We start from the raw sequence: 60,948 nt of genomic DNA on the forward strand, positions 1-60,948 counted from the left end.
ATCTGATATCACCTCCCCCAAACCCCTTCTCTGTCCATTGTCTTCTGTTGAGCTAAACAGGGTCGCCTGGGCCTCCTCTCCTCTCAGCCGTCCTCTGTCCTCCTCTGGCTGGATCTGGCCGGTCAGGTCATCAGGATCCTCTCTTTACAGCCCAGTGTCCTCCCACTGGCCAGAACCGCAGGTCACCAGTCGCTGGGGTATCCATTCTCCAGGCCATCAGCTGGGGTCCCAAGTTCCCTCGCTGGTGCTCTGTAACAACAAACTCCCTCTCCACTCACCTTGTTAAACCCAGGGAAACTGCCCTCTGCCCTTCCTACGGGAGCACAGGGGGGCTGGAGCCAACAACATGATGCTATCCTAGGACCGCGAGGTGTTACTGCCATTGTGCCAGGCACGGGCAAGGCTTTGGCTGGGAGCCTGCACACAGGTCTGGTCGCCCATGTTCAGGAAAGACGAACCCAGCCCGGCCCAGGTGCTGAGAAGAGCTAGCAAGCTGCTCAGGGGAAGGCAGGGCCTGCCTTGCAAGAGGAGACCGTAAGGTTGTTAGCCCAGCAAAAGGAAGGCTGAGAGGGGATGTGATTGCTCCCTGTAAATACAGCAGCTGGAGGGTAAGCACCAGGGAGGGAGAAGAGCTACCAGTGCTGCTGGCCCAGGGACAGATGGGGAGAAACTGTCCAGGAACAAATTCAGGCTGGAAATTAGCAGATGGATTCTCACCATCTGAGGGATGAGCTCCAGGAACGGCCTCCCAGCAGGAGCTGCTGGGGAAAACAGCTGCATTGGTTTGAAGGGAGGGCTGGACACATTGATGGGGGGGGGTGTCTGTATGACAGGGTTGTTTGGGGGGTCAAGGCTCAACAGCCCTGGCCTCACTCCTGGTTTATGTCCCATGTTCCTAAAGCTCATTCTCCAGGGCTGCAGCCGGCCGCTGGCAGGGATCAGGAAGGAATTTTGACTCCCCACTGTATTTGGGGGAAGGGGGATTGGCCTCCTGCCGCTGAAGCATCAGGGATGGCCATGGCTGCAGGGGACACTGGGTGGCATGGGCCAGGGGTCTGGGGGGGCACCGAACATTTGCTCTGGCAGGTTGGTTGGCTGGTTCTTCCTCACATTCTCAGGGGCCCTTCTGGCCTCAGACTGCATGGCCCCAGACCTGCAGGGGCCGGGCCCAGTGGGTGCAGATGCTCCCCTTCTCACATCGCAGCATGGCCATCTGCTGCAAGTAATCCCTGACCAGCCACTGCAGCCGTCCCTAGTTCAGCAGGGGACAGAGAGGGGACACCCAGAGGCCCCACATCAATGGCACACTTCCTCTGCCTTGTTACAGGGCAGTGCATGCAGGAGCCCACCTGCGGTACATTGCCTGTGGCTCGGGCCAGCTCCAGGGGACAGAGTTAAGGTGGCGGGGCCAGGCTGATGTCCCAGGACTCCGCATCCCCTGGGTTTCAGTGGGTTCAGGCTGGGTATGAGACGCTGCCAGACAATAACTCTGCACTGGGGCCATTGCAGGCAGCGACCAGCGTGTCCGTGGTGCCTGTGTGTGTGGGTGGGTGTCTCTGTCCTGGGGAGCAGCGACTCTGGAGAGGCTCTCGGGGGGCCGGTGGGAACCCTCCAGTGGGTGGAGGGGACAAGCCTGGGTTCTGGGCTGGGGAGCCAGGGTCAGGGAATAGGGGCTGGGAGCAGGAGGGGGTTTGAAGCCCGTGGGAGACATCCAGGATGGGACACCTGGTCCCAGCTGGGCTCCCTGCTTAGCCCAGAACCAGCCTCAGCGTCCCAGATCAGCCCCACGCGAGCCCCTCGCTCCTTCCTCCTGGGGCACGGGCCCTTGTCTGCCCCGGACAGAGCTCAGCCTCTCCAGCAATGCTGGGGTGTGGTTGGGGGGGAGGGGGGCTTACGCAGCCTGGACCCAGTCGCCAAACCCTGGAGCCAGGAACCCAAGCAGGCAGGGGCCATGGGGCAAGCCCAGCGCGGAGCTTCCAGTGGGGTGGGGGGCAGGCCCCTGCCCCCAGAGCTCAGTGCCGAGGGTCTCACTCTCCAGCCGTCTGTCCCGCTCCCTCCCTCCCTCCTAATTCCACCATCCGTCTGTCCCGCTCCATCCATCCGCCTGCCCATCTCTCGCTCTCTGGCTGCGGGTGTTTTGAGGTTCTCTGTGTCAGGCCGCTGGTCCCCCGGTTGCCACGGTGACCATGTCTCTGCTGTTGCTAGGACACCAAAGGCTCATCCCGACCTTTGCTGCTCAGGGTCCCCTGGGCGCCTGCAAGACCCGCGCAGTGCGGCTGTGCCAGCGCATCCGGTGCTGCCTGGTTGGGAGCCCGGCCCTGGGGCCAGGGGCAGTGCCCAGTGAGCCGGCCACACACTAGCTGGGCAGCCCACAGCCCATTCCCACTCCGGGGCCCAGTCTGAGAGGCCCCCAACCCCTTTCTGCCCCTCCCTGATACTGGCCATGGCTCCCAAAGGCGACACTAAACCCGCAGGGTTAGAACGGAGACAGAGGGCAAAGATTCCGGCACCTCAAGGACCAGGGACGCCCTGGCCAGGAGACCCCAGGGTGTCAGCCTGAGACCGGGTTGCACGACTCTTACTTGGGGGTCTGAGCACCTAGGTTGGGAGTGAAGGGCACCAGCAGAACTGGGCTATCAGGGGGCTACGGGTTGAGCTAGGGGGAGCCCAGGGCTGGGCTAGCAGTGGGTGTGGGTTGGGAGTGAGGGGCACTGGCAGAGCTGGGGGGAGCCCAGGGCTGGGCTAGCAGGGGGTGTGGGTTGGGAGTGAGGGGCACTGGCAGAGCTGGGGGGAGCCCAGGGCTGGGCTAGCAGTGGGTGTGGGTTGGGAGTGAGGGGCACTGGCAGAGCCGGGGGAAGCCCAGGGCTGGGCTAGCAGGGGGTGTGGGTCAGGAGTGAGGAGCACTGGCAGGGCTGGGGGGAGCCCAGGGCTGGGCTAGCAGGGGGTGTGGGTCAGGAGTGAGGGGCACTGGCAGGGCTGGGGGAAACCCAGGGCTGGGTTAGCAGAGGGCTATGGGTTGGGAGTGAGGGGCACCTGGCAGAGGTGGGGGGGTTCCTTGTACCCCTCTTGCTACCACACCCTGTACCCCGACACGCCCAGTGCCCACTCTGCCCACGTCAGACACATCCGGTGACGGGCTTCCTGCCTGTCTCTCTTGTTCCCCTGCCTGTCGCTTGCCCTGTCTCCTCGTCCTGCCCGTCGCTAGGAGACAGGCCTGTGTCTGATTCACCCGAGCAGGATAGGCCCCTGGGGATGCGCAGGGGGCGCTGCCCTGGCAGGTTAAAAATAACACCTGGCAGGGGAAGGGCGACCTCGTGGCTCTGGGCCCCGAGGCCGGGGTGATAAGCCTGGCTCTGCTGTCCTGGCCCTGGGCAGATCCCTGTGTCTTACAGGGCCTCACATCCCAGCATGACAGAGCCATGACCTCAGTCACTGTGTTTTTGTGCAGCACTCGGCGTGACAGGGCCCTGACCTAGGTCACTGTGTCTTTCTGTGCAGTGCCTGTATGACAGGGCCCTGATCTCGGTCTCTATGTGTCTGAGCAGCGCCCGGCGCGACGGGGCCCTGATCTCGGTCGCTGTGTGTCTGAGCAGCACCCGGCGCGACGGGGCCCTGATCTCGGTCACCGTGTATCTGGGCAGCACCCAGCACGTCGGGACCCTGATCTTGGTCACCGTGTATCTGGGCAGCGCCCAGCACGTCGGGGCCCTGATCTTGGTCACTGTGTCTCTGCAGAACCTAGCCCAATGGGGCCCTGACCTCGGTGTGACAAAGTGGGTGATTTTTGTGGGTTTTTTTCAATGGTTTGCATGCTGAGTGGGTGGGACTGAGTTTCCCTTGGTGTTACTGGTTTAGCGAGATGATGGGAGAGGGAGTTTGTTGTTACAGAGGACCGGTGATGGAACTTGGGACCCCGGCCAATGGCCTGGAGAATGGATAGCCAGTGACTGGTGACCTGGTGACCAGGAGGCCCAGCTCAGGAGTCACAGCCGGTTCTGGCCAGTGGGAGGACAATGGGCTGCGGAGAGAGGACCCTGGTGACTTGACCAGCTGGTTCCAGCCAGAGGTGGACGGAGGACGGAAGAGAGGAGAGAGGCCCAGGCAACCCTGTTTACCTGGATAGAAGACAATGGACAGAGGCGGGACTTGGGGGAGGTGATAGCAGATGTCAAGCAGGGGGGCTCGGGACTGGAGAGAGGGAGCAGGCAGAGCCCACCTCAATGCAGGGGAGACTTAGATGTACTGTGCTGAAGGAGGCCAGGCCTGAGGCCCTGGAGAGTTTCCTGCGCTGTGTTCAGACACTCAATAAACCCTCCTGTGTTACACTGGCTGAGAGTCGCTCCAGTCTAGAGAACAGGGTGGTATTATTCCCTCTGGGAGTGGAGGCCCTGGAGGTCCAGAGTGAGTGGACTCCCTGAGGGGGCCCGCGGTGAGAAACAGGTGTGCTGAGGCTCAGAGAGGTGCGGTTCCAGGAGGTAGAGGGGCTTAACCCCCAAGAGGGAGTGGACCCTGAGAAGGGCTGTTGCATTGAAGGGGGTTCCCCCCAGGGACTGTACGGGGCCAAGCGTGGGCACAACTTGTTAGTCAGTAACAACGTGGTAGCAGAGGATGGTTGGCAGATGCACCCTGTAGACAGTGGGCTATGAGTGCAGGTGCTTTGCAATGAATGGCTGCCAGTGATAAAACGAGGGAATTGAGGGAACCAGAGTGGAAATGGCCTATAACCTGCTCCGTAAGAGGGACCTGGCACGTCTGTGCAGAGAGAGAGAGGGCTGAGCATGCGGAGGCTCACCCAGGAGCAGCTGATTGCCCGGCTGGTAGAGAATGACCAGTCTGAGGAACAGGTTCCAGATCCCAGGGGAGCTCCCGGGTAGCCGTGGGGACAGTCCATGTAGCAGCCAGAAGTCTATCAGACCTGACTGCCGGGAGGAGCTGCAGAGACTGGAGCTGAAAGCGAAGGAGCTGGAGCCGGAGGAGCAGAGGCTGGCAGACTGTGCGGAACAGCAGAAGCATGAGTTGGAGTTGGAAAAGTGGCGGACCAAGAGGGCCTGCCGGAGGGTAAGGGGGGAAGGGCCCCGAGACGCCAGTTTTGTGGGGAATCCAGACACCAGACTGCTGCCCCAGTTTAAGGAGGGCGTGGGGGAATATTGATGCCTACCTCACAGCCTTTGGGAAGGCTTGTGATCTGAACCAGATTGACCCTGCAGACAGGCTTTGCTGTGTGACCCCCCTACTGGGTCCCAAGGCCATGGAGGCATTCAGCCAAATGGATGGTGTTGAGATGAGTCACTATGACCTTTTCAAACAGGCTTTGCTGCTGAAGTTGGGGGCTAAGGAGGGATCCAAAGAGGTTGGGATGCACGATCACCTGCCCACTGAAGTGCTAATGGGTAATGACTGGAGAACTGGCCGGCTGGCACTCAGAACACCCTGGTCCTTACCTGGAGCCAGAGCCAGACGCGGGACCTCCCGAAGGGGGGGACCGAAGCTCTGAGGGTAGGGCTTGTCCTGGCTGGACCGAAGCCTCCATCCCTAGGTGGAGAAACTGAGGCACCACCACCCAGAGCTGTACCCTCAAACCCAGCAGCTGAATTCCAGACGGAGCTGCAAGAGGATCCCTCCTTAGAGAAGTTGAGGGCCCTGGCTGGCCACAGCAGTGCAGGATCCCAGGGGGAGGACCACTGGGAGAGATTCCTGTGGGAGAAGGGATTCCTGTACTGGGAATGGGCTGGTTCAGGGCAAACTGAACCTTGGAAGGCCAGGAGGCAGGTGGTGGTTCCCCAAGAGGTACCGCCGCAGACTGTTCTACTTGGTCCACGATATTCCCCTTTCAGGGCACCAGGCAGAGGCTGCTGCAGAACTTTCACTGGCCTGGGATCTTTGACGCTGTCCAACAGTATTGCAGGTCCTGTGATTCCTGCAGAGGGTGGGGAAGGCCCAGGATAAGTGTAAACCAGCTCTGAGACCTTTGCCCATCATAGAGGAGCCTTTCCAGAAGGTGGCCATGGACATGGAGGGGCCCCTCAGCAGGGCGACCCGTTTGGAGAAGAAATTCATTCTGGTGGTGATGTATTTCTCTATGCACTACCCTGAGGCAGTGGCCTTGTCCTCTGTCGAGGCAGACACCGTGGCAGACGTGCTGCTGACCATTTTCAGCGGCATGGGGTTCCCCAAGGAGGTCCTTACAGACCGGGGTCCATCTTCATATTCAACCCTGCTCCAGTGCTTGTGGGAGACGTGTGGAGTCCAGCACACCTGGGCCTCGGCGTACCACCCTCCGTCCAATGGGCTGGTGGAGAGGTTCAATGGGCCCCTAAAGATGATGCTGAAAACATTTATGGACCAGCACCCACAGGACTGGGACCAGTATTTACCGTTCGCATACGGGGAAGTGCCCCAGGAATCCACAAGGTTTTCCCGTTTGAGTTGCTGTATGGGAGGAGAGTGAGGGGACCCCTGGACTTGATGAGGGACGTTGGGAGGGGAAGGCCTCTCCCAACGGAGAATCGGTGGTGGAATATGTACTGACCTTCCAAGAAAAGCTGGCAGAGCTCCTGGGCTTGGCCAGGGGAAACCCAGCCAGGACCCAGAAGAAGCAGAAGGTCTGGTACAACTGCTCAGCACGTGCCTGCTCCTATGCTACTGGGGACCAGGTGATGCTTCTCATTCCCGTAAGGAAGAACAAGAGCAAGCGATTGGTCCAGCGGAGCTGGGTGCGTTTGTCACTGGCTGTTTGCCCAGACGCTGCCTGCCGTGTCGAGCATCCCCTGCGCAGGACAGGGATGAGTGCTGCCCGAATGAGCCCCTCAGCACTGCAGCCCTGGGGGCACTGCTGGGACATGGTCTCCACGGGGTCGCCTCTCACTATGCGGTGGGCTGTGCAGGTGCCATGGGACCGCACCGGGATAGCTGCCGGTTCTGACGGGTGACTAGGTGGGGGGTGCTGAGGCTATAGGAGAAGCTTGTTCCCTGGATATTGCTGCTAAATGGCCGGTAAGAAAATAGTTAATGATGCTGCTATTGGGGGTTGTTGTTAGGTTCCAGAATTAACATCCACCTGTGATGACTGGGGCAGCTACCCCCTCCCACAATGAAAGCAATCGGCTCAGGCTCTCATCAGGCTCAGGCAGCGTTGCTGTGTCACTCTCAGGGCCTGGTTGGAAGTTTCCCCCATGAGCACAAGAGCCGGAAGCTCAGACTCAGGCACAGACCTGCAGGGCACCAGGGATCCCCCAGCTGAAGGATCCCCAGGAACCCAGGGCACAAGAGCTCCAGCCAAAGCATCATTGCGACACAAAGAACCACAGGCGTGTTTGGGGGCATCAGCAACATTGCTGGGGGGTGCAGCAGAGGCAGGCTAGAAATATCAGGGGGCTGCTGGTTGGGACTGAGGGGCTCCGGCAGAGCTTGGGGGAGGTAGGGCTGGTTTAGTAGGGGGCAGTGAGTCAGCAGTGAGGGGCACAAGCAGAGCTGGGGGGGAGCCCAGGGCTGGGCTAGCAGGAGGCTGCAGGTCAGGAGGGGCACTGGCAGAGCAGAGGGGTGCCCAGGCATGGCATGGGGTGGGGGTCTCTCTCTCAAACTGTATTTCCTGTGGCCAGAGTCCCTGCGGGGGAGGGGGGAGAGCCTGGGGAAGGGGCGTTCAGCGGGGGAAGAGGAGTTGGGGGGGGGGACTGAGGGCTGTTGTGACCCCTCCCTCCAAAAAGGAGCCCGACTCACCCAGCACCGTCATACCGTGCAGCTCCACTGGGGGCTCATTGCAGCCTCACCCCCAGCAACACCCAGTGCCGCAGGGTACAGCCGGGGGAGGCCTGCAGGGGTGCGCTGGATCGGTTGAGCACCCCACACCACCCCCAGAGTACCCCATGCCCCGTGCCCCACAGCATCCCCTGCCCCAAGCCAGTACCCTGTGCCCTGTCCCTCACAGCATCCCCCACCCACAGCCAGTACCCCATGCCCCATAGCACCCCATCCCCAGCAAGCACCCACTGCCCTGTCCCCCACAGCATCCCCTGCCCCCAGCCAATACCCCATGCCCTGACCCTCACAGCACCCCCTGTCCCCAGCCAGCACCCACTGCCCCATGCCCCACAGCACCCCCCATCTAGCATCCCCTGCCCCACACCACCCCCAGCCAGCACCCCATGCCCCACAGCGCCCCCCCACCCCAGCCAGCACCCCTGCCCTGTGCCCCCAGCCAGCGCCCCCTGCCCCGCGCCCATAGCGCCCCCTGCTGGCAGAGGCGGGGGCTGGCGTAGCCGGGCTGGGTCCCTCCCACGCCGCCGTGTTGTTGGGAGGAAACGCGGCCAGAGCAGCAGCTTTTCCTGCGCTGCCCCGAGGACAAACATCCCCTGGGCGGGGCCGGGGGGGCTCGCGGGAAGGCTCCGCGTTTCCGCTCCGCACACGGAGACCCCGTAACCCCGGGGGAGCCGCCCCGCCGGGCCGCGCAGGGGGCAGGTATTTATAGCGCCCGCCGCCCGCTCCTTCCGCCCGGGGCGTCCCGCGGCTGATTATAGCCTCGCCGCCCGCCCCAGCCCCCCCCTTCGGGCCGCCTCCCGGCCCCGGCCCGGCCCCGCACGGGGGGCAGGATGTGCAGCGAGCCCGGTGCCCAACGCGTCATTCCGGGGGGTCTGCAGGGACCGTCTGGCGGCGGGGGGGCGGTTCTGGAGGGACGGTCTGGCCCAGTGCGTGGGGGGGGGGGGGTTTGGGGAGATGGTCTGGCCCAGTGTGTGTGTGTGGGGGGGGTGTTTGGGGAGATGGTCTGGCCCAGTGTGGGGGGGGGAGTTGGGGAGATGGTCTGGCCCAGTGGGGGGGGGTTGGGGAGATGGTCTGGCCCAGTTGGGGAGATGGTCTGGCCCAGTGGGGGGCGGTTCTGGAGGGACCGTCTGGCCCATTGCGTGGGGGGGGTTGGGGAGGTCTGGAGGGACGGTCTGGCCCAGTGACGAGGGGGTTCTGGAGGGATGGTCTGGCCTGTTGCATGGGTTGGGAGGAGTGGTTCTGGAGGGACGGTCTGGCCCATTGCGTGCCGGGGGGGGGGGGGGTGTCTGGAGGGATGCTCTGGCCCAGTGTGCGTGGGAGGTTCTGGAGGGACAGTCTGGCCTCTTGCGTAGGGGGTGGGTCTGGAGGGATGGTCAGGGCCAGTGAATAGGGGGTTCTGGAGGGATGGTCTGGCCCATCGCGTGGGGGGGAGGGGTGGTTCTGGAGGGATGGTCTGGCCCGTTGCATGTGTGTGGGGGTGTCTGGAGGGACGGTCTGGCCTGTTGCATGGGGGGGGTGTCTGGAAGGATGGTCTGGCCTGTTGCGTGGCGGGAGGGGGTCTGGAGGGACGGTCTGGCCTGTTGTGTGTGTGTGTGTGTGTTGGGGGGGGGGGTCTTGAGGGACGGTCTGGCCTGTTGCATGGGGGTGGTGGGGGTCTGGAGGGATGGTCTGGCACGTTGCGTGTGTGTGTGTGGGGGGTCTGGAGGGATGGTCTGGCCTGTTGCATGAGGGGGGTCATGGGGTGGGGGTCTGGCCCAGTGTAGGGGGGTTCTGGAGGGAGGGTCTGGCCTGTTGCATGGGGTGGCGGGGGTCTGGAGGGAAGGTCTGGGCCGGAGCTGCAGCGCCCAAACACATTTTGCTCTGTGGCTCCTGATCTGACCCAGCCACGTGTGACACGTTCAGGAGCCAACAGGCGGGTCTGATCCTGCAGAGCAGGGAGGGGTTCAGGGAGGACTCTGGGGCTGGGGTGGACCCAGCACTGTGTGTGGTGCAGTCGGGGGGGCCCAGCCGAGCTGTAGGTCACCCTCTACAGTCCCCCCCCCCCCCACCGGGCCCATGGCTGCCCCTGGACGTGAAGGACTCTGGAGGGACAGTCTGGCCTGTTGCGTGGGGGGAGGGGCGTGAAGGACTCTGGGGCAGCCTGGGCACCTGGAGCCTGGAAGGGGCGGGGGCTCAGTGATGTCTCTCTGCACCCGCCTGGGCTGGGGGGGCTGCCAGCCCTGCCTACAAGTGATGATTTGGGGCCCCTCTCCAGATGGTTTATTGGGTGTCAGAGTCAAATGTGGGTGATGGACCCCAGAGAACTGAACAGGCCGGCCACGCTCCACCCTTCCCCCCCCTCCCCCAGCACTGTGATGCCAGCCCCACAGCTGCCACGGGCTCCCCCAGCTCTGCCAGGATCATGGCCACCAACGCCCCCAAACCATGCCGAGGCCTTGGTGCTCAGACCCAACCTGTGCCTGACACCCCGAGCTCCCCACACCACAGCCGGGGCGGCACTGCCTGGCCCACTTCCCCCAGCGCCGTGCTCCTTGTCCAGCTGGGCCGCAGCTCCTCCCCATGTCCTGGTGCAAAGGACAGGGGCCCCCTTCCCCACTTCTTCCAGCCCCCCAGGATGAGCTGTGCCCTGGCTCACTTGGGGGAAATGGAGGAGGGGAGATTGGGTGCCCTGCCCAGCCCCCTGCCAGGACAGGTGTGGCTCGGGGCCTAGAGCAGCATGGAGCTGTCTGTGGCCCCAGCTGGGCAGTTGTGGCACTGGGCCGAGCCTGTGGAAGCCAGTGGGCGCTCCCTGGGGCCGGCGGGGGAGCTGGGTGAGGGGAGGGCTGGGGACCCCTGGACCACGCCCAGTGCAGGCTCCGGGGAGGGCCAGGCTATCACAGAGCCCGAGCTGCCCCATGACACACCAGAGCCCTGGAGCCGGAGGGCCCAGCACTCTCCTGAGGGGGCTCCGAGTGAATGGGCTGTTCACTCCCCCACCCTCGACATCTCTCCGGTCTCTGCTCAGCAGCTGAGACTCCAGGCTGCCCTGAAATCTGCCCAGGAGGGCAAAGGGGCCAGGCCTGTGGACGGTCCCCCTCAGAAAGGGGCACCCCACGGCCCCATTAGCGCCTCAGGCCCCACTCGCCGCAGGATCTTCCAGCCAGGGTCTGACTGGGCCATTTCATTCACCCTCCCTGAGCCTCTGATCCTCCACCACCACCACCACCCAGCCAGCCTGTGCCTCTGCCAGGCAGGTGCCATCTCCTGCAAAGGTCCCCATGCCGAGTGGGACCTCGACAGACCCAGCTCACTGGGCTGGTAGCTCTAGGCTGGTGGGCTGCTTGGTTAGACTTGTGAGGCGCTGCCGGCATGGGGCTCACAGCTGTACCCACAGTGCAGGGACCACGGACTGACACGTTTCCGCCAGGGGATCCCAGAGTAGCTGCTGTGCCCACCGGAGGAGCAAAGCCTTCATGGCTTGCGCCCCACTCCTGTGAAGAGGACGAGGCGGCTGGATTCCTCCCACCAGCTGAGGTTGCAACTCAAGGCAAAAGGGGGAAGGAGGAAACTGCCTGAACAAGGAGGAAATGGGGTGCCTGGCCTGGGCCAGCCCCAAAGACTAGCCAGAGCTTGCTGGTTGTAGCCGCATCTGCCTTTGCAGCCATGGTGTGGGGCTGGTCCCTGCTTTAACCCGGCCGTAGCGCTCGGCTCCTTTCCCTAGTTACCACATTTCAGCTAGGCTGTTACAGTGGGGGCTTTGGGGTGTGCGCTCAGGGGTCCGTGGCCTGCATAAGTGACTGGGGAGGACCCTGAATATTGCTGTGATTCTCAGTGTACGGGGCCAGCCACGGGGCCTGGCTCTGCTGCCATACATAGGCTGTTATAGGACCTGGGGAGTTCACACTTCATAAACCGTTGGTGAAAACTAAGCAGGGAGCTCACAGCCAGCGTGAGGCTAGTGCCCCGCCGGCCTGCGGTTGGGACCCATGCACCTGAGCTGCTGCTGGCCAGCCTGATGCCACACAGCCCCCTGGGCACACCTCTGTGCATGTGTGGGGTCTCGGGCTCAGCCCAGGGCTGGGTTCTAGGAAATACGGCACAGGGTCAGGGCCACCGACCTGCCACTAAAAAGAACAGGAGGACTTGTGGCACCTTAGAGACTAACAAATTTATTTGGGCATAAGCTTTCATGGGCTAGAACCCACTTCATTGGATGCATGGAGTGGAAAATACAGTAGGAAGAGATATATACACAGATAACATGAAAAAACGAGTGTTGCCAACTGTAACGAGACTAATCAATTAAGGCGGGCTATTATCAGCAGGAGAAAAAAAACTTTTGTTGTGATAATTTCAAACAGTTGACAAGAAGGTGTAATGACCCATCCACTCCCAGTCTTTATTCAAGCCTAATTGAATGGTGTCCCATTTGCAAATCAATTCCAGTTCTGCAGTTTCTCGTTGGAGTCTGTTTGAAGTTTTTTTGTTGAAGAATTGCAACTTTTAAGTCTGTAACTGAGTGTCCATTGAAGTGTTCTCCGACTGGTTTTTTAATGTTATAATTCTTGACGTCTGATTTGTGTTCATTTATTTTTTTGTGTAGAGACTGTCCTTGATGATGCGCTGGAGAGGTTTTAGTTGGGGGCTGAAGGTGACGGCTAGTGGCCTTCTGTTACTCCAGGACAGGCCCAACAAAGAAAGTAACAGAACGCCACTAGCCGTCACCTTCAGCCCCCAACTAAAACCTCTCCAGTGCAGCACCAAGGATCTACAACCTATCCTCAAGGATGATCCCTCACTCTCACAGATCTTGGGAGACAGACCAGTCCTCACTTACAGACGGCCCCCCAACCTGTAGCAAATACTCACCAGCAACCGCACACCATGCAACATAAACACTAACCCAGGAACCTATCCTTGCAACAAAGCCCATTGCCAACTCTGTCCACATATCTATTCAAGGGACACCATCATAGGACCTAATCACATCAGCCACACCATCAGGGGCTCATTCACCTGCACATCTACCAACGTGATAGATGCCATCATGTGCCAGCAGTGCCCCTCTGCCATGTACATTGGCCAAACCGGACAGTCTCTTCACAAAAGAATAAATGGACACAAATCAGATGTCAAGAATTATAACATTCAAAAACCAGTCAGAACACTTCAGCCTCCCTGGACACTCAATTACAGACCTAAAAGTTGCAATTCTTCAACAAAAAAACTTCCAAAACAGACTCCAACGAGAAACTGCAGAACTGGAATTAACTTGCAAATGGGACACCATTCAATTAGGCTTGAATAAAGACTGGGAGTGGATGGGTCATTACACGAAGTAAAAACTATTTCCTCATGCTAATTTTCCCCCTACTGTTACTCACACCTTCTTGTCAACTGTTGGAAAGGGGCCATCCTTATTATCACAACAAAAGTTTTTTTTCTCCTGCTGATAATAGCCCTCCTTAATTGATTTGTCTCATTAGAGTTGGTATGGCAACACTCATTTTCTCATGTTCCCTGGGTATATATCTCTTCCTACTGTATTTTTCACTCCATGCATCCGATGAAGTGGGTTTTAGCCCATGAAAGCTTATGCCCAAATACATTTGTTAGTCTCTACGGTGCCACAAGGACTCCTCGTTGTTTTTGCTGGTACAGACTAACACAGCTACCCCTCGGAAACCTGTTGACCTGCAATTGGCAGCTGTGGGGAGGAGACCTGGCCAGGAGCAGTGTGAGCAGAGGGGACCTGGCTGGGGAGTGGGACCTGGATGGAAGCAGTGGGGCGGGGGAGGGAGACGGGGGGGGGGGGACCTGGCCAGGAGCAGTGTGTGTGTGTGTGTGTGTGTGTGTGACCTGGGTGGGAGCAGTGGGGGGGGGGGACCTGGGTGGGAGCAATGTGTGTGTGTGGGGGGGGAGACCTGTCTGGGAACAGTGTGTGTGCAGGGGGGATGGGAGCTGGCTGGGAGCAGTGTGTGTGTGTGTTGTGGGGTGGGACCTGGCTGGGAGCTGTGTGTGTGTTGGGGGGGGGAACCTGCTGGGAGCAGTGTGTGTGTTGGGGGGCGGGACCTGGCTGGGAGCAGTGTGTGTGTGTGGGGGGGGGAACTGGCTGGGAGCTGTGTGTGTGTGGGGGGGGGACCTGGCTGGGAGCTGTGTGTGTGCAGGGGGGACGGGACCTGGCTGGGAGCTGTGGGGGGGGGGAGACCTGGCCCGCTCCCTTACTATTCTTCTGCCATCAGTACAGTTTACATCTGTCAAGATAAATGGTCTCCTGCCCTCGCCTTGTTTCCACGGGGCCAGGGGTGTCGGGGCCGCCAGGGGCTGGCGGCTGGGATGGATGTTTGTGTTTCTGGCCGGATCTCAGTAGCTGCGGACGCCAGGCCAGCGCTCAGCCCCCCCTACACACACACACTGGATGAACTGGTGCCAGGGCACAAGGGCAGAGGGCAGCCAGTGGCCTGGGCAGGGAATTCCTGGGAGGCCGGGGGTGGGGTGGGGGGTTGCACTGTGGGATTGAGGGGCACTGTGTATGTGTGGGGGGGGGGAGCCCAAGGCTGGGCTGGCAGCAGGCTGCAGGTCAGGAGTGAGGAGCACCAGCAGAGCTGGGGGAGAGGAGGCTGGGAGCAGCAGGGGGCTGTGGGTCAGAATTGAGGGGCACTGGCAGAGCTGGGGGGTGCTGGGGGCAGCAGGGGGCTCCAGGTCGGGATTGAGGGGCTGAGGGGGTTCTGGGGGCTATGGGTCAGTATTGAGGGGCACCGGCAGAGCTAGGGGGCTCAGCAGAGGCCATGGGGTTAATCTGAGGCCCTGGCAGTGGGGCGAGGGGAGGGGCTGGGAATGACAAGCCCTGGCCTGCCACCCCTGCCCCACACCTGGACCTCAGGGGCCCCCTCTCCCAGGCCTGTCCTAGGTCCTGCCCCTGTGGCCCCCCTCCTGCCGGGGGCTCCCCATGCCTGGGCCTGCCCTAGGGCCCTGCTGCTGCCCCCTCCCTCTGGGGCTCCCCAGAGCCCTGCCCCCCCTGGACACTGGCAAAGACCAGGTGGTAAGAGCGCTGTTGTCCCCTTCCCCGATTGGCCCCAGCCCCCCAGGTCCCAGGCGTGCGGGAAACACCGCGGGCCCCCGCCAGGCAGGGCTGGCAGCAGCGGCCTGATGACTTTCCCAGCTTCGCTCCCCTCACACAGGAATTTCCTTCCTCCAAGCCCCGGCTGGACTCAACCAGCTTCCCTGGAGTGAGCCAGGAGTGAGGGGTGGTGGGGGGGAGCAGGGGCAGGGGGGCCCTGCAGGGTGTGGGAGGGGGCACTTTGTCCCAGATTCCCCTCTGGTAGGGGGGCAGATCCATGTTGCCCCCGGGCGGTGGGAAGAGCCCAGCCCCCTGCCCTGCTGCCGCGGCGTACACCGGTGTGGCCAGGGACGGGCTGTTCCTGGAAAACACAGCCAGCTTGGCCAGGATGTGCCGCACGGTGGAGCGGTTCCGGCGGGGCAGGGCTGGGACAAAGGGTCACACGGTGCGTGTGAGCCGGGCAGGGACCGTGTGGGAGACACAGACCCACCTGTGCCAGGCGTTGTCCAAGGCACCGGCCGGGAACCCGCTGCCCTAGCACCGGCCCCGGCTCCATGGCCCCCGGGGCCAACTTTTGTGCCATGCCCTGGCCTGCAGAATGAGCTGCCCCAAAGGGCCCGCTCAGCCCAGCCTCCCCCACAGCAGCCCCTGAGGCACCCAGCTGGCCAAGGCCCCGATCGGTGCAGACGGCCCCACAAACCGGAGAGCGGCCTTTAAATTAATGTTTATTCCTTATCATACAGTTACAGACTGAACTTGAGCCCTGGCGGAGCCAGACACCACCCCACGCCCGGGCAGCCTGGGGAGGGGGGCTGTGCAAAGGCCCCCCCCGGGTGAAATGAGCTCCTTCCTGCCCTGGGCCTATGCTGTGGGGGCGTGGGGGTGGGTACCACACCTGGCTCCAGCACCCAGGGCTCTGGCACAGACCCAGCTGCAGCTTCTGCCCAGCGCTCAGGGGATCAGTGGTGGCTGGATCCTCTGGGGGGCTGGCAAGTCACAGCCAGGAGGGGCCCTGGGGGGTGTGGTGTTACCCCACGGGTGGGCCCTGGGAGGTGGGGCAGCCGGAGGGGAGCAGGGCAAAAGGGCTGCCAGCCCCAGGGGGAGGTGGCATGGCCAGCGGGCACCAAGGGTCAAACCCCCCCCCCCCAGCATGTCCCACCCACAGGCCTGGCCTTGCCCCAGCAGCTGCAGCCCCACGCGAAGGGCCCAGGTGCAGCGCTGGGCACCAGTGTGAGTTCAGGACCGACGCGCTGGGGCCTGAGGGGGGCTCACAGGCAGCAGGGCTGGATGCCCGTGTCCCGGCCTCACCCACCCGGCTGCTGGGACCGGGTTTTTGGGTGCAGTCTGGGTGGCATAGCCCCAGGCCAGTAGGATACAGGGAGCTGCCCACTGGTGCAAGGCGCCTGGCCTGGCGTGGCTCAGGGGCTGGGTCCTGGAGGGGCTCGGCTCACACCTGGGTGTCTGCCTCGTGCTCGCTGGGCTGGGGCGGGCATGTGTCAGGCGGGGGGGCCAGGCACCCCCAGTGCAGCCAGCCCAGGCAGGCGAGGTGCGTGGGCGGCAGGCGTGGCAGGACCCTACTGAAGCAGCGCACCTCACGGGCGGCGGGGATCTCCGAGAAGAAGGCCCGCTCCCGGGACAGCGTAACCTTGCCCTCGCTCAGCTCCAGGTCCTTCACCACATCCAAGATCTCCTGGCGCTGCGCCTGGCCCCGCAGGCCCCGCACGTCCAGCAGGGCCGCCACATGCTTCTTCCTGCCGAGACAAGGAGAGGGTGCTCAGAACAGCCCCCATGGCACCGGGCAGAGCTATGCCACTGGGGCCATTGCCATGTCCACCCACACCAGTGGGCACATGGCTACGGGGCAGAGCCGTGCCCAGAGCCTGCAGCCAGGGCACCACCCAGAGAGACGGAGATGGGAGACACCAGGCCAGCTCCCTGGGGAAACCTGGGAACAAGCTCTTGACCCAGCCCAGATAGGGGGCAACTCCTCAGACTGGCCACAAGGGGGCGTAGTCCCTCCATAGCCCAGCCAAGGGTGCAGGGAAGGACCCAATGTGAGTGGGGCTGGGGATGCAGCTGCCTCCTGCCATGGGGCAGTGAGGGGAGCACCCCTCCCTTGGCAACCGTGCCCCACCTGGGCAGAGGCACTGACTGAGGGGAGGCGCAGAGCAAGGGGGGGGGGCATTCACCAGAAATAAATGGAGTCGCCTCCCTGGCAGTGTCTGGCGGTGTCAGCCCGGTGCCCGCCAGATCCTCCCATCAGCACCCCCTGGTGGTGTCAGCCTGATGGGAGATCAACACCCCCTGATGGTCAGCATGGTGCCCAGTGGCCCCCCCAAGCGGTTCCAGCCTGTTGCCCCCCAGAACCCCCCTCCACACACACACGCTGTGCGAGGGCGGCTGGCCGCACTGCAGGGCAGGAGTTTATTTAAAGCTCCTGCCGGCATTTTCAGGATGTTGGCTGAGCGCCCGTGTAATCAGCAAAGTCCCGGCCCCCCGTCCAGGCACACGTTGCTCCCGGGCAGCTCCTGCTGGGGGGGGCGGGGAGGCTGCTTGGTGCGCCTGCTGGTACCTGGCCCGGAGCTGGTTCTGGGGGACAGCCCCGCTGGTGTCAGCTCTGGCCCCCACAACTGCTCCAGGGCCCTGCCGTGAGTCGGTGGCTGTCCCAGAGCCCGGTGCAGCCGCCAGCTCCAGGCGGGAAGATGCGCCTGGCGCAAATTGCAACACTTCCTTCCTTGGGGGCTTCCGCCACGGCGCTGAGCCCGGGGGCCGTGACCCGTGAATCCCACTGCTGGGAACATGCAGCCGCTGGCAGGGGGCTGGCATAGGAGGATCTCTCCAGAGGCAGGTGTCCCAGATCCATTCCCAGGGCAGCGCAGTCCAGCCCCTGGCAATGCCAGGCCAGCAGGTGGGGGGTTGTGTGGTGCTGGGAGGGGATGGGGTGGAGGGCAGGGTGGGTTGCATGGGGGTGGGGGGTTATACATGTCTGACCCCCGCCCCCCAACTGAAGGTGTCTTGCGGAGCAGCCCTCCACCCCTGGCCCCTTTCCATGGGTCTCCACAACCGCGAACTGCCCCACGGTGGCAGCCAGGGGAAGTCACGCCCGGGCCCCTTCCTGTCTGAGCCCAGCCGCTTGTTTTTCTCCTCCAGCCCAGTCTTCAGCCACCCCTGCTGGCCGCTCCGCCCTGGCCGGCTGCAGGAAACGGCTCGCAGCCACGCTTCGCAGGCGATCCGTCGCCTCCCAGCCCTGCGCCCGGATGCAATCAGCGGAAGATGGAAAGAGGAGCCGCACCAGGAGCACGATAACCCCCCTTCGCCCCAAGAGTGACGCAGGCGGCTGTGGCAGAGCGCGGCAGGGAGCGTGGAGCAAGGGGAGGCGTCCCACGCCCAGGGGCCTGCTTAGCTTGAGCAGCCTCCTAATTCTGGCCGCAGCGCCGGGGGCCGCACTGGAGGGGCCGCGTTCTGGCAGCGGCTGGGATCAGCCGGTGAGCTGGCAAGGACGTGCTGCGGGTGCCCCTTCCCCGGATCAGGGCCTGGCTCCTGGCCGGCGAGCGCTCTGCGGCTGGGACTGTCCTTGGTTTTGCACCCATGCGGCACCCGGCACGCTGGGGCCTGTGCAGGTCCATGCAGCTCCTCTGTGCCAGACAGGGACTTGTCCCCACCCCAGCAGGCCTGCTCCTCTCACTCCTCGGAGCACACCAAGGCCAAGTTGCCGGTGCCCTGCTCCTTGGCACCAGCGTGTGCCACATGGGGGCACCCCCTAGCCTTCCCTACCTGGTGGGAGCAGCGACCCCAGGGCAGCAGGCAGAGTCCCTGGAGCATGGCAGGGAGGCCAGCTGGGGCCCCTGGGAAGCACATTGCCAAAGGCCTGGCCTGCCTGAGCCTGGTGCCAGGGGGAGGGCTGTCTGAGCAGGGCATTGGCACGTCAGCACCACCTGCACCCACCGTGCTGCCAGTGTGTGTCACTGCTGCCCCCTGCTGGAGAGGGTGTGCGCGTCAGGGTCAAATGCAACAGCCAGAACCCGACCCCTGTGGGGCCAAGCAGCCGGAGATCCCTGCAGGGGGCTGCCGGCAGTCAGCTCCTCTGGCACGTGGGAAGCAACGGGGGAGGGGAAGGGGGTCGCCCCAGAGGGCATCTCCCTGGGGGGCATGTGGAGCATTCGCCCCTGTCCCAAGCAGCGGCCCTGGCTGTGCTGGCAAAACCATTTCCCTTTTCCCAGCTTGTCACAATGGCGAGTTCACGCCTGTGTCCGCCCTGGAGCCATCTGACCCTGTCAATCTTCTGGCTCAGCCAGGGTGACCTGTGGAACTCTCTGCCACAGGAGGCGTGCGGTCACACGCTGGGCCCGGCCTTCCCAAGATCTGCCTGATTTCAGGGCCAGGAGCCAACCCCCAGCGCAGGAGGGGGAAGGACCATGGACCTGCATCGCACCCCTGGCCAGGTGCATTATGGGAGCTCACCGTCCCTAAGAGCACCAGATACAGGAGTCGCATGCTGCTCCGAACCCGCCTGCTGTCCGGCAGAGCATGGCCCAGCACCCCCTACAGGAGAGGTCCTAGCGGGGGGGCTTATGTGGACCCAGGGGAGCTGGGAGCCACCAGTACTGCCCCAGGGCAAAGTGCATTCAAGTGATGGGTGGCCCCTCCCCAGCACCCCCAGAGCCCCTCTCCAGTGGCAGTACTCAGCTGGCTCCCCCGGGGCCTTGCCTGGGGCCACGCGGCTGCCACAGCTCAAGCCAGCCCGGGTCCCTCCCGTGACAAGTTCACGGCAGCCACGGAGCTCAGGGCCCTGCCTGGCCCTCAGCCCGCCTGGCTCTGTGACACTCAGCCGGGGCACAAGGAGCGAGAGGGGGAGTGGAGAGGGCAGCGCAGCTGTAACCCCAGAAGGATCCCCCCCCAGCACTGCAGCCCCGGCAGCTGTTTAACACGCCCCAGGGGGAGGGCAGGAATGGAGGGGGATTCATTAGCTCAGCTGCAGTTCAGCCGAGACCTTTAACAGCCTCCAAAGCGCAGACCTCCCATCTGACCACCCGCCGCACCCCTGCTGAGGTGGGGAGGCCAGACAGCAGTACGGCCCCCAATGCCCTGGCAGCAGGAGTCCAGTGGGGGTGCCAAGGTGCTGGCCCCCTCACTGACACTTCAAGGGATGGACCTGTTTCCCCCCACCCCTCCCCAGCCCCCCAGCAGCCCCCCGTGGGCCGATGATGGAGCCACACTGGGGGGAGTCCCCCGGAGGGAGGATTTGGGGGACCCTGCCGGGGGAGGCATAGGTTGGAGGCTGTGCACAGGTCCCATGGTGCCCCCCACTCACCGGACATCAGGGAAGTCCCGCACCAGCACCCCCACCTCCATCTGGATGGAGGGCGTGTCCTCCAGCCGCAGGATCTCGGCCAGGTGAGGCACCACTTCGTTCAGCCAGGACGAGGTCGAGTTCTGTGGGCAGGAGGCAGTCAGGACAGGGCAGGGGCTAAGGAGACCCCCCCCCCGCCCAACCATGCCACTCAGGGGCTGGCGCCAGCAGCGAGACTGAGCGGACAAGCCAGCTAGAGGTCAGCCCCCGCCACCCTCCCCCGTGGGTCCCCCAGGAGAACCCCAGCAATGGGGCTCAGCCAAGCAGCTGCACAACACCCAGGGCGGCACAGCCCAGCAGGCAGGGCTGGAGGCTGGTGCTAGTCCTGGCTCCGTCACCGCCCTGCTGGGGGAGCCTAGGCCCATCACTGCCCTGCGCTGTGCCTCAGTTTCCTCTTCCACCCCACGTCTGTTCACACGGGGAACTCCAGCAGGCAGGGCTCCGTGTCTGCACAGCGCCCGGCGTCCCGATCCCGGCACCGCCCTGACACATGGCAACAGGATGCGCTGGGCACCCCGGGTCCACCCTCACTGTTTTACCCCAAGCCGGGCCCAGCTGGCTCTGCCCTCCACCAGGAACCCCCCTCCCAGTAGCCTGCAGCTCAGACCCCCTCCCCTCTCCCAATCCACTGCCCCAGCTGAGCAATACTGGAGATTCAGCCCCAGGGGGGTCCTCACAGGGCAGCCCACCCTGCCCCACAGCATAGTGACAGTGCAAGCCCCCCCACACCCTCCCAGCCTGCCCCTGGCTCACCAGCTGGCCGAAGAGCTCCTGCAGCTGGCGGCCTTCGTCCTCCAGCCGGGCCGCCACCTTGCCTCTCATCTTGTTCGAGCTGCAGACGAGCCGGACCTGCAGCAAGGGCCGGACGTACTCGACCAGCACCCGCCGGTGCACCTCGTTCACCAGCACCTGCAGGGCACAGGGCAGGCTCAGCCGGGCAGCCTGCAGGGGAGGGGCGGACTCCATGGGTGGGGCCGCTGGGGCAGGGGGAACCCCCAGGGATGCTGCTGTGCACTGCGCTGTGGCTATTCCCTGCCCCCAGGGCCTTATAAAGGCCAGTGTGTATAATGACCGACACTGTCTCCTGGCAACAAATGGCCGGGGCCCTTCCCCCCTGCAAGGGGACAGCTAAAGGTGAACAAAGAGATCAGGTGACCCAGAGGTGAAAGTAAGCCAGTCCAGTCCGGTATGGCAAGAGCCAGTATGCCGTGCCGGACCGCACTGGGCGGGGAGCCCCGAGCCCTTTAATTCACCCCTGAGCCCCGGGGGCTCCCAGTTACCTCTGCAGCTGGGAGCCACGGGGTGATTTAAAGGCCCTGGGGCTCCCAGCCACAGCTGGTGCCCCAGGGCCTTTAAATCATGAGAGGCCCCGCCTCTTCCGGATGAGGCCACGCCCCCCTCAGGACTCCAGCCCTACGGGTAAGTCCTGCAAGTTACTTTCACCCCTGAGGTGACCTTCTGGCCCGGGAAAGAGACAAAGGCCAGAGAGAAGGGGCTGGAGAGTTTCAGTTGGGAGCTGGCTGGGGACGGGAAGTGAGGGCAGACGGGGTTGTCTGGTTCGCTGGGCCCCAGAATGGACCCGGCTGAGGGGTCCCGTTCGCTGTACCCACAAGCTCTGTTTTAGCCCGTGTTCCTGTCATCTAATAAACCTCTGTTTTACTGGCTGGCTAAGGGTCACGGCTGACTGCGAAGTGGGGGTGCAGGACCCTCTGGCTTCCCCAGGACCCCGCCTGGGCGGACTCGCTGTGGGAAGCGCACGGAGGGGCACATGCTGAATGCTGCAAGGTCAGACCCAGAAAGGTGAAGCCATGTGAGCTCAGTCTGCTCCAAGGGAGAGGAGGCTCCCCAAAGTCCTGCCTGGCTTTGTGGGGAGCAGTTCCAGAGCATCGCCCGGGGACTCCGTGACACCATGGCAGGGGGGCGGGGCCTGGAGCGGCACCAGGGTTGGGGGGGGGGGGGCTGGGATAGAGGGGCGGGGCAGGGGCAGGAACCGCTGGGGGTGTCCGGGCGGCACGGGCTGCTCTCCCTTCTGCCCAGGTGGCGGCCCAGGCCCGTGTGCCTGCTCCCCACGCCCTCGGCAGCACCCACCTCATACGGCTCCGGCTGCATCTTCTGCAGCTTCTCACCGTAGTCCTTGAGCAGCGCAAAGATGGCGTCGAAGCTCTCCGAGCTGGTCAGCCACTTCCTCTTCATTAGCTTGGGGAAGTAGGGCTGAAAGGAGAGGCCAGCCTCAGCGCCAGGGCAGAGCCGGGCACCCCCAGGGGGCACCTGGGGGCCAGGCCGGGCCCCCTCCCGTCTGCTGCTGCAGCCAGGCCAGATCTCAGCAGCGCCCCCTCTGGCGGGCTGGGCTGCTCACCCCACTCACAACTCCCCTCAGTTTGGAGCCAGAGGGCTGGGCAGTGGGGGGCAAAGTCCCCAGGTCTCCATGCAGGAAAGGGGCAAACTGCTATGACCCCCCGCAGCGCCCGGACCTCTGCCCCCTTCCTATGCTGGCAGCACTCACATCTGCTGGGGTGAATGGGGGCCTCTGCCACCTCGCCCCGCCCCCGGCTCAGACAGGCCTACCTGTCCCCCAGCTAGGCCCGGCTGAGTCAGACCAATGGCCCCACTAGCCCAGTATCCTGCTGTGACGAAGTGGGACTGTTCTTGATATTTCCTCTGAATACTGCTGGGGTGCCTCAGTTTCCCCTATGCATTTCTTAAGTCTCTAGGTGGTGGGATAAAGGCCAGTGTGCATAAATGGCCGACAATCTGTCTCCTGGCAACTAATGGCCGGGGCCCTTCCCCTCTGCAAGGGGATAGCTAAAGGTGTTGGAGAACAAAGAGATCAGGTGACCTCCTGGCCCAGGAAAGAGACAAAGGCCAGAGAGGAGGGGCTGGAGAGTTTCAGTTTGGAGCTGGCTGGAGATGGGAAGTGAGTACAGATCGGGGTGTCTGGCTTGCTGCCCCACCCAAAATGGACCCAGCTGAGGGGGTCCCGTTCACTGTATCTACAAGCTCTGTTTTAGACGTGTTCCTGTCATCTAATAAACCTCTGTTTTACTGGCTGGCTAAAAGCCACGTCTGACTGCGAAGTGGGGGTGCAGGATCCTGTGGCTTCCCCAGGACCCCGCCTGGGCGGACTCGCTGTGGGAAGCGCACGGAGGGGCAGAGGCTGCTGAATGCTCCAAGGTCAGACCCAGAAAGGTGAAGCCGTGGGAGCTTCTTGCCCTGAAAACAGTCTGCTCCGAGGGAGGAGGCTCCCCAAAGTCCTGACTGGCTTTGTGGGGAGCAGTTCCAGACCATCGCCCGGGGACTCCGTGACACCTGTCTCTGACAGCTGCTGGTGCCAGAAGCTTCAGAGGGAATGAACAGAGCAGGGCAATTATCGAGTGATCCATCCCGTCGTCCAGTCCCAGAGGCTAGGGACATCCACATCCAGAGCATGGGGCTGGGACCCTGCCCATCTTGGCTAATAACCACTGATGGACTTGTCCTCCAGGAGCTTTTTTAACCCAGTTCTAGTTTTGGCCTTCACAACATCCCCTGGCAGTGAGTTCCACAGGTCCACTGCACTGTGTGAAGAATTACTTCCTTCTGTTTGTTGCTGCCTATTAATTTCCCGGTTCTTGTATGACATGAATGGGTAAATAACACTTCCCTAGTCACTTTCTCAAGACCAGGCACGATTTTATAGACCTCTGTCATATCCCCCTTAGTTGTCTCTTTTCCAAGCTCAACAGTCCCCGTCTTTTCATCCCTGCTCCCGTCGAAGCTGTTCCACCCTCTTCTCTGCGCCTTTCCCAATTCTAACAGAATCACAAAATAGCAGGGTTGGAAGGGACCTCAGGAGGTATCTAGTCCAACCCCCTGCTTAAAGCAGGGCCAATCCCCAGACAGATTTTTGCCCCAGATCCCAAAATGGTCCCCTCAAGGATTGAACTCACAACGCTGGGTTTAGCAGGCCAATGCTCAAACCACTGAGCTATCCCTCCCCGCATCTTGGGTTAGAGCTGGGGCAACCAGCCCCGTGTGCAGACTGCCAGGTGTGGGTGTACACGGATTGATAGAGGGGCAGGATATTGACTGTCTCATTATCTATCTCAGTGGGCCTCAAACTTTTTTACTGGCGACCCTTTCACACAGCAAGCCTCTGAGTGTGACCCTCCCCCCCCCCCAATAAATTAAACACACTTGTTTATATATTTAACACCATTATAAATGCTGGAGGCAAGCGGGGTTTGGGGTGGAGGTTGACAGTTCATGACCCCCCCATGTAATAACCTCATGACCCCCCTGAGGGGTCCCGACCCCCAGTTTGAGAACCCCTGATCTATCTGAACACTGGGTCCTCAGATAGACCCACCTTCCCCTCTCAGACGGACCTAGGCTGTGTCCCACGAGTGCCCCGGCCTGGCCCCCACGTACCTGGAGCTCCTCGAAGAGCTGGTGGGCCAGGACACGGTTGCAGAGCCGGGTCACCTTGTCCAGGGCGGCGCTGGCCTGGCGCTGGGGGGCATCGCTCTCCGGGTGGCCAAACTGCGCCAGCTGCTCCACGTATTTCCTGGGGGAATGGCGCCTGTCAGCAAGCCGGCCCACAATGCACTGCAGCAACGCCCCCCCCAGGCATGGGCCCCAGGCCCCGAAATCCAAGCCTGCCCCCGTCGCCTTGGCAGGAGCCCAGACCTTGCCATGCTCTCCAGCCAGGGGGCCTTGGGTATGGCTGTGGGGCAGAGAGCCTAGCCCAGCAGGGGGGACCTCAGCGGAGTCCAGCTGGGTGGGAGTCCAGCAGGGGTCCTTGGGGGCATGACTAGGGAGGGAGCCCAGTGGGGAGCCAGGGGGGGCACAAGGGTACCCAGCAGGAGGCTGGGAGGGTGGGGGGACTTGGCCACAAGGGACCCAATGGGGGACTTGGGGGCAGGCACAACCATACCAGGGGACGCAGGGTGCCTGCTACAGGCTCTGTAGCCCCCTGGGCCTGGGCAGGGGGGATGGGCTGGCTCACCCCAGCACCCAGGTCTGCCACCCCCCAGCCCTGGGCAGGCAAAAGGTATGGGGGGCCCCGCACCTGAAGGGGGGGCAGCAGTTGACGAGCGCAATGGTCCTGTCCACATAGCTGTCGGAGGGGGGGCCGCTCTTGCCGAGCCCCTCGTGGAACCGCTCCACCTTGCTCTGAAAGCTGCAAAAGGGGAGAGATGGCACGTGCTGAAGGGGTGTCCTGAGGCTCCGGGGGGGATCCCCACACCCCCATACCAGGGACAGCCCTGGGGAGGGGAATCCCCACCCCTCCCTGCCCAGGAAGGGCATCCTTGTACCGCCAGGCACATGTCCCACAGTGTCCTCTCTGACGGACCCCAGGGGAGGGACCCGCACCCCCCCTCCTCTGCTCAGCTGTTACCTCCTAGGCCCCCTCCTCCCCCAGACCAAACCCCGCCCCGCATGGGGAGGGGAGAGAAACCTGAGCCAGGAGCTGTAGCCCAGGGGGCTGGCTTGGCCTCCTCTTCAGCCCTGAGGCAGGAAATCTGCAGGCCTGGGAGATGCTAGCCTGGGCAGGGGGCTGGCCAGACGGCCTGGTGGCTCTCCCCAGGTCTGGGGAACGTGATGGGAGACGCCTCTGTAGGGAGAGGGGAGTAACGACCGACCGTCCATCGGCCCAGCAGGGTCTGAGCTAAACGGGCCTGGACACTGATGAATCTGTTACCCTGCAGGAGAAGGGCACCTCCCCCCTACGCAGGGGAAGCAGCTGGATTTGGGCACTAGCCTGACTATCGCTAACAGGGAAACCACCATGCAGAGCAGGATCTTTGGTCATTAGCTGGGCCCTGCAACCCGCTGGGCCCATCAGAGCCATTGGCACGCCGGAGACTGGGCCGGCTGCTGCCTCTCACTGCCGGGGCCCCCAGGAAGCGCTTCGGCCCAGGGTAATACCCCAGCTAGTGCTGCAGGCTGGGCCGGGGGCTCTGAGCGGGTCACGTGGCTTGGAGCCCTCCTGGCTTCTTCGCCGAGTCCAGTGAAAGTCCCCCAGGCTTTGCTGTGTGCTCAGTGTGAGCACCCTGGTCCCGTGCCCTGGGCTCTCGCCAAGAGACAGCTCCTGGGTTGGAGCCCTGCAGAGCCTAGGGCTGCTCTGACCGACTGGCAATTAACAGTATTATTAACAGAGCCCATCACTCTGCACGGCCCACAGGTCGCACAGCCCGGGGGGGCTGGCTGCGCTGGGCGGGGGTGTGTGGCTGGGAGCCAGGGTGGTGGTGGCAGCTGGGAACCCACCCCGATTCCCCCCCACTGGGAAGCCCTCCCACCTGCTGTCCCCCCCAGAACAGGGCCTTGGTGTAGCCTCCCTCCCTCCCCACGTACCTCTCCAGGAACTCGGCCAGACGAGTCAGACAGCAGAGCACTATCTGCTCCCCAAACTCCGGCGTGATCTGGGGGGCTTTGTCCACATGGGCCCTCAGCACCTGCAGGGAGAGGAGCAGGCCGCTGAGCTGCTGGGGGAACGGGGAGCCTCCTCCCCCACTGCCGCCAGGCACACGGACTGGGGGGCCCCAAACCTCCGGCGGGCACGACTGACTCACCCCGACAGCAACCAAAGGGAGGCCCCAGCAGGCCCTGCCTAAGCCCCGGGCACCATCAGCTGCACCCAGGACCACCTGGGGAGGGGCTGCCAACTGCCAGCCCAGGGCAGGCCCAGCCAGGCCCCGGGTACCCAGCACAGGCCAGGCCTGGCTCAGCAGCTGTCTGCTCCTGCGGGGCGTGGCGCTGAGGGGGCTGGCCAGTGGGCAGCCTCGGGGGTGGTGCTGGCCAGTGGGCAGCCTGGGGGGGTGGCGCTGGCCAGTGGGCAGCCTGGGGGGGTGGCGCTGGCCAGTGGGCAGCCTGGGGGGGTGGCGCTGGCCAGTGGGCAGCCTGGGGGGTGGCGCTGGCCAGTGGGCAGCCTGGGGGGTGGCGCTGGCCAGTGGGCAGCCTGGGGGGTGGCGCTGGCCAGTGGGCAGCCTGGGGGGTGGCGCTGGCTGCCTGGCAGAGGGGAGCCCCGCACAGGCCCACTGCAGAGCTCACGGTGGTAGAGGACTGACTCTCTGGCCCAGGGGACCTGCCCCGGGGCCCCGTCTGTTGTTGGCAGCTTTCCCCTGCAGCCCCTAGAGGCCGGGGGTGGGGGAGAGACAGGCAAAGCCCGTCTGTGCCCTCTGCCAGTGGGAGCCGCAGCTGATCAGCATCGGCCCCTGATGGCATCCCCAAGGCCGGGCACCCACCGGGCAAGCGAAGAGCCCTGAGGCAGCCGGTGGGGGGCAGGCGTCCCCCCGGGGCAGCCGTGTCTTGGCAGGGGTTGGGATCCAGGATGGGCGAGCCTGGGGGTAACCCTATAGCCCTGCCCTAGCTCTAGGGGGATGGGCCCATGGGCCCAGTCCACACCCAGGGTCCAGGGGGAGCTGGGAGAGCCAGGCTGCGGCTCCAGGGGATGGGGCGGGGGGTGGGTGAGGGAGGGGAAGGCTGGACCTGGCCGTCAGGGAAGGGGGGCAGGGGAGGAGCCTCGATAAGGCCCCAGGCCGGCTCAGAGGCTCCCATGAATCTCCCCCCTTGGCTGGGCCAGGGGCTGCCCCTCTGCCCTGGCACCCCTGGGCCCAACGGGCGACTCCTGGCTCCCTTCAGCCAGCATGAGAGGCGGAGGCCACCAGCGCCTGGAGGGTGAACAGCTGACTGCATGGGGGGGTGGTAGGTGCGTGGCAGGGAAGGCCAGGCACGGTGGGAAGGGGAGGGGAGTGGGGAGCCCGGGGGCCAGGCCTGGCAGGGAAGGAGCCCGGGGAGCCCAGGGGCCAGGCATGGCAGGAGGGGAAGCGGGGGAACCAGTACAGACGGGTAGCGGTGAGCGGCCTGGCCCTGGACTCACAGCGATCACCCGGCTGGACAGCTCCAGCTGGCTGTGGTCCCATCCAGGCTCCTGTGCCCAGCGCTGCTCCTCCTCCTGCAGCTCCCGGCTCATGTCTGCCGCGATCTTCCTCTAGGTGGAAACAGAGAAGACGTCACAGGTGGGGGGAGCTCCAAGGGGGGTGCATGGGCTGCCCTAGCACCACTCGCCCTATGGCCTGGAGTCCAGCTGGCCGGCTCCCAGCCAGGTCCTGCAGCTCAGCAGGACTGTAACCCCCGCCCCCGGCCCAGCTCCCCCCACCTACTTATTAAAGGACTGACACCCGCAACCCCCTGGACTATTGGGGCGGAAATCACCCACTCCCAGCTCAGCAGCACCACAGGGAAGGGAAGGGGGCAGGGAGGTGTGATGGGGAGGGGGTGGGGAAGGAGAGGGGTGGCGCCGCAGTGGGGAGGGGAGGAGCCTGGCGCTGCCATTGGGAGGCAGAGTGGGGGGAGAAGGCGCCGTGGGGGGTGGGCACCAGGCCCCGCTGTTACCTCCACTTTCTCAGTGCAGTCCTTCTCCAAGCGGCGCTGGGTCTCGGGGGGCAGCAGCGGCTTTAGCTCATGGGCGCTGCGCAGTGGGGCGATGTCCAGCCGCCCCAGCACCTCCCTGGGGACAGAGACAGCCATGAGAGCAGGGGGGCCCCCCACACCCTCCCTGCGTGGCCCCCTTCCCAGTGCCAGCTCACAGGGCCCCAGTGCCAGATACCAGCCCCCCCAGTGCCATGCCCCCCCCGCTCCGGGAGCCAGCCCCGCCCCCTCACCTGGGGTAGGTGTTGCAGTGCCAGTCCAGGAGGAAGTAGAGCTCGGCGATGGACAGGCTCCTCTGGGCGATGCTGCCCAGCAGCTGCGCCAGCCCCTCATGGTAGCTGCGGGCGTAGACGTGCAGGGCCTGGTACTCGGGGGGATACGCCGGCAGCAGGTGGCTCCTGACAGCGCTCAGGTCCTCCACCAGGCAGCGGGTCAGGCGCTCCACGTGCCCCGCCAGGGGGCCGCCACTGTCCTCCGCGCACTGGCCCAGCCGCTCGGCCACCGCCCGCTTCACTTCCTCGGCCCACCTGCGGCGCATGGCCCGGGGCCGGGGCCCCGCACCGCCCTCCTGCGTCTCCAGCCACCGCCGGTCCGCGGCCTCCTCCTGCTCGATCACCCGCACCACCAGCTCCAGGGACGGGTAGGGGCCTCGGGCTGCCAGGGCCTCGGTCAGCACAGCCCACAGCTGCTGCAGCAGGGCCTCGTACAGCAGCGCCACGTCCTTGGCCTTGCGGCTGCCGGCCCCAGCCTCGCCGCTCGGGGGGCCCTCCCGCCCGCACTCTGCCTCCAGCTCGATGATGTGCCTGTCCGCTGCCAGCAGGTCCCGCTGCTGGATCAGGTTCAGGATCTCCAGCACTGCGGGCAGCGGAGCAGAGAGGTCAGCACGGACGCCAGGGGAAGGGGAGCCCACGGCTAGGCTGGCAGGGGGCTGCGGGTTGGGAGTGAGGGGCGTCGGCAGAGCTGGGGGGGAGCCCCAGGCTGGCACAGCAGGGGGCTGTGGGTCGGGAGTGAGGGTCACCAGCAGCGCTGGGTGGGGGACACAGAAGGGCTGTGGGTCAGGAGCGCTAACCCCACACACACTCCGGCTCTGGCCATCGCCCCAGCGCAAACTCTGCTTGGGGGGAAGCGGAGCCGGGAGGCAGAGTCCCAGATTGGCTCTACGTTGGCCCCAGCCCTTCTGGAGAACCTGGACTCTGGGTGGGAGCCAGACATGCCCCCTGCCGCCCTGCCCCCCATGCCAGGGCTGCCTTCTGCCCTCGAGGTCAGCTGAAGAGCCAGCAGCCAGCGACCCCAGCCCAGGGGGGCAGGTAGAACTCTCAGGAAGGAAAGGTCCTGTGCCCGGCTGGCAGGGGCACATATGGGGGACAGAGTGTCTGTGCCCCACACGCTGGTTGGGAACTGCCCACCTCTGCGCTGCCCTGACCCTGCCCTGCGTCCCATGGGCCCAGTGGGGTGGGACGCTCCGTCTGCGGGAGCCCGCTGGCTGCTGGATCAGTGTCCGGGGAGGCCGGCAGCAGAAACAATAAATCAAACAACAGCTTGGCTGGGCTGGGCTGGGCTGGGCAGGACAGGGGATGACCCCAAACGTGGCCATGAACCACCCTGAGTCGAGCCCCAACCCAGCCAGGGGCCGGCCACTGTGCCCGCCTGGTGTCCAGCCACCTGGCCCTGGGAAACAGCACCTGGCACAGTGCTGGGGGGAGGCACAGCCCACAGAATGGCCCCTGGCTGGGGTGAGGGGCACAGTACATGGCCCAACACCTGGGGGCACAGCGCTGCCCAGCCCTTGGGACCCACGGCCAGCCCGGACAGGCTGGTGACATGGGGTGCTGGGCCTGCCAGGGGAGCAGACAGTGCCCCCCCTTCTCCCCTGCCAGGGAGGGTCGCTCGACCAGCGGCAGAGCACAGGGGTGGGAGAGTCTTTATCTGGGCATGGGGGGGCAGGGGGTGCTCTCAGATGACCTCTGACCCCCTTCTGTGACCTGCAAGTGACCCCCCCATCTGCCTTTGCCCTGCGGCAGGACCCTCCGAGCAGGGCAAGGGGCACTGAGCACCATGCGGCCCTGGCAAAGCAGAACACCGGGGTCATCTCCTGCTTCCCCCCAGCCTGCCTGCTCCAGGCACACGTCCCCACCGGCCCAGCTCCTGCGCCCGCCAAACCTCGCCCCCAGCGGGACAGATCCTCCCATGGGGCGGCACACGCTGAGCTCTGCGGGATGCCCGCTCCGGGGCCACAGCAGGACTTCACTCCGCGCCCCCTCCCAGCACGGTGCCGGGGGAAGCTCCACTGGCATTCGGACAGAAACATCCCACGTCCAGCCCTGCGGAGGGCAGCTGGGAACATGGCCCAGGGAGACCGAGAGGCGCAGACGCCAGGGGGCAAAGCAGGCCTCAGCATGGGCACCAAGGGCAGGATTCCTAGGCCCAGCTCAGATTATCCATAGCACCCGACTCTGAATTTTCCAAGGGCTTTTGGAGAGGGAGCCTCAGAATGCCCCCCCTCGCCCAGGCACCTGTGGGTAGAGACCTGACCCCCTGCATCTGTATCGGTCCCTACCCCTCCCTCCTCAGCGGTCCCAGCGCCTCCCAGGTGCCGGCCTCATGGTCACTGGCTCTCCAGACAGGACCCGGCTGGCTTTAAAGCAGACACATGCAAAGGATCCTTAATAGGCAGGTGTTTGTTCTCCATCCACTGGGTTTGGTGCCCTAGGGTGGGACAATGGGGCCTCTCTGGGGCCGGAGGCAGACAGGGCGGCTCCATGGGATGATAAGGGATCTGCTCAGAACTGGCTGTTCCAGGCCCTGGTGCTGTGTTATCTTCCCATTCGCCCCCCCCCCACACCACACACCCATTGTTGGCTCCCCTCCGGCGGAGTCCCAGGTCAGGCACCAGTCGGGGCATTGCCGACCCATCCCATGCAGCTACGTCCTGTGTCACTCACAGCACCACTGTGGTTTTAGGGGTTCTGCCAAGAACCATTAGCAACAGCAGGGCTGCCCTGTTCGGGAACCCCACTCTCAGGGATGGGGCTCACCCCATGCAGAGCGATGCCCTACACCAAGCCCAGCTGTAGGGAGAGCCCACTATGCAGATGGGGAAACCGAGGCAGAGAGGCAAATGGACATACACAAGAGCCAGGGACAGAATCCAGGAGCCCTGGCTCCCAGCCTCCCTGCTCTAACCACCAGACCCTGCTCCCCTCCCAGCTCTGGGGATAGAACCCAGGAGCCCTGGCTCCCAGCTCTTTGCTCTAACCATTAGACCCCACTCCCCTCCCCGGTGATAGAACCCAGGAGCCCTGGCTCCCAGCCCCCTGCTCTAACCACTAGACCCCCTCCCAGACCCAGGCCTAGAACCCACACACATCTTGGCTGGGAGCATGTCACGGTCGGCACCAGGGTCCCACTCTGCGAGCAGGATGCCCTGCGACTGGCTCTCACACGGCAGCTCCTCTCAGCACTGGTGCCGGCCAGGAAGCGGAACCGACCCGTCACCCAAGGGCAGGACTTAGTTGGGGGGCGGGGGAGTGAGAAGCACAGATAGAAGCAAGGCTGGAGGGGGGAAGAGGGAGGCTCCTGGAAGGGGGCTCCCCCGTGGGCTGAGGTTCCTGGGACGGGGTAGCTGTAGGGGCTCATGGGGTGGGGGGGCGGGGGGTGCCCAAGAGGGGGAGGGGCGGGGCTCCCCCACAGCTCCTCACAGTCCAGGGGAGGGGGCGCCCCGGTGACATGACTCGGCCCATCAGTGGCTCCGTCCGGGCCGGCTGCCTCCCCGGGATGTACCTGGGCACAGCCTCCCCCACATCCCCCCTCGTGGCAGGGCCCCCCAGCTGCAACACGGAGGGCGAGCCCAGGGCCCGGTTCCCCCGGCCGCGCGCCAGCTCACCGGACAGAGGCTCCTGGGTCTTGGCGTCGGTCTCCACCTCCTGGGCGGCGAGCGCCGGCTCCGGGGCCTCGGGGGGGCTGGGCTTGTCCACCAGCGAGGCCCGGCGCGCCCGGCCCCCCAGGCCCAGCTTGAGGAAGCTCATGCGCTTCCCGGCGTCGGGGGCCCCCTCGCGCTCGGCCGGGGAGCTCTCCGGCCCGCCCGGGCTCTCCCTGCGCCGCCCGTTCAAGCGCTGCAGGAGGCTGAAGTCCTCGGAGCTGCGCCGCGCCTTCCGCTTCTCCAGGGTCCTGAGGCCTAGGAAGGGCCACCGGTCGGGCCCCTTGTCCCCGGCAGGAGCCTTCTCTTTGCCCGCCCCCTTCTTGCCCTTGCCCAGCCGGAAGGGGGACAGGCCCACCAGCTTCTCTAGCGTCACCCGGCGCGAGTCCAGGCTGCCATTGAAGAGGTCACGTTCAAAGCCGCCGCCCTCCTCCAAGCCGCCGCCCTCCTCCTCTGCCTCCTCCAGGAAGGGGTTCTGGTCCCCCAGGACAGAGTCTCCCGAGTTCTCCTCCAAATCCTCCTCAAAGGGGTTGGTGCTGCTCTCCTGGGCCAGGATCAGCTCCCCGGTGCCGCCCGGTGCCCTGTTGGCCTTGGCCATCTTCAATTTGTAGCGGTTCTTAAGGACCGGCATGGCTGTCGCTGCCCGGGACCTGGCAACACAGGAGACAGGGTCAGGCGCCAAGTGCAGGACACAGCGATTCTGGTGCCACAGGGGGAGGAGCAGCTGGGGACATGGAACACCCAACCGCAGCCTAGAAACACATAACAGCCATTGCATGCCCTGTCCTATGTATCGCACATACCCTGTACCCCATCCCATGCCCTGTACCCCATCACACGCTCTGTACCCTTTACCACACATACCCTGTATCCCATCCCATGCCCTATACTCCATTGCACACTCTGTACCCTGTACCACACATACCCTGTATCCCATCACACTCCCTGTATTCTGTACCGCACATACCCTGTATCCCATCCCATACCCTGTACTGCACATACCTTGTATCTCATCACATGCCCTGTACCCCATCGCATGCCCTGTACCCTGTATTGTACATACCCTGTACTGTACATACCCTGTACCCCATTGCACACCCTGTACCCCATCACATGCCCTGTACCCTGTACCGCACATACAGCAACTCCTCACTTAATGTTGTAGGTACGTTCCTGAAAAATGTGACTTTAAGCGAAACGATGTTAAGCGAATCCAATTTCCCCATAAGAATTAATGTAAATGAGGAGGTTAGGTTCCAGGGAAATATACACATACACACACACACACACACACTATAAGTTTTAAACAAACAATTTAATACTGGTACACAGTGATGATGATTGCGAAGCTTGGTTGAGGTGGAAGAGTCAGAGGGTGGGATATTTCCCAGGGAAATTCCTTACTGCTAAATGATGACCTACCAATTGGCTGAGCCCTGAAGGGTTAACTCTCACACTCTACAAGGCAGCAGGAATGGAGGGAAGGGAGACAGCATGGCAGAGAGAGACCCACACTGTGTGTGTGACAGAGATGCGCATTTCCCCTTTAAGTAAACTGCCTTGTTAATTAGATCAGCTTGTTGAGAGACAGCTGCTGCCAGCAAGCTCCCTCCATCCTGAGCCCTGTCATGTGTGTCCCCTGCTCTATGGAAGATGGGGTAAGCAGGGTGCAGGAGCAGAGGGGAGGGGGACACCCTGACATTAGCCCCCTTCTTCCTCCCCTCCCCCCGCACAGCAAGCAGGAGTCTCAGGGAGCAGCTCCAAGGCAGAGGGCAGGAGCAGCACATGGCAGTGGAGGAAGGGACAGCTGCAATTGCTAGCCAGCTGGGCAGCTGCTGCACAGGGAACTTAGGGGAGTGGGCAGCTGATGGGGGAGTTCATAGGGGGGCTGCGGCCCACACTGGTGCCAAGCCCCCACCAGCTAGTTGCAAAGCCCCCACCAGCTAGTTGCAACGGGCTGCTCTTCCTGCATATAGAATCATAGAAGATCAGGGTTGGAAGAGACCTCAGGAGGTATCTAGTCCAACCCCTGCTCAAACCAGTTCCAACACCAACTAAATTATCCCAGCCTCAGAGGTTGAGTACATTAGCTTTTCCCACATCCTCGGTCACTAGGTTGCCTCCCTCATTCAGTAAGGGGCCCACACTTTCCTTGACTTTCTTCTTGTTGCTAACATTCCTTCAAGAAACCCTTTTTGTTACTCTTAACATCTCTTGCTAGCTGCAACTCCAAGTGTGATTTGGCCTTCCTGATTTCACTCCTGCATGCCTGAGCAATATTTTTATACTTCTCCCTGGTCATTTGTCCAATCTTCCACATCTTGTAAGCTTCTTTTTTGTGTTTAAGATCAGCAGGGATTTCACTGTTAAGCCTAGCTGGTCGCCTGCCATATTTACTATTCTTCCAACACATTGGGATGGTTTGTTCCTGCAACCTCAATAAGGATTTTTTTTAAAATACAGCCAGCTCTCCTGGACTCCTTTCCCCCTCATGTTATTCTCCCAGGGGATCCTGCCCATCAGTTCCCTAAGGGAGTCAAAGTCTGCTTTTCTGAAATTCAGGGTCCATATTCTGCTGCTCTCCTTTCTTCTCCTTCCTGAAAGGGTCCTAAGGTCAGGCTTGACAAAGCCCTGGCTGGGATGATTTAGTTGGGGGATTGGTCCTTCTTTAAGCAGGGGGTTGGACTAGATGACATCCTGAGATCCCTTCCAACCCTGATATTTTATGATTCAGCCAGGGCTTTGTCAAGTTACGGATGTAGATTCCACCACCTCCCTATGTAACCCATTCCAGTGCTTCACCATCCTCCTAGTGAAACTAATATCCAACCTGGACCTCCCGCACTGCAACTTGAGACCACTCCTCCTTGTTCTGTCATCTGCCACCATGGAGGACAGCCGAGCTCCATCCACCATCCTCAGGTAGTTGAAGGCTGCTATCAAATCCCCCCTCACTCTTCTCTTCTGAAGACTAAATAAGCCCACTTCCCTCAGCCTCTCCTCATAAGTCATGTGCCCCAGCCCACTAATCATTTTCGTTGTCCTCTGCTGGACTCCCTCCAATTTGTCCACATCCCTTCTGTAGTGGGGGGACCAAAACTGGACTCAATACTCCAGATGTGGCTTCACCAGTGCCGAATAGAGGGGAATAATCACTTCCCTTGATCTGCTGGCAATGCTACAACTAATGCAGCCCAATATGCTGTTAGCCTTCTTGGCAACAAGGGCACACTGCTGACTCATATCCAGCTTCTTGTCCACTCTAATCCCCAGGTCCTTTTCTGCAGAACTGCTGCTTAGCCATCCTTAGCCGGCCATTCTTCCGTCCTAAGTGCAGGACTCTGCACTTGTCCTTGTTGAACCTCATCGGATTTGTTTTGGCCCCATCCTCCAATTTGTTTAGATCACTCTGGACCCTATCCCTACCCTCCAGGGTATCTACCTCTCCCCCCAGCTTAGTGTCATCCGTGAACTTGCTGAGGGTGCAATCCATCCCATCATCCAGATCATTAATGAAGATGTTGAACAAAACCAGCCCCAGAACCAATCCCTGTGGGTACTCTGCTTGATACCGGCTGCCAACTAAACATTGAGCCATTGATCACTACCTGTTGAGCCCGACAATCTAGTCAGCTTTCTATCCACCTTGTAGTCCATTCAGTCAATCCATACTTCTTTAACTTGCTGGCAAGAACATTGTGGGAGACCGTATCAAAAGCTTTGCTAAAGTCAGAGTATATAGTGACGACCACTTTCCCCATATCCACAGAGCCAGTTATCTCATCATAGAAGGCAATCAGGTTGGTCAGGCACAACTTGCCCTTGGTGAATCTATGTTGACTGTTCCTGATCATCTTCCTCTCCTCCTAGTGCTTCAAAATGGATTCCTTGAGAATCTGCTCCATGATTTTTAAAGTGACTGAGGTGAGATTGACCAGTCTGTAGGACCAGATGCTCCTTCTTCCTTTTTTAAAAAATGGGCACTATATTTGCCTTTTTCCAATCATCTAGGACAGTGGTCCCCAACCTTTTCTGTGGGGCAGGCGCCAGACAACTAGCCACTGAGGACCGTGGCCACTGGACAAGCAGCGGCCGAAATGCTGCCATGAAGCGGCAACATCAAGAGGCATCACCACCGAAATGCCGCCATGAAGGAGCATCATCAAGAGGCGTCACCGCTGAAATCCTGCCAAAATTCGGTGGGATTTCGGTGGTAGCGCTTCTTGACGTTGCCACTTCTCGGTGGTATTTCAGCGGCTGCTTGTCCGGCAGCCAGTAGGCAGGCGCCCTGGTGCCCGTGGGCACCATGTTGGGGATGCCTGGTCTAGGACTTCCCCTGATCGCCAGGAGTTTTCAAAGATAATGGCCAATGAGTCTGCAATCACATCAGCCAACTCCCTCAGCACCCTTGGGTGCAGCGCATCCGGCCCCATGGATTTGTGCATGTCCAGCTTTTCTAAATAGTCCTTAACCTGTTCTTTCACCACTGAGGGCTGCTCACCTCCTCCCCATACTGTGCTGCCCAGTGCAGCAATCTGGGAGCTGACTTGCAGCCAGAGGGAACAGGGGATAGACCAGAGAATCACACCGTCACCAGGAAAAGGCAGGTCTATGTGATTGGGGACTCCTTACTGAGAAGAACAGACAGGCCTGTAACCAGAGCTGATCCGGAGAACAGAAGGGTGAGCTGTCTGCCAGGTGCTAAGATACGGGATGTGGACCTGAGGCTGAAAAGGATCCTAACGGGAGCAGGAAAGAATCCGCTGATTGCCCTTCATGTGGGAACGAATGATACGGCTAGATTCTCACTGGAACGTATCAAGGGAAACTATGCCAGACTGGGGAAGACGCTTAAGGAAATCGAGGCTCAGGTGATCTCCAGTGGGATTCTGCCTGTCCCTAGAGAAGGGCAACAAAGGTGTGACAAGATTATGGCGATCAACAGATGGCTCAGGCAGTGGTGCTATAAGGAGGGCTTTGGGGTGTATGGCCACTGGGAGGCATTCATGGACAAAGGACTGTTCTCTCGGGATGGACTTCACCTGAGTAAGGAGGGAAATAGACTTCTAGGATGGAGGCTGGCACAACTGATTAAGAGAGCTTTAAACTAGGAATTTGGGGGAGATGGTTGGGAGATGTCCAGGTAATCTCCACGCTGGAATTTAACATTGAGAGGGAAGAAAACAAAGTAAGAGAGGATACAGCCATGGGTAGGAGAATGTACATAAGGAGGAAGGTTAGAGTAGATACCAATCTAATAGGGGATACTGGTGGTAGAATGTCTGTGCCTAATCGGGTAAAGAATGCGAGTGAAGACAAACGGTATAAATTAAGATGTTTGTACACCAATGTGAGGAGCCTAGGTAACAAAACGGAGAACTAGAGTTACTGGTGCAGGAAGTGAAACCGGATATTATAGGGATAACAGAAACATGGTGGAATAGTAGTCATGACTGGAGTACGGGTATGGAAGGCTATGTGCTGTTTAGGAAAGACAGAAATAAAGGCAAAAGTGGTGGAGTAGCATTGTATGTCAATGATGAGGTTAACTGTAAAGAAATAAGAAGGGATGGAATGGATAAGACACAGTCTGTATGGGAAAAATCACATTGGGAAAGAAAGCTACTAGAGCCTCCCCTGAGATAGTTCTTGGGGTGTGCTACAGACCGCCGGGATCTGATCTGGATATGGATAGAGACCTCTTCAATGTTTTTAATGAAGTAAACACTAATGGGAATTGTGTGACCAGGGGAGACTTTAACTTCCCAGATATAGACTGGAGGACAAGTGCTAGTAATAATAATAGAGCTCAGATTTTCCTAGATGTGATAGCTGATGGATTTCTTCACCAAGTAGTTGCTGAACCAACAAGAGGGGATGCCATTTTAGATTTGGTTTTGGTGAGTAGTGAGGACTTCATAGAAGAAATGGTTGTAGGGGACAACCTTGGTTCGAGCGATCATGAGCTAATTCAGTTCAAATTAGATGGAAGGATAAAAAAAATAGATCTGGGACTAGGGTTTTTTATTTCAAAAGGGCTAACTTTAAAGAATTAAGGAAATTAGTTAGGGAAGTGGATTGGACTGAAGAACTTGTGGATCTAAAGGCAGAGGATGCCTGGAATTACTTCAAGTCAAAGTTGCAGAAACTATCAGAAGCCTGAATCCCAAGAAAGGGGAAAAAATCATAGGCAGGAGTTGTAAACCAAGCTGGAAGAGCAAGCATCTCAGAGAGGTGATTAAGAAAAAGCAGAAAGTCTACAAGGAGTGGAAGATGGGAGGGATCAGCAAGGAAAGCTACCTTATTGAGGTCAGAACATGTAGGGATAAAGTGAGAAAGGCCAAAAGCCATGTAGAGTTGGACCTTGCAAAGGGAATTAAAACCAATAGTAAAAGGTTCTATAGCCAGATAAATCAGAAGAAAACAAAGAAAGAAGAAGTGGGACCACTAAACACTGAGGATGGAGTGGAGGTTAAGGATAATCTAGGCATGGCCCAATATCTAAACCAATACTTTGCCTCAGTCTTTAATGAGGCTAATGAGGAGCTTAGGGATAATGGTAGGATGGACAAATGGGAATGAGGATATGGAGGTAGATATTACCACATCCGAGGTAGAAGCCAAACTCAAACAGCTTAATGGGATGAAATCGGGGGAGGGGGGGGTCCAGATAATCTTCATCCTAGAATATTAAAGGAACTGGCACATGGAATTGCAAGCCCATTAGCAAGAATTTTTAATGAATCAGTAAACTCAGGGGTTGTACCGTACGACTGGAGAATTGCTAACATAGTTCATATTTTTAAGAAAGGGGAAAAAAATGATCCGAGTAACTACAGGCCTGTTAGTTTGACATCTGTAGTATGCAAGGTCTTGGAAAAAAATTTGAAGGAGAAAGCAGTTAAGGACATTGAGGTCAATGGTAATTGGGACAAAATATAACATGGTTTTACAAAAGGTAGATCGTGCCAAACCAACCTGATCTCCTTCTTTGAGAAGGTAACAAATTTTTTAGACAAAGGAAACTCAGTGGATCTAATTTACCTCAATTTCAGTGAGGCATTTGATATGGTTCCACATGGGGAATTATTAGCTAAATTGGAAAAGATGGGGATCAATATGAAAATTGAAAGGTGGATAAGGAACTGGTTAAAGGGGAGACTACAACGGGTCATACTGAAAGGTGAACTGTCAGGCTGGAGGGAGGTTACTAGTGGAGTTCCTCAGGGATCGATTTGGGGACCAATATTATTTAATTTTTTTATTACTGACCTTGGCACAAAAAGTGTGAATGTGCTAATAAAGTCTGTGGATGACACAAAGCTGGGAGGTATTGCTAACACAGAGAAGGACCAGGATATCACACAGGAAGATCTGGATGACCTTGTAAACTGGAGTAATAGTAATAGGATGAAATTTAATAGTGAAAAGTGCAAGGTCATGCATTTAGGGATTAATAACAAGAATTATTGTTATAAGCTGGGGAGGCATCAGTTGGAAGTAACGGAGGAGGAGAAGGACCTCGGAGTATTGGGTGATCACAGGATGACTATGAGCCGCCAATGTGATATGGCCATGAAAAAAGCTAATGCAGTTTTAGGATGCATCAGGCAAGGTATTTCCAGTAAAGATAAGGAGGTGTTAGTACCGTTATACAAGGCACCGGTGAGACCTCATCTGGAATACTGTGTGCAGTTCTGGTCTCCCATGTTTAAGAAGGATGAATTCAAACTGGAACAGGTACAGAGAAGGGCTACTAGGATGATACGAGGAATGGAAAACCTGTCTTATGAAAGGAGACTCAAAGAGCTTGGCTTGTTTAGCCTAACCAAAAGAAGGCTGAGGGGAGATATGATTGCTCTCTATAGATATATCAGAGGGATAAATATCAGGGAGGGAGAAGAATTATTTAAGCTCAGTACCAATGTGGACACTAGAACAAATGGATATAAACTGGACACTAGGAAATTTAGACTTGAAATTAGACGAAGGTTTCTAACCATTAGAGGAGTGAAGTTCTGGAACAGCCTTCCAAGGGGAGTAGTGGGGACAAAAAGACATATCTGGCTTCAAGACTAAGCTTGATAAGTTTATGGAGGGGATGGTAGGATGGGATACCCTAATTTTGGCAATTAATTGATCTTTGATTATTAGCAGGTAAATATGCCCAATGGTCTGTGATGGGATGTTAGATGGGGTGGGATCTGAGTTACTACAGAGAATTCTTTCCTGGGTGCTGGCTGGTGAGTCTTGCCCACATGCTCAGGGTTTAACTGATCGCCATATTTGGGGTCGGGAAGGAATTTTCCTCCAGGGCAGACTGGCAGAGGCCCTGGAGGTTTTTCGCCTTCCTCTGCAGCATGGGGCACGGGTCATTTGCTGGAGGATTCTCTGCACCTTGAGGTCTTTAAACCATGATTTGAGGACTTCAGTAACTCAGACATAGGTTAGGGGTTTGTTACAGGAGTGAGTGGGTGAGATTCTGTGGCCTGCATTGTGCAGGAGGTCAGACTAGATGACCATAATGGTCCCTTCTGACCTTAAGTCTATGAGACCTTGTTTGTGAAGACCAAGGCAAAAAAAGCACTGAGTAAGAACATAAGAAGGGCCATAGTGGGTCAGACAAAAGGTCCATCTAGCCCAGTATCCTGTCTTCTGACAGTGACCAATGCCAGGTGCCCCAGAAGGAATGAACAGAACAAGTAATCCTCAAGTGATCCATCCCGTCACCCATTCCCAGCTTCTGGCAAACAGAGGCTAGGGACACCATCCCTGCCCATCCAGGCTAATAGCCATTGATGGACCAATCCTCCCTGAATTTATCTAGTTCTTTTTTTAACCCTATTATAGTCTTGGCCTTCACAACATCCTCTGGCAAGGAGTTCCACAGGTTGACTGTGCGTTGTGTGGAAAAAAATACTTCCTTTTGTTTGTCTTAAAATCTGCTGCCTATTAATTTCATTGGGTAGCCCCTAGTTCTTGTGTTATGAGATGGAGTAAATAACACTTCCTTATTTACTTTCTCTACACTAGTCATGATTTTATAGACCTCTATCATATTCCCCCTTAGTCGTCTCTTTTCCCAGCTGAAAAGTCCCAGTCTTATTAATCTCTCTCATACAGCAGCTGTTCCATCCTGATACCAGTCAGCTCTGTGTTCTTTGGGAACCAGGGCGCAGTATCCAGACTGTCTGATTCATGAAAGACCCCACCCCCCCCCGCCAGCCTCTGCTTGAGCCAAAACCAATCAGAGAAAAGACTTGCAGAGAGCAGTGAAGGACACCTAGACCCCTCCTGAAAAGGGTGACAAGAACAAAGACATCTCCATTCGCATATAGAATGGAGAACAGAGGCAGCTCCCCTAGCCTCATCCGCATGAAAGATGGGACAGGGAGACATCTCCATTAGCACACAGAATGGAGAACAGAGAACCGCACTGAACTCTGGGACCAGAAAAGCAGGGACACACTGCATCATGGGAATCTCTGCTCCAGATGTTAATGAACCTACGCCTGCCCACACCCAGCTCAGCAATTATCAGACCAATTCTAGTAATGAATCCTTGATTGATATCCAAGATACTGAATATCCTAACTGCATTGTGAGCTCCCTGGAAGAAACATCATCCATAGCCAAGAGTGATCAGCTCCTATCATCTAGCCTAAAGAAAACCCTTGAGTCGTCCATTTACCCATAAACGAATCTAGTGTTCTCCCCTGAACCATCGTATTTTCTATACAAAACCCCCTATCTATGCCCAAGTAAGTGTTCTGATGCTTGGATCCAAACTCTGCATCAGTTCCACTGGGACTTTGTCTTCTCCTGACTGATCGTGCTGGGAGCTCTGCCTATCTCCAGCACTCAGAACCATGAGCTATCACCATCACCTGGGAACCCCAACCAGTTCAAGCCTCATGGAGTGGGTGAGATCCCTCCGTCTCTCTCTCTCTCTCTGTGTTTTCTTTAATAATGTAACTCAGGGGTCAGCAACCTTTCAGAAGTGCTGTGCCGAGTCTTCATTTATTCACTCTAATTTAAGGGTTCGCATGCCCATCATACATTTTAACCTTTTTCAAAGGTCTCTTTCTATAAGTCTATAATATAGAACTAAACTATTGTTGTATGTAAAGTAAATAAAGTTTTTAAAATGTTTAAGAAGCTTCATTTAAAATTAAATTAAAATGCAGAGCCCCCCGGCCCGCTGGCCAGGACCCGGGCAGTGTGAGTGCCACTGAAAATCAACTCGCGTGCCGCAGGTTGCCTACCCCTGATGGAACTGTTATGTTGGTTTAGGCACTTCCTGTGTCGTTATCATTATTAGTCAATACATAACTTTTATGGTTAAGCTGGTTGCGTCTCTCTCTCTGAACTTTACTCTTTTGTGGTTTAAGGTCCTCATTTACTCTGCAGCAACACTCCTCTTACCTAAGCTAAAGATCCCTGTAGTGCCCCAAAATACTGTGGGGTTTGCTCATCAAGTGGGTTACTACCAGAACAATAGTAACGTGAAAGTGGGGATAGGGACGTGCTGAACCTGTGACATACAAGGGTGGCAGCTTGGAAATGCTGCTCGACCCAGCCTGCTTAGGTGCGGAACCTGTGGCATATATGGGTGACAGCTTGAAAGTGCTGCTTGGCCCAGCCTGCGGAGTCCCAGCCTGTGGAGTCCAGGGGCATCTAAGGGGGTCAGTTTGAGAGTGCGGATTGACCCGGTCCACTCAGACTTGCTCTGGTGTGTGTGGGTGGAGGTGTTTTCCTCTGGTTCTGGGGATGGAGGAACCCAGCCCTGGGGAACCTAGGTCCTGCAGGATAGCCCCATTGGGAGGGGACTTGCAGAAGGGAGGACTAGAGCTCCATATGAACACACGTGACACAGGCGATACATTGATAGAATTACAGAACCCCTGCCCCCCCCCCGAGTAACCCTAATAAATGAGTGTACCCCAAAGTAACAGGCAAATCTGGTAACAATCCCCCTAATCATTTTTGTTGCCTTTTTCTGAACCTTTTCCAATTCCAATATATCTTTGAGATAGGATGACCACATCTGTATGCAGTATTCAAGATGTGGGCGTACCACGGATTTAGATAGAGGCAATATGATATTTTCTGTCTTATTATCTATCCCTTTCTTAATGAGTCTCAACATTCTGTTCACTTTTTTGACGGCCACTGCACATTGAGTGGATGTTTTCAGAGAACTATCCATAATGACTGAACATCTAAATCCACTATATCCACTGGATCCCCCTTGTCCACATGCTTGTTGACCCCCTCAAAGAATTCTAGTAGATTGGTGAGGCGTGATTTCCCTTTACTAAAACCATGTTGACTACTGCCCAACAAATTACAGTATGTTCATCTGTGTCTGACAATTTTGTTCTTTACTATAGTTTCAACCAGTTTGCCCAGTACTGAAGTCAGGCTTACCAGCCTGTAATTGCCAGGATCGCCTCTGGAGCCCTTTTTAAAAATTGGCATCACATTAACTATCCTCCAGTCATTAGGTACAGAAGCTGATTTAAGTGATAGGTTACAGACTACAGTTAGTACTCCTGCAATTTCACATTCGAGTTCCTTCAGAACTCTTGGGTGAATACCATCTGGTCCTAGTGACTTATTACTGTTTAGTTTATCAATTTGTTCCAAAACCTCCTCTAATGACACCTCAATCTGGGACGGTTCCTCAGATTTGTCACCTAAAAAGAATGGCTCAGGTTTGGGAACCTCCCGCACCTCCTCAGCTGTGAAGACCAATGCAAATAATTCATTTAGTTTCTCTGCAATGGCCTTATCGTCCTTGAGTGCTCCTTTAGCACCTCGATCGTCCAGTGGCCCCACTGGTTGTTTAGCAGGCTTCCTGCTTCTGATGTACTTTAAAAAAATGTTGCTGTTACTTTTTGAGTCTTTGGCCAGCTGTTCTTCAAATTCTTTTTTGGCCTTCCTACTTTTATTATATATATATTTTTAAGTACTTCAGCTTTTTCCACATCAAAAGGGTCCCACACTTTCCCTGACCTTCTTCTTGTTACTAACATACCTGTAGAAACCCTTCTTGTTACCCTTCACATCCCTTGCTAGCTGCAACTCCAATTGCGCCTTGGCCTTCCTGATTACACCCCTGCATGCTCAAGCAATATTTTTATACTCCTCCCCAGTCATCTGTCCAAGTTTCCACTTCTTGTAAGCTTCCTTTTTGTGTTTAAGCTCCCCGAAGATTTCTCTGGTAAGCCAAACTGGTCACCTGCCATAGTGGCTATTCTTTCTGCACATCGGGATGGTTTATTCCTGCACCCTCAATAAGGCTTCTTTAAAATACAGCCAGCTCTCCTGGACTCCTTTCCCCCTCATATTAGCCAGTATGTACCCTGTATCCAGGGGTGGTTCTATGTATTTTGCCTCCCAAGCACGGCGGTCAGGCAGCTTTCAGTGGTGCACCTGCGGGAGGTCTGCTGGTAACGCAGATTCGGTGGCATGCCTGTGAGAGGTCCACCGGGCCCGCGCCTTCGGCGTACCTGTTGCCAAATTGCCGCCGAAACCGCGGGACTGGCGGACCTCCCGCAGGCGCGCCGCCAAAGGCAGCCCGACTGTCGCCCTCACGGCGACCATCTGGCCGCCCCCTGCAGCTTGCCGCCCCGGGCACACGCTTGGTGCGCTGGTACCTGGAGCCACCCCGCCTGTATCGCACGCCCTGTACCGCACAGGCCCTGTACCCCATCACACGTCCTGTTCTCCGTCGCACATGCCCTGCATCACATTGCAAACCCTGTATCGCACATGCCCTGTAACCTGTATCACATGCCCCATGCCCCATCCCACAAGCCATGTACCCCATATCACACACAGCCTGTACCCCCAATCACCCCGCATACCCTCAACCCACACCATATGCCCCCATCACACACCCTGTATCCCTATCCCACACCCACCATCCCCATCACACCATGTACCCCCTATGATCCCCCGTGCACACCCATCCCATGCGCCCCCACCCCATGCCATGCCACACTCCTGTCCCACGCCAGGCAGCCCCCCACCGATACACCCTGCTGTGCACAGTACATACACACATTCAGGACCACTTCCTTCCTGGGCTTTAGTTGTATCCAGAATCAACCCGGCGTCAACTGATCCATTTTCAACCATCATAGGCGGACAGGCTTTTTCTGTCTGCTCTACAAACAGAAAAGAGCTGGAGAAACATTCCCCTTGAACAGCCAGACAGCTTGGGATCTCGTTTCCCTTGGCCCAGCACGCAGGGCTGTTCACGGACAATTGCCTGGAGATCGGGGTAGCTCCATAGGCAAGTCATTACCCCTAACAGACACAGGAACGTTTCCTTCACTGTCACAATTCTCCACACTGGTAACAGGTAACGTACAGGGACACTCATGTTCCACTGACCTGGCCTTCCCACACGGCTGGTTAGACAAAGCCATCAGCTCACACGGCTGCCTTGGCTCATCTAAACTTTCTTTGCCTTCCCCTCCCTTAACAGGGAAACGGCTGTTTTCCACAAACAGTGTCTTATTCAGGGCCGCCCAGAGGATTCCGGGGGCCTGGGGTCTTCGGCGGCGGGGGGCCCTCGCTTCGGCAGTAATTTGGCAACGGGGGGTCCTTCCGCTCCGGGACCCGCCGCCGAAGTGCCCCGAAGACCCGCGGCGGGGGCCCCCGCCGCCGAATTACCACAGAAGACCTGGCACTTCGGCGGCCGCCGAAGACCCGGAGCGGAAGAAGCTCCGAGGGCCTGGGCCCCGTGAGAGTTTTCCGGGGCCCCTGGAGTGCGTGAAGGACCCCGCTCCAGGGGCCCCGGGTCCCCTGTGGGGCCCAGGGCCTGGGGCAAATTGCCCCACTTGCCCCCTCCCCCCCCCCCGGGCAGCCCTGGTCTTATTACACTGAGCTACTTTCAGCACATCACTTTTACCTGGGTCAGACTCACTTTCCCAAGCTTTACTAGCCAACAGTGTATCACTCCCCAAGATTGTCCCTCTTCCTTCCTCAGTTAGGGCTTTAACCTGATCACCAACTTTAATTTGCTCTAGAGAAACATCTTCCTGAGCCTTCTCAAATGCCAGATTCACTTCTGAGATACCAGACAGACCCTCAGAACTGTTTTCCACATCTGTCCTGCTTCTTTGCACGGACAAACAGCATCTTCCTCAGACAAACATTTGGAGAAACCCTCCATAGGCAAATCTTGCCCCTAGGAGACACAGGTTTATGTCATCAACTTGACTGACCCAAGCTTTAATATCACCCCCAATCATAAGATCATAGAATCATAGAATCTCAGGGTTGGAAGGGACCTCAGGAGGTCATCTAGTCCAACCCCCTGCTCAAAGCAGGACCAAACCCAACTAAATCATCCCAGCCAGGGCTTTGTCAAGCCTGACCTTAAAACCCTCTAAGGAAGGAGATTCCACCACCTCCCTAGGTAACCCATTCCAGTTCTTCACCACCCTACTAGTGAAAAAGTTTTTCCTAATATCCAACCTAAACCTCCCCCTCTGCAACTTGAGACCATTACTCCTTGTTCTGTCATCTTCTACCACTGAGAACAGTCTAGATCCATCCTCTTTGGAACCCCCTTTCAGGTAGTTGAAAGCAGCTATCAAATCCCCCCTCATTCTTCTCTTCTGCAGACTAAACAATCCCAGTTCCCTCAGCCTCTCCTCATAAGTCATGTGCTCCAGCCCCCTAATCATTTTTGTTGCCCTCCGCTGGACTCTCTCCAATTTATCCACATCCTTCTTGTAGTGTGGGGCCCAAAACTGGACACAGTACTCCAAATGAGGCCTCACCAGTGCTGAGTAGAGGGGAATGATCACATCCCTCGATCTGCTGGAAATGCCCCTACTTATACAACCCAAAATGCCATTAGCCTTCTTGGCAACAAGGGCACACTGTTGACTCATATTCAGCTTTTCGTCCACCGTAACCCCTAGGTCCTTTTCTGCAGAACTGCTGACCAGCCATTCGGTCCCTAGTCTGTAGCAGTGCATGGGATTCTTCCGTCCTAAGTGCAGGACTCTGCACTTGTCCTTGTTGAACCTCATCATATTTCTTTTGGCCCAATCCTCTAATTTGTCTAGGTCCCTCTGTATCCTAGCCCTACCCTCCAGCGTATCAACCACTCCTCCCAGTTTAGTGTCATCTGCAAACTTGCTAAGGGTGCAGTCCACACCATCCTCCAGATCCTTAGGCAATAACTTCCTTACAGCAGCTATAACTCCATGTTTAACACCATTCCATTCAAGATGGATTCTGGCTAACGGCACATGTACAGTAAACTCATCGAGGATTACAATATCCACCCTCTTATTTGGTAAATGATCTTCCTCTTTGACAAGATCTGCTTTAACAAGAGCGATGTTAGAAGCTGCAATTTGCCCTAAGCCACTTTTCCCATTGACTTTTACATTCTCTGCACAAGTTATGGGGTTCCCTTCACCTACGCTCCCAGTAAAAGTATTTACATAAAAGATGGCCGTGTTGGGGTAAATTTGGTTACACACAGATAACTGCTTAGAGTCAAACAACCTACCAACATTGTTACAAACTGGACAGATTCTATCCCCATCTCTGTGGGTGAGAGGAGCTGGCTTTCCAGGATGATAAAAGTCAGTTCCTGTTGTTCCTTTATTCTTTTGAGTTGGAGCTTAAGTTTGTCCACTTCTGCCTTAGCCTCTAGTTCTTGCAATCGAAGATATGCCATTCTTTGTTCATCTTCAAAACACAGGCATTTTCTTTCCTTCCAGATCAGCTATTTTTTGCTGCTGTTCAAGTTCTAACTGCTGGTTTCTCATACAAGCATTTTCGCTGGGTCTGCTTCTTTATCACTGGCAAACAGGGTGACCAGACGGCCCGATTTTATAGGGACAGTCCCGATATTTGAAGTTTTTTCTTATGTAGGCTCCTATTACCCCCGCACCCCATCCCGATTTTTCACACTCGCTATCTGATCACCCTACTGGCAATTAACAGATTTTTCAGTTCCTGCTCTGAGGCCTTTTTCTTAAACGACCCCCCTCTCTGTACGCACAATTCTCCCAGGCTTTGTCTGTCAGGATCTCAATCATGGGTCACTCACTGTAACTGATTTTTAACCCTTAAACTCTCCAATATCAAAATTAAATGTTGACGAGTGTGTGGTTCTGATCCAAAACCCCAGTTAACCCGTGGTAACAAGGACTGGTGCCCACGTCGGGGGGAAGGGCTAGGATTGCCCAGGCAACTGTCAGTCGGGCTCCCTAATTTGTCTTTGCCCCCTCCACAGCCAGAGCTTCTCGTCCATCCAGCCACAGATCCTCCCCCCCTCCCCACCCCATGGTACCCCAGGACCTCGGGTGGAGTCACCAATGTCCTTGGCTCCCTACATGAATCAAGTCTCGGCAAATCCACCGTTGGCTCTAGTTCAAACCTGCAAGTGACCCGTGCCCCAGGCTGCAGGGGAAGAGGAAACCTCCCAGGGCCTCTGCCAAGCTGAACATACAAGTTGAGACCACAGCTAGTAGAAACTGAGCCCTGACTCCACCTCTAGCGCTCAGACCCACCAGCCAGAGAGCTGGGAAAGGATTCCCCGTAGTAGCTCCGAGTCCTCCCCGTCTAGCACCCCATGTCCAGCAGCCATTGGGGATATTTGCTAAGAGCAGACAAGATTTCCACGGCCCCCCCACCCCCGGCCCTCCATATCAGCCTCCTGGTCTCCTCCCCCACCATCAACCTCCTGGGTCCCTCCTCTTCTCACCCCCCATCAGCCTCATCGGTCCCTTCCCCTCCCCTCCCACTGACCTCATGGTCCCCACCTGTCCCATCAACCTCATCATCCCTTCGACCCCCATCAGCCTCATCATCCCTTCGACCCCCTCCCACATCAGCCTCATTATCCCTTCCCCTGCCCCCTACCCCAGCATCAGTCTCATGGGCCCCTCCCCTCCCATCGATCTCATGGTCCCCACCTGTCCCATCAACCTCATCATCCTGTCCCTCCCTGCCCACCATCAGCCTCATTGTCCCCTCCCCACCATTTCCGAGGGTTGGGTTTGGCTTTGAAAAGACAGAGGTAAAAACAAAATCTTGTATGTGCATCTGTCCCTGTCCCCCCGGGGGCTGTCTCGTGGGTGGGTTTGAACCCTGACCCTTCAGCACCATCACCCAGACTGCGGGCACTGGCATGTCAGGACTAGCTGTTATCTCGGAGGGGAGAAGTGCTGGGTACACAGGCTGGCCGGGGCACCCAACCCAGCTGTCTCTCTTCCCCACCCCCAAGGAGGGGGGTCCTGCCCCGTGTGGTGCTCCCAGGGGAGATGGGACGCTGGCAGAGGGGGAAGCCTGGGCCCAGGGGTTCCCAGCACAGTGTCTGGTGGGGGTGCGAGCCCGGCCTGGGAACGTTCCCTGATTCTGGCACTGCCCGCGTTTCCCATAGGAGCCCTCCGTAGCTCAGGCCTGGGCCACGTGGGAAGTGTTTGTGGCAGCTGTGAATTTAAAGTGACCCACTCAGACGGCGCCATCCCCGGGGAGGCTCTTCGTGCCCAACCAGCTCTCGTCAACAGTCCATTTCAACATGTTTTCCAAAGCAGGTCAGTGTCATTATCCCCAGGTGGGGAAACTGAGGCACCGAGGGGCAAAGTGACTTGCCCAGGGTAACACAGCAGGCCAGTGGCAGAGCCAGGAACAGGACTGAGTCTATCCACGAGACTACGCTGAGCACGTCGTCTCAGTATCCCTGCTCCACATACAGTGTTTGTCCCAGTGCAACCACATGGGTTCAGGGCTGATTTTAACCAGCCTAGTTGGGGGCAGCGACACTGGGACAAAGTGGCCATATACCCAGAGAGCTCCCTCCCCATCCAGCTCTGCCAGTTATCCCAGTATAACTGCCCTCGCCCTAGCAGGGCTGGACGGCTTTCACTACACTGGGACGAATTTCGGGTGTAGACAAGCCCTGAGCTCACGTCCCTGGGGAAGGGGGTTGAGCTAAACCCATCCCAGGCGCTCCTACCTCAGTGTCAGTGGGGGAGGGGACGGGACGGACTCCGCAAGGGCCATTCTGGGCCATTTCCCCAGCCAGGCAGGGCCTAGTTACACCTGTAGAGCGGGTCAGACTCTCCCACAGACTCTCCCATGTAGACAAGGGTCAGCCACACGGGAAGGGAATTTCCTGGGACAAAGCAAACGCCCAAGGGGTGCGTTCAGCTGAACAGCAAAGATCTGCTGCAAACACTGGAGGGGGGAGAGCAGGTCACAAGAATTCCTTTTAATGGAGTGAGAGAGACAAACTAAATATACTGACACAGCCCCCCCAACACCTCTCCGCACCCCCCAACCCCCTTTCCACGCTCTCCTCTCCACACACACACCCCCCACACCTCCAGCCCGCAGAGGCACACACGGCGGCCTCGGACTGGGAGCTAGAGCTGCCCCAGCGGGGAGGTAGATGCCTTCCAACCCCTTTCACGGACGCTCATCACCACCGGACCCAGCACAGCTGCAGCCTCCCCGTGCACCTCAAACGCACAACCGGGAGGCGGAGACCCCCCACCCCACCCCACCCCCAAGGTCTGGGCGAACTTTCAGACAACAGCGGTTCTAATAACCCTAGTATGGGGCTTCTCAACCCTCCGTCTCCAAGCTCCTCGCCAGGGCAGGAGCACCCCCCCACTTCTGCCCAGAGCCAGATGGAGGCCCGGAGGGGGCGTTGCTTCCCCAGGGCAGTGTTCTCTGGCCCCCAGGTCTGCCAGGGCTGTTGGTGAGAGGCAGAGAGGGTGGCAGGATGCCAGCCGTGCCCAGGGAGGTGCCTGGCGAGTTTGCCCTGCCGGGGGAGGCTGACAAGCACTGGGTGACTGCTCCGCAGGGGTGACCCACAGGCTCTCCCTGCCTTTTGAGTGCCCAGGGGCCAGGGAATGCTGGGGGGAGCTGAGCGCTGCTCCATTGCCAAAGAAAATGCCCCCTCCCCCACTTTGCAGGCAGCCAAGACGAAAGCGAAAGTGCTGCTCCCTGGGAGCAGAGCAAACACCCCGGGGGCCTCAGCCACCCAGGGGCGAAAGGGCTTCTGCGAGCTGGTGCCTGAAGCCAGCAGGTCGACACCCGCGTGCCAGGCCTGAGCACAAGGACTTTGCCCTGCTCTGCCAGCAGGCTCCGCAGTGGCCTTCAGCACCTGGCTCCGCCCAGGCCTGGGGAGAAGGGTGGAGGGAGGAGGCTTCTCCAGGCACTGACTGCGTCAGGATCCAGCACAGGATGGTTTATGGTGATGCCAGCTGACACAGCCAGGCCGCACACCAAGCTACAGCCCAGCTGGCCACGGCTCCCCGTCAGCCCAGCCACGCTCCTGGCCCTCGCCTTCCGAAGCCACTTACCCCGAATCCCGGCAGGAGAGCGGGCACCGGTGTACGTGGCCGTGCCATGGGGAAAGCACCAGTGGACCGAACTCCTTGTGCTTGGCATTGGCCCACTGAGCCCTGCACCCTCCGGCCAGCACAGAGCCCCCCCAAACCCGCCTTCCGCACCCCCCGGCCAGCACAAACCCCCCCCAAACCCGCCTCCCGCACCCCCCGGCCAGCACAGAGCCCCCCCAAACTCCCTCCCGCACCCCCCAGCCATCACAGAGCCCCCCCGAACCCGCCTCCCGCACCCCCCGGCCATCACAGAGCCCCCTCGAACCAGCCTCCCGCACCCCCTGGCCAGCACAGAGCCCCCCGATCCCCCCTCCCGCACCCCCCGGCCAGCAGAGCCCCCCCCAAACTCCCTCCTGCACCCCCCAGGCAGCACAGAGCCCCCCTGATCCCCTCTCCCACACCCCCCAGCCAGCACAGAGCCCCCCCAAACTCCCCTCTCGCACCCCCGGCCAGCACAGAGCCCCCCTGATCCCCCCCTCCCGCACCCCCCGGCCAGCAGAGCCCCCCCCTAACTCCCTCCTGCACCCCCCAGCCAGCACAGAGCCCCCCCGAACTCCCCTCCCGCCAGGGGCGGCTCTAGAAATTAGGCTGCCCCAAGCAGCGCGGTGCGCTGCGCCGCCCTTCCCTGGTCCCCGCGGCGGGTCCCCTCTTCCCGCGGCTCCGGTTGAGCTCCCGCAGGCATGACTGCGGCAGGTCCACCGGAGCCTCGGGAAGAGGGGACCCGCCGCAGTCATGCCTGCGGCAGGTCCACCAGAGCCAAATGCCGCCCCCCCGGAAAAGGGCCGCCCCACGCGCCTGTTTGGCGCGCTGGGGTCTAGAGCCGCCCCTGCCTCCCGCTCCCCCGGCCAGCACAGCCCCTGTCAACCCCAATCATAACAGCCCCCCCCCCCGCAGGTCCCGATCCCGTGCTGGACGCCCCCCGGTGCCGCCCCCTCCCTGGGCTGCAGCAACCGCACGGACCGTGCCCGGGCGCGAGCCCCGAGGACCCACTGGAGCGGGGGGGGGGGGGATCCCGAGCACCCCGAGCCCTGGGCGGCTGCAACCCCCGCCCGGTCCCCCGGGAGCCCAGCGCGGGTGTGGCCCTGCGGCGGCCCCGCTGCCCCAAGCCCCGCCCCGAGCAGCGGGTACCTGGGTCTGCATCGCGCCCCTGAGAGCGGCCCCCCCGTCTCCCTCGGCAGGTGGCCACCGCTCGCCTCCGTCCCTTTGACCGCTGGGGCTGGGCGAGCAGCTCCGGGAACTGCTGGGCAACAGGCCAGCGCCGGCCCCGGCCCCGCCCTCCCTCGGGGCAGGGCGGGGGCGGGGAGCGGCCGCGCTGTACCCAGCTCACCGGGCTGGAAGGGACCCTGGACAACCACAGTCTCATCACTAGCCCTAGATCCCTAAGCGGCCCCCTCAGGGATTGAACTCACCACGCTGGGCTTAGCAGGGCGATGCTCAAATCACCGAGCTACCCCTCCCCCCAATTGCCTGTTTAGTCTGGAGAACAGAAGACTGAGGGGGTCCTGCTAACAGGCTTCAAATATGGGGCAGGGAGCCACCCACATGGAGGCGCCTGGGGCCATGCAGCAGAGAGCAGCCAGCACTGAGCCACCTGGGCTATGGGGCGCGTAGCAGCTCGCACTGAGCCACGTCGGGCTATGGGGCGGGACGGGTGCAGAGCAGCCAGCACTGAGCCACGTCGGGCTATGGGGCAGGACAGGGGCAAAGAGCAGCCAGCACTGAGCCACCTGGACTATGGGGCGCGTAGCAGCTCGCACTGAGCCACGTCGGGCTATGGGGCAGGATGGATGAGGAGCTGCCCATACTGAGCCACCCGGGCTATGGGGCAGGACAGGGGCAAAGAGCAGCCAGCACTGAGCCACGTCGGGCTATGGTGCAGGACGGGTGCAGAGCAGCCAGCACTGACCCACGTTGGGCTGTGGGGCAAGACGGGTAAGGAGCTACCCCCACTGAGCAACCCGGGCTATGGGGCAGGACAGGGGCAAAGAGCAGCCAGCACTGAGCCACGTCGGGCTATGGGGTGGGACGGGCGCGGAGCTGTCCACACTGAACCACGTCGGGCTATGGGGCGGGACGGGTGAGGAGCCGCCCGCACTGATCCACGTCAGGCTATGGGGCGGGACGGGTGAGGAGCCGCCCGCACTGAGCCACCCGGGTTATGGGGCTCCCGCATAATGGTGTGAGCATGCACACAACACACACATATGCATGGACACAGTTGTATGCTCAAATGGACATGCTCAAGGCACACACACAAACATGCCACATGCTCATGTACACACACCTGCACCCAGACACCCCCTCTCCCCCCCCAGGAGCTGGATGCAGCTGCTGCGGGAGGCTGGGCCCTGCCAATGCCCCAGCCCTGAGCCAGGCTGTCTCCAGCCGCTCTCATCTCCCCCTTGTGTGGGTGTTTGTTGGGGCGGGGGGGGGGGGTGTAGGGCCCATTGCTGGTACCGGAGCCCTGCAAATGGGAATGTGCTACATGCCCCTGGAGGGGAGAAGCCTCACTGGCCCCAATGCAGCCCCCAGCCGGGCCAGGCTCAGCTGCCCCCAGATCCAAAGGGGCCCTCGATTTGGGGTGCAGGTGGCTGGGACCTTGGCTGATTTTGCAGAGTCCTCTCCCCACGCTCGGGTACCTACATCCCCAGGGCAGGCTGGACCAGCCCTGAATTCCTCACAAGGGAGGGTCGGAGCCAGAGTCTGAGCCCCGGGTGTGTACACAGGTGTGATAAGATCTGCAGAACCTTGGTGTCCTTTCTGTTTTACAACAAGGCGCCATCTCTTGGGAACGCTTGGCTCAAAGAACCCTAGATTGGGATCACTCCCCTCCCAGAGCTGGAGCAGCCCTGGCTCCCAGACCCCCCACTCTAACCAGCAGACCCACTCCGCTCTCAGAGCTGAGGCCAGAACCCAGGAGTCCTGGCTCTGAGCCCTCCTCCTTTAACCAATTGACCCCACTTCCCTAAGCCAAGAAAGGAACCTGGTTGTCCTGATTCCAGGTCACTGCCTGCTCTAACCACTAGATCCCACTCCCCTCCCAGAGCTGGCTAGGGACCCCCCTGCACCCATAGGGCACAGCCATCGAGTCAGCCTGTGGATTTTAGAGCACTCAGAAAACCCAGCTGGTGAACAGCAAGGAGCCTAGAGTAGGACGGGCCCTTCCCAGCCCCTTCTTGCCCGTCCCTGGAGCTAAAACTGTGTCTAAACCAGGGCTGGCTCTAGGCACCAGCAAAACAAGCAGGTGCTTGGGGTGGCACATTTGCAGGGGGCGGCATTCGGGACATCCTTTTTTTTTAAATTCACTTCCTCCCCTCTCACAACCCTGCAGAAGAAGAGCCACGGAGCAGCTGGGGATCCAGCACAGGAGCCGAGAACCCACAGGACCCTGGGAGCTGTAGTTCCTTGACCAGCTCCCTGCCTAGAGAGCCAGCCCTGGAGCAGGGAAAGAACTATGTTTCCCAGCAATCCCTTGGCCGCTATCAACAGGAAAGGAAGGGGTAGGGAGTGAAGTAGCTGAGCCATGCTGCCACTTGCTGTGAGTCGAAAGGGGTGGCACTGTGAATGGGGCACAAGTGTGCCCAAGGAGTAGAAGGCTTTGCCCCAGATATCCCCTTCAGAAGACATCCCCAGACTGGCTTAGGGATACTGGTGTGACCTCACCTTGAAGCCCCCACAGAAGGAATCGGGTGGTCTAAATGGACAGTGCCCCTCTCTATCTGAAGCCTAGCAAGGAAGGTACGTGGATCCCATTAGAAATTTAAAATGAAAAGTAAGAGAGGGGAGGCTCTGGACCTGGGCAGCTTTAGATACAGTACCAGGCACTTAGGAGGATTTCCACTTCTGAGCCATGGAAGCAGAAATTGACTTTTCCTTTCCAGATTTAGCTAATATTCAGAAAGCGAATCTAGCACCTGCCTTCCAGATTTGAACACCTCAGAATTCAGGAGTGCTCAAGCTCACTTTGGGCAGCTGTTACTTCATTTCCCCCAAATCAAATATACTGATCCACTGTAACTTGCTGTAGAAAAAGTAGGATAAAATTGAGCAAGAAATGCTTCCCAGTGGTTTTTAGGACTGGACTTGCTATTTTCAACAGCCATTGCCTTTTAAGTTTTATTTGTTTAAAAGGAAGACAGTGATATTGCATTGGCAAATTCCCCACAGAAACAAAGAGTGGAACAAAACAATAATAAAGGCACCTCAACTTTTCCTCATTTATGGAGGACAGGCTTATAACATGCATCCAGATCTCCTCCAATCACACAAGCTGAAAATTGTTCCACTTTACTGCAGTTCTGTAACCATATGGGAACCAATCCTGTCTGGTTTTGTGCACATCCAAAATTCCTGCTGAATGACCTGCCCTGGGAGCGAGTTACCAGTGACCCAGGGCTGGGGCGGCAGGAGGGTGCAGGTTGGGGGGAGAGCCCAGGGCTAGGGTGGGGGGAGGGCACTGGTGGGAGGAGAAAGGGGGAGCCCAGTGCTGGGGCAGCAGGAGGTGTTGTGGGGGGGGGTTTGAGAGAACCCAGGGCTAGGGTAGCAAGGGAGTGCGGGAGGGAGCCCAGGGCTGGGGTTGGGGGCAGCCAACATTTTTTTTGCTTGGGGCAGCAAAAAACCTAGAGCCGGCCCTGGTCTAAACTGCGACTTTTGGCGCTAAAACTTTAGTCATGCAGGGGTGTAAGAAAACAGTATAGACAGCACTTTTTCACCAGAAGCCGCGCTCCCGGCGATAGAGCTACCACTCCTTCTTTGGGGTGGTTATTTTTTATCACCGGGAGAGCTCTCCCCCGGCAATAAAGCGTGACTACACTGGCCAGGTCACAGCACTGCCAGGGCCCCACTGTAACGTAGGCAGTGTAGACAGGCACCGAAGCAGGCCCCACGTCTGCACCCTTCACTCGGGGCAGGCAGTGCTCCAGGCTCTCCTTCCCACCCAGGGCCTGCCGGGGCTCCCAGCTGAGCCTGCGGGGCAGGCAGGGCCGGCTCCAGGCACCAGCTTAGCAAGCAGGTGGTTGGGGCGGCCACTCCGGAGAGGGGCGGCACGTCCAGCTATTTGGTGGTAATTCAGCGGAGGGTCCCTCACTCCCGCTTGGAGCGAAGGACCTCCCGCTGAATTGCCGCAGATCGCGATCACGGCTTCTTTTTTTTTTGGCTGCTTGGGGAGGCAAAACCCCTGGAGCCGGCCCTGGGGGCAGGAACTCTCCTTGTTCTGACTCGCTCCCATGCTTGGGGGTTACAGCTCAGAGGCCAGCAAAGCTCTCCGGGGAAACAGAGCGATCCCGTTTTCCAGCCCAAACCCGGGGATTCAACATTGAAAGCTCTGCCATGTCTCCCCTTGTTTGTGTCCAACTGGCGCTATTGCAGACTCCCCCACACACCCCAGCCCCGTGGGGCTCAACACCCCAGGGTGCCCCCTGGAGGCCTCTAGACAGAGGGGGAGCCAGGCCACCCCTCTGCAGCTCCCTGCCTGGCTCAGATGCCAGCTGTGTCCAGGCCAGCAATGAGCAATGCACCTGCTGTGCCTGGTGCCACACAGGTCCTGAGGCTGGGAGCCCTGCCCGGAGGCTGCCCCCAGCAGCAGGACAGGAGCCATGCTGGCATGGCGCTGGGACCCTGGAGGGCAGGGAGCCCGTGAGTCACATCCCCAAGCTCCGGAGGCGCCGGCTGAGACCAGGAAATGACCCCCAGGCTGGAGGGCTGCAGACGGCAGGAAACGGGTCTGGCTCCCTCTGCGCTGAACTGGCAGCCCAGGCAGGAGCGGGGGAAGGGGCAGCATGTGCGACCCCTGATCGCAGCACACAGGGCCCGGGCAGCAGGGTCTGGCAGCAGGTCAGAGCTCATGGCCGCGGGAGGAAGGACTGGGGTCTGGCAGCTCAAGAAAGAGCTGGGAGCCAGGACTCCTGGGTTCTACCCTCGGCTCTGGGAGGGGAGTGGGATCTAGTGGTCAGAGCAGGGGAGTGAGAGCCAGGACTCCTGGGTTCTACCCTCGGCTCTGGGAGGGGAGTGGGATCTAGTGGTCAGAGCAAGGGAGTGGGAGCCAGGACTCCTGGGTTCTACCCTCGGCTCTGGGAGGGGAGTGGGGTCTAGTGGTCAGAGCAGGGGAGCGGGAGCCAGGACTCCAGGTTCTATGTCCAGCTTTGGGAGGGAGTGGGTCTAGCGTACGTCTACACTGCAAAAATAACCTCGCAGCAACGAGTCCTAGCGCCCAGGTCAATTTACTCGGGCTCCAGGGCTAAAAATAGCCATGTAGACTCTGAGCCCCACCCACCTCCCTGGGAGTCGGACTACGCTGCTGTTCTTGTCCTCACAGTCCGAGCCCCGCGAGCCGGGGTCTGACTCATGGCTGCAACGTTTGTTCTTTGCAATGTAGACTCACCCTGATGGGTTAGAGCAGGGGGCAGGGACAGGACTCTGGGTCTTCCTCCACCCCCTGCCCATTTGCCTTGCTGTGCAATCTGCAGCAACCCTCTGCCTGCCCCTCTCTGCATCAGGGACAGGAGTTAATGCTTCGGACCCACTCCCTCAGGGCACCCTGGCACCCCTGCTGAAAGGTGCCTGGCAGGGCTTGGGTTGTTGGGTCTGCTGGGGGCTGAGAGCCCCTGACTGGGGGACGAGGAGCTGTTCCTCACCCAGAGCCTGAAGGGAGCCCAGCCGTCTGCCGGTTCTTATTGCCACACCAGCTGGCAGCTTTCTGAGCGGGTCTGGACCACCCCCCCCGACCGGTGGGGCAGGGGCACCCACTCCTGCTGTCAGGCTGGCAGGTGCATAGAAGCCCCAGGACACCCACTACTTTCCAGCCATGCAGGAGATGAAGGAGACCCCTGCCCTGCGGAGCTGACAATGGGGGGTTGGGGGTGGGGCAGGGCACGGGGTATGGGAGTGGCTCTGGGGACAGTGACAGGGGCAGATTAGACACGGGCCAGGACTGGAGAGGCCCCCTTGGGGGAGGGACTGTCTGTCGTGTGTTTGTACAGCACCTAGCACCATGGGGGAAGGGACTGATTTGAGGCTCCTGGGGGCTACAGTATCACAGAGCATAATACAAATGTGCTCCCCCCACCCCTCTGCTCCCTGCCCAATCCCCCTACACACACACACGCCCCAGTCACCTTCGCACCCCCAACCCCCACAGCAGGAGCGGCTGCTCGGGGCTGACAGACAGGAGGAGCTGAGGCTGGTGCAGAAGCAGGGCCTGCAGGATGGCCCCTGGCCAAGCCCAGGGACAGAGACCTCGCGGGGTGCCCAGGGAGAGGGGGGCAGACAGTGCATTTGGATGGGGTTAGATCCATACAGTAATTACCAGCAGCCAAAGCCAATGTCCCTGGAAGCCCTGCTCCCACGGCAGGGCGACAGGGAGTTCCCCTCTGCACAGCATCGGAGCAAACTCCCGCAGAGTCTGGCCAAGTTGCATGGGGAGGAGAATTGAGGAAACAGTGGGGTCTAGTGGTTAGAGCAGGGGGCTGGGAGTCAGGACTCCTAGAGTCTCTCCCTGGCGCTGGCAGTGGCTGGCCTCCTAGGGCCACAAGATTGGCAAGTGCCAGGTTTCCTGACTCTGCCTCTGTCCTGCAGCAGGGGCCTGGGTGAGTCCCGGAGCCTGAGGCTCCCTGGGGTCAAATTGCACTTTGGTGCTGGAGGGGGATGGGCAAAGTTGGGGGAGCAGGGGGCAGAGAGACAATAGAGAGGGGTAGTTGGTGGGGGCAGAGTGTGGGGGGGCAACAGCAACAGAGGCATGGGGGGATGGGTGACAGATGGGGGGAGGGAGAAGAGGGATGTGGGGGATGGGGCAGCCATGGGGGTGGGGTGGGCAAGGGGGGCTGGATGGGCCCAGGGGGGCATGGGGGTATGTGCAGTCCAGCAGACGCATGGATGGGGGAGGACCCATTTTCCCTTCCCGGGGTCCAGGTCCCCCTGGGCCCCTCCCCCAGGGGTGTGGCACCGAGACAAGGCCAGTTGGTCCAGCCCAGCCCCACCCCGCAGGGACTAGCCTGAGATCAGGGACCCCAAGGCAGGGCTGGCTGCTGCCAGGGCTTGTGCCCATCTGCCCTGCCAGGGGAGCCCTGCTTGGACCACACCAGGACCAGGCTGCATTGGACTCGCCAGGACGGGGAAGGCAGCAGCTGGGCAGACTTGGCTCATTCCCATTCGCTTGGCACCGACAATTCCAGCCGGCTGGACATGTACGCAGCTCCGGCCCCGGCTCCCCAGCCGGCCGGGCACGTACCCAGCTCCGACCCCCCCAGCCGGCAGGGCACGTACCCAGCACCGGCTCCTGCAGGCGGCCGGGCACGTATCCAGCACCGGCTCCGGCTCCCCCAGCCAGCCGGGCATGCACCTGGCACCGGCACTGCAGTGGCTCAATGACCCTGACAAACCACACAGCCTGCCCCAGCCCTGTGGCTCCCTGCTGTGAGGCTCACAGACACACAGAATCCTGGGGGAGCAGTAGGGTCTAGTGGTTAGAGCGGGAAGCTAAGCCACAGGACTCCAGGGTTCTGATTTCTGGCTTAGACCCTGACCTGCTGTGAGACACTGGGCAGCGCTCCCTGCCCCTCCCCGTGCCTCAGTTTCTTCCCTGCAATGGAATCGATCCCGCCTGGCGTCTGAGGATATTGGTGAAGCGCTTTGGACCCCGGGGCTGGCTGGAGTGAGAGCCGGGCAGGGGCAGGGGATGGGGCGGATGGGGATGGCGGCTCATGGGAGCGGGAGCCCCGCACCCACCCACCCCCCACCCTTACCGTGCTCTGAAGGGGACTCGGGGGCTCACTCCATCTCCTGCCTGCCGGGACCCAGCCGCACTGGGCAGTGGCTCCGCAGCGAGCTGGCCGCCTGGAGGAGCTGGAGGGTGGCGGGGGGGTTTCCTGAGAGGAAGCCCCTCCCTGTGGCCCTGGCTGGAAGCCTCCCACGCCGCAGCAGGGTAATCACCGTTCCTGGGCTGGGGGGCGCCGGTGTCTGTCTGGAGAGCGGGTCCGCCCCCCCCCCGGGAGAGCGCCAGCACTGGGCGCTAGGGGGCGCTGCTGGCGAGCTGGCGCCAGTGCGGGACTGCGGCCCTGGAGCTCGGGCTCCGGGGGGCAGAGCTGACGTC

At 59.7% G+C, this 60,948-nt stretch overlaps 1 protein-coding gene across 5 annotated transcripts; it reads right to left on the reverse strand.

Annotated features, from left to right (window-relative positions):
• Positions 1–15,502: 15,502 nt before the first annotated feature.
• Positions 15,503–60,671, reverse strand: EXOC3L2 (exocyst complex component 3 like 2). 5 transcript variants are annotated; one of them, XM_044989210.1, is made up of 12 exons: positions 60,602–60,671; positions 32,437–33,119; positions 28,787–29,408; positions 28,518–28,632; positions 28,003–28,113; positions 26,478–26,578; positions 25,192–25,302; positions 24,552–24,687; positions 22,233–22,355; positions 20,898–21,053; positions 20,106–20,227; positions 15,503–16,545 (listed from the first exon to the last, which is right to left on the reverse strand). In XM_044989210.1, exons 2-12 carry the CDS (start codon positions 33,098–33,100, stop codon positions 16,242–16,244), a joined length of 2,565 nt encoding a protein of 854 aa, XP_044845145.1. In that variant the 5' UTR covers positions 33,101–33,119; positions 60,602–60,671; the 3' UTR covers positions 15,503–16,241. The 5 variants fall into 5 exon arrangements, with proteins under 5 accessions (XP_044845145.1, XP_044845144.1, XP_044845146.1 ...); XM_044989209.1 differs by lacking the exon at positions 60,602–60,671 and adding an exon at positions 52,992–53,095; XM_044989211.1 differs by lacking the exon at positions 60,602–60,671 and adding an exon at positions 52,992–53,051 and having other exon boundaries at positions 32,437–33,221.
• Positions 60,672–60,948: the final 277 nt, after the last annotated feature.

Source organism: Mauremys mutica, chromosome 15 (genome assembly GCF_020497125.1).
Source record: "Mauremys mutica isolate MM-2020 ecotype Southern chromosome 15, ASM2049712v1, whole genome shotgun sequence".
Classification (NCBI taxonomy): Eukaryota; Metazoa; Chordata; order Testudines; family Geoemydidae; genus Mauremys; species Mauremys mutica.

What these genes read in the sequence shown, in the direction of transcription:
- EXOC3L2 (XM_044989208.1), bottom strand. Translation starts at nt 50,517, where the DNA reads ATGGCCCTTGCGGAGTCCGTCCCGTCCCCTCCCCCACTGACACTGAG. An exon ending in GACCCAGGAGCCTCTGTCCG is followed by an intron (nt 29,409 to 32,436) that starts GTGAGCTGGCGC and finishes CGCTGCCCGCAG; the next exon opens with TGCTGGAGATCCTGAACCTG. An exon ending in AGGAGCTCTTCGGCCAGCTG is followed by an intron (nt 20,228 to 20,897) that starts GTGAGCCAGGGG and finishes TCCTGCCCACAG; the next exon opens with AACTCGACCTCGTCCTGGCT.